We start from the raw sequence: 72,089 nt of genomic DNA on the forward strand, positions 1-72,089 counted from the left end.
ACATATTCGTATGTTGTAAGAATTCAATCTGACGTGTCCCTAAAAACTATCTGCAGGCTTGCATCCCATAATCATGCATGATGGATGTATATAAGGAAGCTATGTACATGGTAACCAACAAATAGTTATCCTGCCAAGGAATATTATGTATTTTAGATAGAAAATCATTAGTGTCCTATAAATACAGAGGCAATTCAGTGACATAGGGGCATAAAAAAAGATCTAAATGTCTCAAAGTATTTTCCAATAGCGATAGATTCATGCTCACAATGGGTCTGCCAGGGGGATTGTATCTATTTTTGTGTATTTTAGGTAGAAAATAAATACATGACATTTTTGGAAAATCAATTTTCAAATATGATTACTCTTCTTGATCAATGAGATGTTCAATATGCCCACAATCTAACATCCCCCAATAGCTCTGCTGATATTGAGTGATGGGATTCATACTTAATTTTTCATAATGATCAGTACATTCATGATAACAATATTACCGCTTTTATCAAAGGGCTTAATCACAATTGTAGTGTTAGATTTTATGGAATTGAGGTCTTTCCAATCAGAGGCTGTGAAGTTAGTGGGTCTAAATCTCTTAGATTGCCAATTCGTACGAAATTTATCAATATCCCCAATTGCCAACTCATAAAATGTGTCAATTAAGTTGCCACTAGGTAGCTGAGGATTGAACCTGCTGGAGGATTTCAAGGAGCTAGTTATGGCATAATTGTAGGAGGCTGGCCTGGCGTATAGTGGGTACCTGATGGTACGTACACCTTGTGCCAGGTTCAGTTATCCCTTATTAGTAGATTATTAGTGTTCTAGCAGCTTAGGCTGATAGAGGTGGCTATAGCAGAGCAGCCTAGGCTGAACTAGGAGACATGCAAAGCTCCTACTATACCACTTATATTATATAGCACTATATCATAAGAATCACAATACTCAGAGTTACTAATAATAAAGGTACTTTATTTTAGTGACAATGTGCCAAAAATATCTCAGAGGATATACTCCCTTCGGAGGTAAGTAAAATACACAAAATATACACACAAACCAAAATCAGGTAAGTGAACAGTTAGAAAAGTAGTGCAAACACTGTAGAATACAATAGGCCTAGGGGAAACACAAACTATATACTAAGAAAGTAGAATGCGAACCACTTAGGGACCCCAGGCCTAGTGTAGTGTGTAGAGGGTCGCTTGGAGTGTAAGAAAACACTAAGGGTGTCCAAGATACCCCACCCCAAGACCCTGAAAAGTAGGAGTAAAGTTACCCTACTTCCCCAGAAGTACACTAAAGTCATGATAGGAGATTCTGCAAAGACCACAACAGACTAAAAAGCATTGAAGACGGATTCCTGGACCTGAGGACCTGCAAAGGAAGGGGACCAAGTCCAAGAGTCACGAAAGTGTCGGGGGCGGAGCCCACTAAACCCGGGATGGAGGTACAAAATGGCTGCCTCCAGGTGGAAGAAGCTGAAGATTCTGCAACAACAGAATATGCCAGAAACTTCTCCTTTGCACAGAAGATGTCCAACGGTATGCTGGAGCACGCAGAGTTGTTTCCATGCAGAAAGACCACAAACAAGCCTTGCTAGTTGCAAAGGTTGCAGATGAAGAAAATGGGTGCTTCCAGGAATCAGGAAGGACCAGGAGGTCGCCCCTTGGAGGAGGGGACAGAGGGGGTGCTCAGCAACACAGAGAGCCCACGCAGAAGCAGGCAGCACCCACAGAAGTACTTGAACATGAGTTCAAGAAAACTGAGCACAGCAGTCTTCTCAACACTACAAAGGAGGATCCCACAACGCTGGTGGTCAACTCAGCGAGTTGAACAATGCAGGAAGGAGTGCTGGGCACCTGGGCTTGGCTGTGCACAAAGGATTCCTTGCAAAAGTGCACAGAAGCCCTAGCAGCTGCAGTTCACACAGTACACAGGATTAATATGTGGCATAGGGAGGCAAGGACTTACCTCCACCAAATTTGGACAGATGGACCACTGGACTGTCTGTGTCACTTGGATCCAGCTCCTGTGTTCAAGGGACCACGCTCGTCAAGATGAGAGGGGACCCAGAGGACAGGTAAAGCAGAAGTTTAGTGCCTGCGTTAGCAGGGGTAAGATTCCGTCGACCCACAGGAGATATCTTCTTGGCTTCCAGTGCAGGGTGAAGGCAGACAGCCCACAGAGCATGCACCACCAGGAAACAGTCAAGAAGGCTGGCAAGATTAGGCGCTACAATATCGCTGGTAGTCTTCTTGCTACTTTGTTGCAGTTTGCAGGTGTCCTGGAGCAGTCAGCGGTAGATCCTTGGCAGAAGTCGAAGAGGGAGATGCAGAGGAACTCTGGTGAGCTCTTGCATTCGTTATCTGAAGATAAGCCCACAAGAGAAACCCTAAATAGCCCTCAGAGGAGAATTGGCCACCTAGTCAGGTAAGCACCTATCAGGAGGGGTCTCTGACGTCACCTGCTGGCACTGGCCACTCAGAGGCCTCCATTGTGCCCTCACACCTCTGCATTCAAGATAGCAGAGGTCTGGGAAACACTGGGGGAGCTCTGGGCACCACCCCTGGGATGGTGATGGACAGGGGAGTGGTCACTCCCCTTTCCTTTGTCCAGTTTCGTGCCAGAGTAGGAACTGGGGGATCCCCGAGCCGGTGTAGACTGGTTTATGCAAGGAGGGCACCATATGTGCCCATCAAAGCATTCCCAGAGGCCAGGAGAGGCTACTATTGCCAAAGGGAGAGGGTGTAACTCCCTCTCTCAAAGGAAATCCTTTATTCTGCCTTTCTGGTACTGGGTTGCCCAGACCCCAGGATGGCAGAAGCCTGTCTGTGGGTTGGCAGCAGCGGTAGCTGCAGTGAAAACCCCAGAGAGCTGGTTTGGCAGTACCCGGGGTCCATGCTGGAGCCCCAGGGATGCATGGGATTGGCACCCCAATACCAGATTTGGCATGGGGGGACAATTCCATTATCTTAGACATGTTACATGGCCATATTCGGAGTTACCATTGTGAAGCTACATATAGGTATTGCCCTATCTGTGGTGCACACGTGTAATGGTGTCCCCGCACTCACAAAGTCTGGGGAAATTGCCCTGAACTATGTGGGGGCACCTTGGCTAGTGTCAGGGTGCCCTTACACTTAGTAACTTTGCACCTAACCTTCACTAGGTGAGGGTTAGACATATAGGTGACTTATAAGTTACTTAAGTGCAGTGTAAAATGGCTGTGAAATAACATGGATAGTATTTCACTCAGGCTGCAGTGGCAGTCCTGTGTAAGAATTGTCTGAGCTCCCTATGGGTGGCAAAAGAAATGCTGCGCCCATAGAGATCTCCTGGAACCCCAATACCCTGGGTACCTAGGTACCATATACTAGGGAATGATAAAGGTGTTCCAGTGTACCAATCAGAATTGGTAAAACTGGTCACTAGCCAGCAGTGACAATTTTAAAGACAGAGATAGCATAAGCACTGAGGTTCTGATTAGCAGAGCCTCAGTGACACAGTTAGGCACCACACAGGGAACACATTCAGGCCACAACTATGAGCACTCGGGTCCTGGCTAGCAGGATCCCAGTGAGACAGGCAAAAACAAAATGACACACAAGTAAAAATTGGGGGTAACATGCCAGGCAAGATGGTACTTTCCTACAATAATTAGTTGTAAAACCTATGTTGGTTAAAATGCCCGTATCTGTACATGTATTGTCAATTGTTTGAGTTTCAGCTACAGCCTCCTCATTTGTTAAATCACCAATCATAACCAAGTCAGAAATGTCATCAATATTGAACCTAGAAAATTTTACCAGATTGGTTGTACTGGATTGATATTTAGCCCAGGATTTGCTAGAAAAATGTTTTATTAAACGTGATTTACGAACAAATTTATATAGTTCAATACGTGTATTCACATAATCCCAGTGAACTGTTGGACAAAAACTGAGTCCTGGATTGAGAATATGCTCTTGGTTATGAGTCAGACTGATTTTAGAAATGTTGACAATAATATTAGCATTGTTATGGACAGACTCAACGTCTATTCCTTGTGTTTGCTGTCTCTTCCTCTTCCCCCTCCTCGTTTTCTGCCTCCCCGACCTCGTCCTCTGCTTCTGCCTGATTGTGGCATGGCCATTTGTATAAGTCGCATTTCCCCCTGAAAATCCAACTATATATATATATATATATATATATATATATATATATATATATATATATATATATATATAAATAAATACACACACACCCACACACATATGTATATAGATATAAACACATATGCAATGCATATAAAAAAAATACATATTTATATATATATATATATATATATATATATATATATATATATATATATATATGAGAGATTTCTCTCTCTCTCTCTAGAGTATTTCTCTCTCTCTCTCTCTGCGGTTTACCTGGAGGAGGGCAATTGTGGCCCCCAGGGAAACCACACATTTATTAAAAAAGAAATTGCCCCCACAGGTGGTCAGCCCTGCTCACGGGTGACTCCCTGTCAATTTAATTTTCTTTTTTAGATTTTTTTCTAATTTGTCACCCCAGTGGTTAACTAACTTCTTCTATTCGAAAAAATGCCTATCCTGGGGTTCATCCCATTTTACAAAGGGCCGGCCCCTACAGTCAATATTTTTAACTATATTTTTAAAAACATTGTTAACCTCTGGGGCGACTATCGAGCCCCCCCACCCAGGGGTGAACTAACTTTCTTTTTTTAAATGCCCCCGGGGGGTTTGCTCCTTTTCAAAGGGCCGGAGCCTCCAGTTGACATCCCTGGTGTCTAGTAGCAAATAGCAAATAGGATTGTAACCCAGTTTCGCACTCCCCTGATTGTGCTGTGTCGTATTAAGAAATGCTTTGTGATTAAAGTACTTTCTTTTATTCAGAAAATGAGCACTGAACTGTACAACACCTTTTTTTGACTGTTGGTTGATGGATACATTATGATCTCTTCCCCAATATTACCTACCTGAGAAGCCTTTGACTGCTCCCTCTCACTACCCTGAGAGTAGAATGCAAAAAGGGCGTACTTAACCTAGTTTGCAAAGCCAACATGACAGACCCCAGTCACCAGTGACAAATTACCTTTGCCATGAGCTTTGGGGCCTAGTAATCCATATTTGCCTGTGGCCCCACAAATGAAGTGGACAGTTAACAACACAGCTGCACGTGTATTCATATTTTATCATTATTTTCATATGTGTCATTGTTGCAAGCAACAGAAGTGACTTTAGCAGTGTTAGGTTATGTTAGGAAATCTGGTGGTCAGATGTGGCCTAGTTCCAACAGTCCAAAGCCTGAGTGCCTAGCAGTGAGTTCTAAAGGCTGTATGAGAGGAGCAAGAAAGGTTTGCCACCCTCAGTTATTTTGCTGTATTTTTAGACACGGAAATGACTAGAGTCAGAAGAGCAAATTTTTTTAACTCGATATGAGAATTTTGATATTGGGAATCTGCCATTCTGGGTTTGTTTTCTGGAGGGCTTTCTTGCTGACGTGCTTGATCGAATTTGAATTGTAAACCAAAGAGGAATCAGTAAAAAACAGATAAATCAAGTGATTCACTTTCCTTCCAAGCAACTATTTTTCTAAATATTTTACTTACTTTTTCTTCACACAAGAAAACACAGTGAGGTCAGTGCTTAATTTGTGCTTGTTGTTTCAAATGCTGAGCACCGGCACTTATTTTTGAGGGCCGGGCTTGCTCTTCTGTCTCAAGCATTTGCTGCGAGCAAAAGGCACATATGGGAAAGATGAAAAAGCGTCACAAAGGGAGAAAGCAGAAAGCTGCATGAGTGAGCAGAAGTGTTACGTACTGCGCTGGACTTCTCACCTCTGGATACCGGGTTGGCGAATACACCATGCCTTCTACAGGTTCTGGATATTCCCAGATAAGGGTGACCCCTTCTAGTAGCCACGGTGCCGCTTGACAGGCTACGCCAAAGCAGACCGTACCATCCAGAAAGAGCACCAGAGGAAAAAACCCCAACACTGAGGAAAAACCTCTAACAGGAACTCCTGAAGAAAAACAAGAAAAAACAGGACTTAACAAAATGAACAAAAATAGGCAAAATCTCCCAAGGCAAAAAGCAGGAACAAAGAACAGGCAAAAATATCCCAAGGCAAAAGCAGGAACAGAGAACAGGAGCGAACAGCACTACCAGAAGGCAGTGTTTGCAACGCAAGGTGGAACAAGACTGACTGACTTATATACTGAGAAAGGGGAAGTGACATCACAGGAAAAGGAAAGAACACCATCTTGAATTGGGAAGATAGCCCATAGACCAGAATAGAAAAAAAAAAGTAGTATAAAAGAAAAACAGAGCATGCTGGGACAAAAACACAAAGAAGACAAGATGGACACAACATGGACAGAGACAGGAAAAAAGACCAGACAAACCCACCACCACCAACAATTAAAAAAGAAGAAAAAAGGGCTACAGGTAAGTGTAGCACGACCAGGAGAGAAATATATGCTTCCCAGGATGCTTAATCAAAAAACGCAGGGAACGTCGCTCCGAGTATCGGAAGCGCCTTCCATCCGCAAGGACAGAAAGAGATGCCGCATCTAAGCGCGGCGTTACATGAAGGGGCAGGGAGTGTCTGTAAATGGATCGAAGAGGCCCGAGATGGCTTCAGGATTACACTGCCTCAGTATTCCGTGTTCCCACATTTAATTGCAGCAGCCGCGTGTTTAAGAGGAGGGCTTTGGGCACCGGCACGTTTTGATTTACAAATTAAGCACTGAGTGAGGTGTTGCTGGTAAGGAGAATGTGTAGTGGTACAATTTCACAGTACAACAGAGCGACTGGTGATACATGCCCTGGCAGACTAAAGGCATGAAAGGGGAGCCCCAGGGAGGCCTCAGTGAGCAGATTTCGATTGCAATTGCAGTGTGTGAATTCAAAACTGTCCCAGCAGTTCAGGACCCCACACACCCATCTTCACATCCAAATCCATCTGGGAGCTCGAAGCCAGTCATACCATCACACTCCAAACAAGTCAAGAGTACTCCCCCGAGGCTGGGACGTCTCCCTGTGTCTTAGCAGCCGAGGAGGGAACCCCCAAGAGTGGCTCGTACTCCATGTATTGCCCGTCGGGACCCAACCTGAGGCAAACCAATAAGACAATGTACCAAGCGGACAAGATCTGTACTCGCATTCCACTCATTTCAACAACTCAAATCCCCATCTATACGCATCAGAGTCAGAGAAGTGCCAACTCCATGAGTACATCTGTCACCCTATGAGTTGCACTGCAATCATGCAGTCCCAACAAACACCGATGTGGGGTGAGCTCAAAGTTTTGTTTTGTAGCTCAACAAACGACCTGGAGGACAGTGGTCCAGTATGGAAGCAAGGTTGGGAAGGACCATACCATTTGAAAAAAGCAGGCATTATCCGCATGGCATCTAGGACGGGTGGGCACAGCACTGGGGCACACAGTGTGTATTTGCCGGGGGTGAGGTAGGTCCAGTGTAGGTAGCAGAACTGTATAAGCTGGAAGCAAGCATTCATAGATACCCTGGGGATGAGCTACAGGACCTCTTTCAAATTTAAGTCAGACAGCAATGCCCCAAGGTCCTTTCTCCCAGTGCTAGTATAAATACATCAGATTCAGTCGCACTCCCATCAACGGCGCCCTCTATAGCAACATGACCACCTTCATCCGGCCCGTGATGAGAAAAATGTAACATAAACAATCATGTTCTGGAGGTTCCACAACACCCTGGCCCCACCACTCATGTTCTCTATGCAAAAGAGCTTCGTGTAGCAGGAAGTGTCCCACTGGGAGGTCATATGTCTTTTGAGGCTCCAGAAATAGACACGCCTCACCCCTACAAATAAATCACCCTTTATTGTGATCCCTGCCTCCGACCACCAGTGGAGTCCTGACCAACCCCCCAACTACCCCCAATTCCAGGCCGCCAGCAACAGCAGCTCACATGTGTATTGTAATTTAGTGCGCACCCTATGTAGTGCCCCAGCACAAACAAAGCATGCGGTTCAAATCAATACATCTATATTTTGAAGAACAGAAACGGGTACAGTTTTCACCAAAACATTGATCAAAAGAGCTTTAGAGGGCAGGCCGTGGTCCCGATGGCATGTACCGTCCCATAAGGTAGCCCTACAGCAAGCCACCCACTGCAGCTGTGCCGCTAAGTAATAAAGGTCGCCATCTGCCACCGGCAAGAGCAGTTTCTGCACTGCCACATGGTGCCGTGAGGTACCCCAATATGATGTTAAGATACCATGCAACTCCCAGAAGAACTTCCATGGAAGTGCCACTGGGAGGGCCTGAACTAAATAGAGGTGGGGTAGCACAACCATTTTAGAAACAACTACCTGGCCACCCACTGACAAAGGTATTGTAGTCCAGAAGGCTACTGACTGTCAGAGGGCAGCAATTGCGTGGCAGAAGCTACCTTCATTAAGAATATCCTCTGTTTTGGTAGATGGCCACCCCCAAATTGCGAATAGTGCTTGATTCCCCTCACAAGGTCGGGATAGACCTGCACCCTTCTCAGTCGTCCCAGAGAGAGTAGAGACAGGACTTGCAGTAATCCATCTCTAGAATAGAGATGTGCCCAGCCCAAAATCTGTCAAAGCAGTCACAGCTCACCCCAATATCAGAGTCCTCCCTTCTCAGATACAGGAGCACATCATCCACGTATAAAGAGAGATAAAAGCAATCAGAGGAAAGTTGCAAACCTTGGCAGTGGCACCCTTACCAAATTGTCCAGGCTCCACAGCCATGGTAAAGAGCAAAGGGGACAAAGGGCATGCCTGTCTTGTGCCTTCATCATGCACGCCTTTGAGATCACTGAGCCAGTGCAAACCTGAGCCAATGTGCTAGTGTATAAAATGTTGTCCATTTGACGAACTCCAACCCAAAGCCCATGCCGAGCAAAGTAGCATATAGGAACTACCAGTGGAGCTGTATCCATTCTCCTCTTGAGTAAATATGTCTCATCCAGAAGTATCCTGCACCTGGAGAATAGTATGCCCCAGACTCTCTGTCTGTAAGAGCCGGGTGAACATTATGCTTTACTTATGTCTCTCAGCGTAGGCCCTGCCACAAAGGCTCTATAATCATATTTCTGCAAATGTTCCACCAGGGCAAGCAGTGTCTCTTTCTCATCCCGGGTGATTTCCCTATCCTTGGGGATCCTTGCCAGCTCACAGGAAGGACCATCAAGTATCACCTTGTGCCACTGAATATCAGAGTGCAACTGAGCGCACACCCCAGGCTAGCTGGAGATGCAATATCCCAGAATGACCACGTTCCTAGCATCCTATTCCACACCTACTGATGAGGCAGAGCCTGTTTTATCCAGCCAGCAGTTAACCATGTATTCTCCCAGAGAAGCCTGGAAAACCTGATCTTCCAGCATCATGGGGTCCAAACGCCAAGTGGGGATGCTCAGCCTAGATGAGGTCCATCTAAAGAAGCACATCACAGCAGAGTGATCAGAATATGTTCTTGCTAGATATTCTACATCAAGCACTTTACCAAATGTCGAATTGCAACTATAGATTCTATCAAGCTGTTCCTCCAGGTTGTGAAAGCCAGATAAATAGGAATATACCTGGGTCTCCGGGTTCTGAGCCTTCCAGCAATCTATAAGGTTGCATTGTGCAGCCCAAGCAATAGGTAGCTTTCACTAAGCTGTATGCTGTGCGGCCCACAAAGGTAGGTGTGATCTATCCAAGCCCAGGTCTACTACGCAATTAAAGTAACCTCCTACTATTTTCAAATAGGGAATCATTAGCGGAATGAGAGAGGCCAAGCTAGTCAGAAAGTCAGACTGGTCCACATTCAAGGTGTAAATATTCAGGAGGGTAACATCTCTACCATCCAATCGACCCAGCACCAATACATAATGACCATCTGGGTCAATAACTGCCCTGTGTAAATGAAGGGCACCCCAGGCCTGATCCAAATGACAACGCCCCATGCAAAAGTGGAGTAAGCAGTGTTTTATAACTGCCCCCCCCAATGCCAACAGAGAGCCTAGCCATCAGGTTCCATAAGGTGAGTTTCCTGCAAAAACGCAATCTGTGCGCTGCTACTCGTCAAGTAAGCCAACAGATTATAATGTTTAGAGGGGGTGGAGAGGCCCGCATGTTCATTGTGATCAATTTAATCTGGGCTGCCATTCAATCCATTCCTGGTAAAGGCTCGTTAGTCTCCCCTCTCAGTCCCCACCAGTTGGTCCGGTCCATCCACACCAGTGGCACTACAGAACATCTGCAGGCATGCACACCTTAGCGAGAGAAACCAACACAAGGTAACAATAAACAAAACAGAACAACAATCTTCCAACCCCCTCAGGACTGTGACACATAAACATCCTGTCCGAGCAACAACCAACACAGGGCCCACCAAGGAGCCAAGAAAAGCCCATGATAGGACCAACTGGTTCCATAACACAAAGATATGTTCAGGGAAGTGGCGCCACCAAATAAATAAGAAGGAAAAAAGGGAACAAAGCAAGTGAATTTGATGGGACATTGCATGAGTCCCCTCTGCCCAACTCATTTCTACCCCCACACAAATGAAAATGGAAATAACGAAACAACAGGAGAAATCAGCAATATTTAGAAAAGAAGCAGCCATCAAATCACCACAGCACCACAGCACAGTCAAGGCTAAGGTTTCATCCACAGCTATCGCCATCCACTTAATCACCAAATAGGATCATCAGCCATACATGAGGTAACCCCAGAAGTATGTTCTCCAGACAATGAAGTCCTCTGAGACAGTGGTAAAACTTTAGTGAGTTGTGGATATTCCCTGAGTTGAGCTTTCTCCCGCTCCTAGAGAGGCAGCTGTTTCCACTGCCCTTGTCTGTTCCATAGTCACCTGAGACTTACTGAGTGGCGCTGCCCCCCAACGATGAGCTTGTTGCCGCTGTGGGTGCGTTAGGTTCCATTGCTCTAGTAGCTTTGTCATACAACTTCTGACAGTCCCATGCTGCAGCCAGATCCGTGAAGAAGTGCACCCAATACTCTGTCTGGAACCTCAGCTGGGCCAGGAACATCAAGGAGTGAAGTAGATCCAGTTCACACAGTCTTTTCTTAACCAACAGGAATGATGTTCACCAAGTTTGGACCTGGAGTTTGGATATAGAGACACTTTGGTATTATCCACTACAAAGGGGACCATGAGCATGGGTCTGCTGGAGCAGATGATCCCTGTCACAAAAGTGCAAAAGGAGGACCACTACCAGGTGAGATGGGGCCCCAGGGTGAGTGGTTTTACCGGCATCCAATGAGCTAGGTCATAGAATTTAATTTAAATAAGCCCTACGGAGCTACTATCGCCTGGACCCAGTCTTCCAAGAAGGACAGCATAGAGTCGCCCTCAACTCGATTTGGGAGGCTCATGACTCAGACATTGTTCCTGCACACCCTCCCATCCTTATTCGCTAATGCAGAAAAAACTACTGTGTTTGAGCCTCCAATTCTATGATACAGTGATCCATAGACTGGACAGTTTGTGTCAACGACTGCACAGTGACTTCTACAACAGTAACCCTCCTAGATAATTTCCTGAAGTCTTCTCGGATGAGGCCTAGTTCCACCACAATGCAGTCTATCTTTCCCTCCAGCCTCTCCCAGAAGATTTGATTGTGGCCAGGAGTTTATCGAACTTGCTGTCAATATGCAATGTATCATCACCACTGGTGTCCTGCTTGATCCCCTCTTAGGAGGCTTTCATGGATGTATCTTCCTTAGTCTGTTGTGTGTGACCCATGGCAGCCCTAAGGGTGTAGGGAGTAGAACTGCCACTAGGCACAAGGATTGAGAACAGTCAGGTACCACTGCCCAACAGTGGACCTAGAGCAGTAAAGTCTCCCCATCAATGCCCCAGGAGCAGCTGGGGAGAGCCCAAATTGCCATATCCCCATCTGCCAGCCAGGATCTCAATGCTCCAGGGGACAATGCAGCCCTATCTCCCCCTACACCAAGTACTCAACATGGAAATAGGAGGCAAGTAGCTGTAGGAGAAGGAGACACAAAGTATATGGCGGCCACCCCAAACACTCTGCACCCCAAAACTGCATGTACAAGCAGAACAGTGGAGACGAGTGATAGAGTTTATCCAAGCCCCCAACAACAATGACCTGAGGGATTGATCCCAGTCAGTTTAGGGGAAAAATAGGAGCAGTCAGCAGAACCTCTGTGATGAAGGAACAAACCAAAGCCCAGTCGAGGGAACCCTGTTGTGACCATCTTCTCCTAAGAGTGCCATGGTAATCCCAAGGACCTGGGGACACTCCAGGTGCTCCCACACATCCAGAACACCTGGGCATGTCTCTGGCCCGGTCCCCAGCGATCTAAAGCTGGTTGGAATTGTTGGTGCACAAGAGCAACCTCGTCCGATGCTAAAGATGCTGCTAAGTTGTCCCCAGGGGCATAGTCAGAGTCCTCAAAGGAATGGGACCCCCCCTTACCCAGGGTAATCACAGGTGCTGCCTCGCTGGGACTCCCCTCAAACATAATGCTCCACCTGGGGGTCGCGGCTGACATCTTCATGTCCCTCGCTATTCCAGTGGGGCTGCCATCTTGGCTAGAGTGGGCCACTTGCCTGAGCTGGCTTCATCGTCACCAAGCGAGGTGGTCAGGTTTCCAGGCAGTCTTTGGCCCTGCTCGAGATCTCAATTCAGGCAGTATTCAGTCTGTCCTAGTGGGGAAACACAGCTCAGTTGTGGCAGGGTTACGTCTGACAGTTTTGCAGCCCCAGCCAGCAATGCGGGCCGACATCTTGTGCCTTTTTTTGGCAGTTTATATAGCACAATCTCGACCTGAAGGGATTGGAATGCTTTACATGAGCACCAGTTACGTTCCACAAGGAGACATTCATTTTTCGGTAGGCATGGGGAGATTGAGTGATTTGCCCAGAACCACAGAATGTTCAGCCCGCACCTAGACTCAAACCTGGTTCCCCAGCTCCAAGGTTGGCAGCTCTGGCCATTACGCACATCCTCCCCCAAGGATGTAAAGTGCAGCCCGTGTTGTCACACTGCCATCTCCTGGCACTCCATGTCTATCTTGAGGGCACCCGGGAGCTCCATTGGAACCACGGCAACCAGGAGGTGCAGCTGCTAGATGAGTGGGAGGTGTGTGATGCCTGCTAGTGGCTGGGGATTCGCAAGGTGCTCATGCCATCCATGCCCTCAGAGCATGGTGGCTGGCTCCACATCCTTCCTACCAAGCAACTTAAAGTAGGAAAAGGGTAACAACTGCTGTACTCAGCAGTACTTGTTGGTGGTTGGACGTGTCAGAGGCAGGATGTTATTATCGTCATAATGAGAAGTAATGATGAAAGTAACCAAAAGGCACCATATCTATTCCTGATGGAGAGGGGAAGATGCAACAGCGTACTGAGTCAGAAACAGCAGTTGTTGGCACATAAATGAGGAAACATAAAGCATGCTGTTGCTGATGAAACCCATAGTTTTCACTTTTTTGCAAGGGTGGGCCAGAAAACCCTGGACACGGTCCAGAGATGATAACTCTAAAGGTGATGCCCCCAAGTGATGTGACATTGCTAAGTGTTAAAGGGATCTTAGTTTAAACGAATCTTTGCACATCCTGGAATTTGTTTTCAGGAGCGAGATAGTGAGAGGGGGTGAGTGCCAGCAATGCACAGACCATCATCCTGGAAGGTCTGGTGTTCTTTGATATTGAAAATAGCAGAAATGTCCTGGGAGAAGAGGGTGTTAACCCCATTGACATTGACTGCCATCCTGAGGTTATGCAGAAAAGAAACTAGGACTTAATCAGTGCCCCGCCCATTGTAGAAACCTTCTCTGTTGGTCCGGGAGATAAATGACATGGCTGACCATATTCCGAACTGTACATCTTTGAAGGCCAACCATGGTCAGAGACTGACTCAGGCATCCTTGGTGCAGGGGACCATTTACCCGGGTTGCACCAATGCACAGATGTGAGAGGGAGTGTGCTTATGTGAATGGGAGCACACTTATAAACAGGTGCATGCCAGTGTGTCATGAAGTTGCATATATTTGTGTAGAAAACCAGCATTCCAAATTAGAGGAGGCAGTGCCAATCTCTGCGTTCCGAGAAAATCAGGCAAGTGATCTGTGCACTTTCCTGTAAAGGTGGGTTTGTGATAGTCATGGGAATATCTGCTTTAGCCTTTAGGTGGTGAGTGTTTGTACATGGGCGTAAGATTTCAGGTAGCAGAGAACCAGCCTGCCTTTAAGGAAGGATCGGCGAAGCGTACGGAAGGAAGCGTACCTGAACATTGAAGTTTAGGTAAGCGGATTTGTTGTTTGTGACTTTCACAGGAAAATGTCTGCCCTAGTCAAACACAGGTCTGAAGCATCTCCTTTTTCTGATCCAAGGAATCGCATGTGGAAGCATGAGAAGCAGAATTCAGGTTTATGTTGTTTGCGCGAATTGTAGACATGAAATCATTAGAGAATCTTCGTCCAATACAGAGGCTTAGAATCCTGTGAAATTCCAGTGGAAAAACGTTTCTTGAGAACTGACATCGTCATGCCAGGATGCGGAAGAGGTGGAGATGTTTTCTGCTAGGTCCTTCGCGAAAAACGCCATCTAAGACACACATTTTTCAGGTTATTGTATTTAATTTGAAACATGGCTTTCCTGGTACACATGTTCTTTGTACTTCGTCAGAACCAGTGACGTGGCACTTGTTGAGGCCTGGCGATGTAGGCCAATGTTGCTGCCCAAAAGAGAAATTATACTATTGCTTCCTTTCGCTTTGGTGCAAAAACCAGTGGTCGAGCAAAAGGCCAAAGTCTGCTGGTTGGAAGTGGAACTCACTGACATTTGGCAACACTCTCGTGTATTTATTGTCTCCATAGGGAGCAAGAATGCTGTTGACGGGATTCAGCATTTACTCTTATCATTTCACCAATCAACAAAATGACAATTTGTCAATTTGTTTTTATATAGTTCTGGACATTAAGAGTCGCTGCATATAGCCACAATACCTTCAGTTCAAGATTGAAATTCACCAAAGAGCGGTCCCATTAAACTTTTATTCGTTTTAGTTTTCGGTCATACCTGTTAGATTATAGGCAGCTCTAGACATATTTCCAAAGTCTTCTTGTTCACTGACCTCACAGGACTCTGGTGCTCTAAGAGTTTGCTATGCTCTAGGATACTCACCTGAAAGGCCAGGAGCCACTTACCATTTATACAGACATAATGGCAGGGAGTGCATAAGTGAGCAAGCAGGAAGAACTTGTCAAAACTAGTGTACATCTGAACTTTGGTCTGGGAACGTGGGCATAGATAGCACAGTTTCTCTTTTTCACTGACAGCACCATTACTACATGGTCAGATTAGAATGGATAAACAGTGAGACTTTGCAGAGTGATCACTTCTTCTCTGGAAGCCACTTTCTAGAAGCTTCTCTGACCTTCCAGAACCAGGGAACGAAAGTATAAATAGTGGTCCTCAGACACCACCACTTCTGGACCTGTGGATACTCTGCCAGGAAGAAGGACTGTGTGCTGCTGAACACCTGCCACTCTGCTAGACTGCTGTTTTGCTTGCCTCTTGCTTTGCTGTGTGATCTGTGCCTACTGTCCTCTTGCCTGGGAGGAAGAAGGACTGGACCTACATCTCTTCATTCCAGAACCCAGAGTGACTCCAAGGGCTAGTTGGCTGGCCTCGTGATTTGAAGTCTCAGGGACAGAAAATACTTCCAACCACCCTGTTCCTGCACCTGAAATTTGCTCACTTTGAATCTGCCTGGCCAAATGGTCCCACTCCAGTCCTGGATCCTTGGAAGTGGGCCTGAGGTACTTTGCTCCAGTAGAACTGACGCATCCTCCACTGCACAAGCAGAACTGACACATCATCACTGGTGCATGGAGAAAATTGACACTTCTCCTTCACTGTGTGGGTCAAAACCAGTGCAACCATATTCACATCTCCACTGTTCCTCACATCTCGAAACTAGAGCATCACCTTCCGGAACCAACACTGCAGCATTTTTTTCAGGGCATTGTCCTGGTATCCCTGTCAACAGCAATCTCGACGATGATGCTGATACTTTGCATCGCACCCCCTGCACTCATCATAACCTGCGCACTGCTGCTGTTGCATGGAGAAAAGCAACGCATCCCCTCCTCTGCATGGTTTGGAACCGATGCATCACTCACAACCAGGATTCAAGGTACTTTGGTTCAGCTGGCCTAACCAGGTCCCTGCTCTATCACGGTCAGTCTGAACTTGTGACTTTGTCTTGGTCTGGCATGACCAGACATCCCCGGTTGGCACTTCTTGTGTCTAAACACTACTTTTTAGTTTAATCTTTAAAAAATAATATCTAAAGTTCTGCCTATTGGATTTTTGTCCTTTTTGTCTTTTTCTATTTATTAAAGTTCTATTTTTCTAACCTGGTGTGGGATGCTTTTTTGTGGTGTTTCATTGCTTTCCTGTTTGAAGTCTTGCACAAATACTTTACCCATTGCCTCCAGGTTAAGCCTGACTGCTCTGAACAAAGCTACCAGGGGGTTGAGCACAGATTTTTTTGGAGTTTGCTTGTGCCTTACCCTGACTAGGATTTTGGTTGCTGCTTGACCAGGGCTCACACACCAGTCAACCAATAACCCAATTTCTAACAGTTACCTGTCAAAGAAAGTCTGACATGTATCAAAGCTCTGCCTAAACAAATATTTCTTGCTGTCACTACACTTCTGATTTTACAGGTGTCAGTTAAATGCAAGCCATAACATTTGGCTAATAGGAAGAGCAGACATCTTACAGACTGAATGCTATCAATCAGTGTAGGTGGAAGAAGCATATACACCTAAGAGGTCTGTGCTATGTTTTGAATCGAGAGGTGCCAGAGGAGTTTGGATTTGGGAGGAGTTAGGTAAGAGAGAGAGAAACCTTTCACCATGCTTAACTCCTTGATCTTGAAAAACCAGACAACAAACCATTGAGGCCATACTTCTGCTTTAATTCACTTGTGTTTTAAGCCAGTGTGCAAACTAGGAAGTGAATCATAGAGCTGAAAAATAGAGAACAATATGCAAGAATCCTTATGTGATTCGCTTAAAGAAATTTGTCAGCCATTTTTGAATTAGCCATATAAAACTATCACTTAAAAGGCAGAGAGCTGATTGGAAATTAGAAGAATGACAGCAACCTACATGTAAGGATTTATTTTTGCCTGGTGAAGAACAGATGGATGTAACTTAAAATGTATCTTGAATCTCTAGGCCTGAAAAACCTCTATAAGAATTAGCAAGCTAGCTTCTTGGTGACCCATGTTATAAAGAATGTCCAGGATCTCTATACATTTTCCAGGCAAAAAGTGGGGGGCTAACCGTATCAAAAGATGACCTTTCTCACATTACCCCCTCCCCCAAATGAAAGGGGATAAAACTACCCTTCTCCTGGGGAACCATCATCCTCTAAGTGAAAAACTTGGAAAGGCCACCTGCATTGACATGATCAGTCCAGGGTCCGTGTTGCACTTTAAAGTCCATTCCCTGTAGAGGTATGGACCACCTAAGCAGTTTGGGGTTTTCACCTTTCATTTGTAGAAGCCCCTTGAAAGGCCTGAGCTTTGTCTAAACTGTGAAGTAAATACTAAATAAGTATGGCCTCAGCTTTTTCAAGGTCCAGACCACAGCAAAGGCTTCCCACTCTATGGCACTTCATTTCTGCCCTCTGGGGAGTAGTCTTCTGCTGATAAAAACAAGAGGCTGGTCTTGTCCCTCATCATTGGTCTGGGCTAGGACTGCTCCTATCTAAAGTTCAGAGGCATCTGTTTGGATGATACACTGGCTGGAGTAATCTGGAGCTTTCGGGACGGGGCAGAGCACATTGCATCCTTCAGAGTGTCAAAAGCCTTTTGACAACTGTGAGAAAGGGCCTCTTTTGGCATGGTAGCCCCCCTACTTTTTGCCTGGAAAATGATGTAGTTTCAAACTGTAAGTGCCCAGGGTCCCTGCTAAACAGGTTCCCAGGGCCAGATCTCTTTCCGCAAAACTGTACTATGTTTGGCACTTCAGCAACCCTTGTAAGTCCCTAGTAAATGGTACCCCTGGCAGTTTGCATGATACTGGTCTGGGGCTTCTCAGAGTAGCACAATTGGTGCTGCAGCTCTGGGTCATCTGTCACAGCAAGGAGGGTGGTCTCCATGCTGTGGTTGCTTCTGAAACCTGATAGGGAGATGTCCAGGATGTTGTTATCCTTGATTTGTGCATTGAGGGCCTTTTCGTTGACCTTGGCTTGGAAAGGCAGCAAAGAGATGGGGCAGTAGTTCTTGAGGTCCAGGGGGTCGGCCATGGGTTTCTTCAAGAGCGAGTGGATCTCGGTGTGCTTCCAGTCCTTGGGGAAGGTAGCCATCTCCATGCAGCAGTTGAGAGTGTGGTGGAGCTTGGGTGCGATGGGGGTGTTGGCTTTGTTGAAAATATGGTGAGGACAGAGCTCAGTAGGGGCTCCAGAGTGGATGCTGCTCATGACGGAGCGGGTCTCATCCATAGTGAGAGTGGTCCAGCAGAGCAGGATCTGTGAAGGTTTGGAAGATCCAAACTGGAGGGTTGTTGGTGGGCTCCGAGGGCCTTGGGATCCGAAGCTATCATAGATGTCCTTGATTTTATGATGAAAGAAGGTGGCTAGTCTGTCGCAGAGGTCCTGAGATGACGGTATGTTTGCCGTTTCCAATTGGGGTTTGGCGAACTCATTCGCCACAGCAAAAAGCTCTTTGGTGTTGTGTGCAATGGCGCTGATGCAGTCCTACAGAGCTACTTTCCTAGTGGATCTGTAAGGTGGTGGTGGGATTTGAAGGCCGATTTGAAGACTGCAAGGACTTCCGGGGACTTGCTGTTTCTCCATCTTTTTTCTAGCCATCTGCAAGTGCGTCTGGGATCCTGGTGTACGGGGGAGAACCAGTTGGTTTTGTTGCAGTTGTGTTTGGCTGAGGTTGTTCAGAGCAGCGCTAGGGTGTTGGCGCATTCGGACATCCATAGGTGGAAGTTCTGTGCTGAGATGTTTGCGTCTGTAGCGAGGGGAGGAGGTGAATTGCTGAGGGTGGTGGTGAGCTGTTCCTCTGTGATCTGGTTCCATTTCCTATGTGGGGAGCAGAGGGTGCGGAGGTGGACAATAGGTGTGGTGAGGGGGAAATTAATGCAGTGGTGGTTGGTCCAGATTAGCGTGGAGGTGATGTCGATGATTTTTTTTTAAACATATTTTTATTGAGTTTTTCAAAACGAGTCAAACATTGTGCCATGTACATGCGTTGTCAATGACAGGCTATTAGTGGATTTGGCAGTCCTTTTAAATTTGCACAATTTGAAATAAACAAATAACAAAAACACTTTGTACACTTCCAGGTCCGGATGTTCTAACCAGTGTGTTTGATTTATTGCCTACGCCGATATTTAGCGCATTTTGATGCGGAGTGGCTCCACAGTTGCACAGGATGAGGACTTAAATTCTGTGCGGGGGGGGAAGCGCCGGCTATTACGGTGCTGGTGTCAGGTGGTATAGGTATACTGGCCTGTGGATATTGTGTGAGGTATGTGTGCGTGGAGGTTTGGTGTATTATCAACGGGGGGTGAGGTGTTGCTGATGAGGTCGTGTGCGTCCCCTAATGGAATGCTGCTTTGTGGCCGGCTGCATGCCAGTGACTGCCTTGGTATTCACGTTGCCTAGTAGTTCACGGGGGCTTCTCGCCGTTTTTTGCCTCTAATTTAGAAACTAGTGCGTTCCAAGTTTCGCAACCCGCATGTCGCAGTCCCCTACTCGCTAGTTTCGTTAGTACCTGGTGCTCGGCACGGGCCCATCGCAGTGTAAGGATAAGCCAGGCTTTCAGGTCGGGTGCATTGGGGGCTTTCCAATTCATAGCTATCAATCTTTTATACATTGCATAAGCGAAGTCTACAAACCTATGTAGGTGTTTGTGTTTTTTCGCCCTTGACCTGAGACCAAGTAGGCAGGACTTGGGGTTCCAATCCAGATGGAGGCCCGTCATTTCTGCTAGTATTTTTACCACCCCAGCCCATTCTTTTTGTATTCGGGGGCACTCCCAGACCATGTGAAAGAACTGTGCCTCTGGGGTTTTGCATCTGGGACAGGCCGGGTCCGACCCGGGGAACATACGTTTGATCCTGGCCGGTGCTAAGTAAGTTTGGTGTATATAATTGAACTGCGTGTAGCGGAATCTGGGGTTCTTGAGACCTTGCGGGTGTGGCTCAAGGCTTTCGCCCACTCTTCCCAGGATATCGGGGCAGGCAGAACAGCGTTCCACCTCTCCCTGGCTTTTGGCAGATTGATTGCCGGGGGTTTAGAGGTGATGTCGATGATGATATTGTTGCTGGCATAGAAAATGGGGTAGAGTGTTTGTCCAGCAATGTGTGTTGGCGAGGTGACCAGTTGGTTGAGGCCTATTGTGGCGAGGTTCTAGAGTAGGGCAGCGGTGTAGTCGTCATTGCAGTTGTTGATATCGTAGTTGAGTTAGCCAAGGAGAAAGTGGTTCGGTGAGGTGAGTGCTTGGGGAGGTATGATGTTGACGATGGAGTCGCTGAAGGCTGGGCGGGCCGGGTGGCCTGTAGATGAGGGTGCCGCAGAAGGTGGCCTTAGGGGTGACATGTATGGCAGATTGTTTTGAATAGGAGTGGGGAAGATTGTTTTGGAATGAAGCAGGGCAGATTGTTTTGGATTGGAGTGCGCCAGAATGTTTTGGATTGGAGAAGGACACATTGTTTTGGATTGGAGCAGGCAGATTGTTTAGGATTGGAGTGAGGCAGATTGGAGTCGGGCAGGTTGTTTTGGATTGAGTGATGCAAATTGGAGTGGAGCAGATTGTTTTGCATTGAAGTGGTGTAGATTGTTTTGGATTTGAATGGGGCAGATTGATTTGGATTGGAGTGGCACAGATTCTTTTGAATTGGAGTGGGGAAGTTTATTTTGGATTAGAGTGGGGCAGGTTGGAGTGGAGAATATTGCGTTGGGTTGCAGTAGAGTGCATTGTTTGGGACCAGGGTGGGGCAGATTGTTTTGGCTTAGAGTGGGGCAGATTGTTTTGGCTTGGAGCAGGACAAATTGTTTTGGATTGGAGTGGGCAGATTATTTTGGATAAGAGTGGGGCAGATTGTTTTGGAGTGGGACAGATTGTTTTGGATTGGAGCAGGGCAGAGTGTTTTAGATTGGAGACGGGCAGACTGTTATGGAGAGGGGCATGTCGTTTTAGAGTGTGGCAGGTTGTTTTGGATTGAAATGTGAGAGACTGGAGTGGGGCAGGTTGTTTTGAAGTGGGCAGATTGTTTTTGGATTGGAGTGGGGCAGATTGTTTTTCGACTGGAGCATGGCATGTTGTTTTGGAATGAAGCAGGCAGATTGTTTTTGATTGGAGTGGAGCATATTTGGACTGGAGTGGGGCGAATTATTTTAGACTGGAGTGGTGCAGATTGGTTTGGAGTGGGGCAGATTGTTTTAGAGTGGGGCATATTGTTTTGGATTGGAGTGGGGAAGGTTGTTTTGGATTGGAGTGGGACAGACTGGAGTGGGTCAGATTGTTTTGGAATGGAGTGGGGTAGATTGTTTTGGATTGGAGCAGGGCTGATTGGGGTTGGGCAGATTGTTTTGGGTTGGAGGGGAGTAGATTGTTTTGGATTGGAGTGAGGCAGATTGTTTTGGACTGGAGTGGGACACATTGTTTTGGGTTGGATTGGAGTAGATTGTTTTAGACTGGAGTGGGGCAGAGTATTTTGGATTGGAGTGGGGCAGATTGTTTTGGATTAAAATGGGGCAGATTGTTTTAGTTTGAAGTAGGGAAGAGTGGTTTGGAATGGAGTGGGCAGATTGGAATGGGGCAGACTGGAGTAATGCCAATTATTTTGGATTGGAGTGGGGCAGATTGGAGTGGAGTAGATTGTTTTGGATTTGAGTGGGGCAAATTGTTTTGGATTGGAGTGGGCAGATTGTTTTAGGCTAGAGTGGACTAGATTGTTTTGGATTGGAGAGGGGCAGATTGTTTGGGATTGGGATGATGCAGGTTCTTTTGGATTGGAGTGGGGTAGATTGTTTTAGATTGAATTGGGTCAGAGTGGTCTGGAATCGAGTGAGGCAGATTGAAACGGGGCAGATTGGAGTGGGACAGATTGTTCTGAATTGGAGTTGGCATATTGTTTTGGATTGGAGTGGGGCAGATTGTTTTGGATTGGAGCAGTGCAGATTGTTTTGGATTAGAACGGGACAGATTGTTTTGGATTGGAGTGAGGCAGATTGGATTGGGGCAGACTATTTTTATTGGAGTGAGGCAGATTGTTTTGGGTGGGAGTGAAGTAGATTGTTTAGGAGTGGAGAGGGGCAATTTCTTTGGATTGAGAGGTGAACATTCTTTTGGATTGGAATGAGGCAGTTTGTTTTGGATTGGAGTGTGGTGGATTGTTTTGGATTGAGTGGGGCAGATTGTTTTGGACTGGAGTGGGGTAGGTTGGGAGGATTGAAGTGGATTGGATTGGATTGGTTTGGGATGGATTGATGTGGGGTGGATTGATGTTGATTGGAGTGGGGTGGGTTGGGGGTACTGCACAATTATGTGTTAAAACATAGTTGCAGAAATTACACATCAAAATAATGTTGCTTTACAATATTTAGAATAAGATAATCATAATCATTTGATAACTGCCCACCATCAAAAACAAAACATGTGTGCGAGTGAGAACAGACGACTTGGACAAATAAAAGAAAGTTAAGAAAAGAAAAGAAAACTTTGCAATTTTGTTTGTCCTGCTGGGCACGTTTTTCCAGTCACATGACTTCTGTTTGCGTGGCACTATAAGTTAAATAGAACAAAATAGTACCTCAGGAACGTTGGAGCAGTGGAGGGGCACTGATTAAGTAGAATCAATCAGTGCTAGGTCCCTGCTTCCACAGAGAGGAACGAAACAATGCCAGGCCTGCAGTGACGAATTACGAGGCTGTAAAGAAGAGTGCCAGTCAAGCCAACAAATTGTAAACAAAGGGAGGGCTCCAAACCCTCCCTTTTTAGTTACCATAAGTGTCTCCCAAGCGAGACGCATGTGCTAGTGCATACTCTCACAGGCCCGACCCTAACAAGGGAGACGCATGCTCTGGCATGTGCTCCCGCAGTCTCGACCCTAAAAATACCCCAGATATGCAGGTTCCTTGACCCATTTTTGCTAAACTTCGTTTCTTTTCTCAAAGCAATGTTGCTGTAAGCACTTCAGTACAGGAGAGAGCTGCACTATTTTGGGACCCATTAAACCACATAAGTGGTCTGTGTCTGCAAAAAATGATTCAGAACAAGGATATGGCTATTTCAAATGTCTATCCTATTTCAGAGTATATATGTGCCCAGTGTGATTGTGAATGGTGGAAGTCTGGTCCTCTCTCTGAACTGCAAACCGTGGCATTTAATGAAGGATAAAACAAGGATGCTTTCTGAGAAAGAGCATGCTTTGCCATAGAGACAGTCTGCAATGCGTGTTGAATCGGCTTCTGCGACGTGTTGGCAGGTATTAACACATCGTAATGGATGTTTTCTCAGAGTCAAAGGTTAAATCATTTGTTGCAAAAACTAAAGAGCTCTTAGTGCTAAATTGGGTATAAACTAATTAGTTCCTGTTTCCGCTTCATCATCAGACTGAACACCGACGTACTTTGGTGTCACGATAGTACATAATGATATTCAAAAACCCAACACGCAAGGTATGCTGCGTAGGTACGTCTGGGCTATGAGACGAAAGCGTATCCCAACGGAATGTCACGGGTAACACTCTAGTTTTCAAAGCATTTACCGTGATATTATAATTTCTCTTTATGACAATCAGTGCCCTAAACATACTAATTAAAATATTGTGTTTCAATGAGTTGGAGCTTAACCACATATTTGTTTGGAGGTCGTTTATGCAAGATGTACCCTTAATAGAAGATAGTCTGAGCGCTTTCATCCAACAATTAGCACTTCATTTAAATACCTGCACTTATCAGTTCTGTCTTCGCATTAATTATCCATGTATAAAACAGATTGATGTTCATACATTCAAACAGCATGCGCATCCACCTGTGTAGTATAAAACGAAAGAAAGTGCATTTATGCTTGTCTGGCATTATATATAAGTATTACATTTCTCCGCTTTTCTGCGTGAACATTGATTTATCATAACACCCAGGGGAGCGGATGTGACATCACACGGCCTTTGAACCTCGATAACCCCCTTCCAAAGGAGTGTTGTCTATGCAACATCCAAAGATCACGAACCAACAACAGAGCTCAAGTAACATAAGGCCATATGTATGAACACATTTCCCCATTGACACAGATTGGGAAAAACCCTTGGCTACATCTGGCCCATAGCGTACCTTCGCCTGAGCCGGGATGAGATACAGCGACGTGTACGGTTCATGGAAGGTACAGTCTGTGAGATTCTGCGAGAGCCAGCAGCCTGAAACTGTCCTCGGGCACTTCTAGCCGCTCCTTGACTTCACCCCCTCAGCAATGGGTGTACGTGTCGACACTGAGCACCGGTACTGGCAAAGAAGCATGGCTTTGCTAACCCGTTCCCTCACCCTTTCTGCTGAGGCGCAGAGGAAAGGCAAGAAGTGGACCACGAAGTAGGCAGAGAGGGCTCTGGGCTCGCTGTTTGCTTTCTTTTCCTGCTACTGCTTTCATGGCACCAGAGTCTGGTGGAAGCGAGAGGTTTGCCAGAGGAAAGAGAGGGCAGGCCAGTGGTGGCAGCTGGTTCCCCCGTCATTCATGCTGGTCTGAGTCCACTTCAACTCATCTTCGCGCTAACACGGACGAGGAGTGGAAGTGACGTTTGTTGTTTTTTTTCAAAATTTCCTTTCCTGCTACCTAAGCTAGGGCTTCTGTACAAATAGACGAAATTGGGCGATGTTACAAAGCCTGAAACTGAGCAGCCCGTGACCAAGCAAGTTGCAGGAGCACGAAAAAGGCGTCTGCGCCACATCAGTATGGACTACATCCTAGTCCCGTTGCAGGACATCGGCTTCATAAACCCCATTATGCAGGCATTATTTCAGAAACCTTGCCCCCACCTCTTTGGTTTTGACTCATATTGCAGTGTTTGAAACTGAACATCTGAAAGTAATAATTAAAGAATGAATTAAGTACCCGAGACAGAGGCTGTTTCGCTGACTTGGTCATCTGCCGGGTTAATAAAGCAATCATGAATATGAATGCAGGATTTGGAGCAAGTGGCTTCCTAAGATCTCAGATAGCCCACTTTCCGAGTTCTCGGTCCAAAAATGCAAGTGTTGCTCTGTTTTAAGTCAAACGCCATGATTTTTAATTGAGACGTTGTTGCTTTTAGTGTTTTCTAGCTGGACGGAATTCAGCGTTTTAGGTCTGCATGCGGAAGAGGTTTTGCTCGAGGTTACCTTTACTCAATTGAACAGCAATTTTATTATGGATTTTGTTGTTTGTTTTGCTCCTAAAGATAAAGCAGAAAAATGCAAGGTTTTCTAAACAGGATAATCTGGTATTGTTTAAAAGGTAAACGTGTTCTGTTTATATTTATGAGTTCAGCTTTTAAGGCAAAAATGGAAATTATTACAAATTTAAATATACTCTTATTTAGGTAAAGGTTGAAGACACCTCTGTAAAGAACCCTAGGCCATAATGATGTAAAATCCAATAAGAAGCTACCTTTCCTAGAGCTTGCTGGTTTTGTGCTTGCCTTTCACCTTGTAAAGTATGCTTCCTGCTGCAGTACAGAGGGAGCCTGTTTCCTCAGTGAGGAGATAACATGCAGTGATGCAAGCAACTTTCTTTATTCCCAAAGACCCTAGGTCTTGTAAATGTGGCCCACAGAGTTGGGAACTGTCCTCCTCATTATACTGCTTCGAACTTCCAGCATTGCCCCCTTTGCTTCCTTTTCTTAACCTTTCAGGATGTTCCTGTTCGTCAGCAGCTAGACTTCTGACCTGTGTTGTATTCGGCTCATTATGGCTGACACTACAGTTGACACACACTCACCTGGTTCCAACCAAAGGGATGACAGTGGAGCAGAGGCTGGACCCCCACTCCCAATCTGGAAAAAGCCAGGCCCAGGCACATCACTCCTAGTACTCAACAACTTCCAGAGGGGGAAGGACCAAAATAATAAACCAAACCTTGCAGTACTTTCTTTGCTCTGCAACAGTGCTACTCTACTAAACAGGATTGTCACTTCTGGCTTTCTGAATTAATCAGAGGTGGATATTTGCGAGGCAGCACTTCTGGGTATCATAAAACACAATACACTGGAAACAACAAGAAGAGGCAATTACCACCAGTGCATAATCCTCCACAAGTTTCAAATACAATGCTTTCGGTATTTCAAACATGCAGGTGTCTAAAATAATCATCACATAAGAGCAGATCAACTGGATTCTCAAATGGAATCTTCTGGAACTCTCAAAGGAGAACTTGAAGTACGAGGTAGAGTTACAAAGGCACCCCACAAAAAAATATCAGAACATAAATTGGAGTTAATGACACTCCATATTCTGCACTCGGTATATATATATCAGAATCAGAAACACTAAAAAGGAAATAGAAAACCAGGTTATTTTGGGCTCATAGGTTGGAATTTAAACACTCACAAGGTATGTTTGAAACCAAGTTACTCTCAGAAATGGATCACATTCAGAATTACATGAACTCTGAACAAAACTAAACGTGGCACGAGGTTGGAACTTCAGACTCTCTCATGGTTGTGCTCATTCTACAGGTTAAACGCAATTACTCAAATAAACATGAAACTGGATTGTTCTTGTCACAAGGCTGGCAGTACTGACGCTCCCAGGATTATAATCTGTACATTGATTTATACTTGAAAACCAGGCAATACCTGGAACAAGATTACATCTTAGCACAAGGTTGGAACAGCTGGCACTGCCAAGGTTGTGCTTGGAAAACAGGTTGGAGTCAACGCCACTCCCAAGATATGCTAGAAACAAAGTTACTTTTAATTCACAGGTAGGTGTCAGGGGCACTCACCAGAATACTAGAAAACACAGTTTTACTTAGTTCAAGGCTGAAGTCGAAAACACTCCCCAGTTATGCTAGAAAACAAACAGGATTACAATCAGTACATACATTGAAGGTATTAGATTGATTCTGGAAAGAGTCTCTATGAGCAACACATTTCAGGAGCCAAGACTTGGAAAGTGGGTCCAGAGATAAGCGGATAAAGCAAGAAGAATAACCAACAGGCCAGCAAATACTACTAAAGATTAGTGTGTACTATACTGTGGGCAAGTACTTAACCAGAACAGCACTTGCAGGAGTTCAAAGGTGGAAGGCAGGTTGTTGCTAGAAGTTACAGTAGAGAGGCGGAATGGTAGCTCATGGAGGGAGACACTGAAAGGGCCTCAGAAGTCAGAATCTCTGAGTCATTAGAAAGAATCTGGAAGACTAGAACATCAAATGGTTTCTGGATTGCTTGGCAGATGAATTCAGGAGCAAGGTTGCACAGGAATGAAGACATGAATGTCTGGGCAACTCAGAAGATGAGTGAAGGGAAGAAGCTTGCGCTAGACAGGAACACAGGAAGATCCAGGCAACTGAAGAGGTGAGTACAGAGAATCTGCTTGTGCAGGGCATGACGGGCACTCATGTGGGTCTGGATACAGGTACGAGGCCAAGCCCTGATGCAAATTCAGAGGTGCTATTTATACAGGAAGCCAAGGGTGTTCCAGAAGGGTACTTGTCTCACATGGAAGCTTTCAAAGGAACCTGGAAAGGCCACGTTTTAAATAGAAATGGAGATGGTTTAACAGGCAGCAGGTGCAAACGGTAATTGACAGCAACAAGTACAACGGAACCCAAGTGCATGGTGGTACAACCTAATGGTTCACAATGTAAACATGACTATCTTAAAAGGGCATGCAATATCTGCAGGTGAAAACTGGAAAAAACTTGCATAGCAATCGAAAAGGAGGTTCAATAGTTCACATCTTTTGGGAGGGGAGAGTCATACAGCACTCAAGACTTAAAGGCACCACAGGGGAAAGAATGCCATGAGATTGTCAAGTAATACCCACTTCCCATAGGGCACAAGATTGAGTTGTGACAACACTTGCATAGTTAGCTCTAATATAATACATATAAATAGCTCTGCTTGTCAAGCCAGCATGAGGGAGAACAAAGAGGTTAAAACCACCAATCCACCATTGCAAGCTTGAAGATGCTAGTTCTGATCCTATCAGTGATGGCTCACTATGTTGCTAGTCAAATATTGATACAATGAAAAACAGAACATATTGGGTTTGGGGACTGTATTGTAAACGTTTAATTGCCAATATAGCTCACTACTGTGGAAAATAAGGCTATATTATACATGAAGTTCACCATTGGAGCTTAGGAAATCAGACTTTGAAATACGTTTTTTGGTTAGTCTTGGTTAATCAACTAGTCAGTGTCCCTCTATTAGTTAAGTGCCGGGAAGCTTCTTCGAAGCTGCTATTTGCGTTATATAAAGTGGTATTTCATTCACTCATGAAGTGACTGAGGTGTCACCCTTTGGACGTGCAGTTAAACCACCAAAGCTGTGCTATATAGAGTCGACTTTGGAGGGATAGAGGATGCTTCCTTTGGAGATGTTGTTGAACTCCCCATCCCCTTTTCTTGCTTAGAATTTGAAAGCTTAACTTTTTGGTGAATTGACAGGTGAATCTTGCAATTTCTTTTGGACACAGCAGTGGTTTGAATTAATGAACATTATTATTTATGGTTTGATTTATACAAAAATTGATTCGTTCGGGCTTAATCTTATTATAGAATCTTTCAGACAGACCAACACCTTTATGTAGAGATAGATAGATAGATAGATAGATCGATCCTGATTATGAGCAGGTCAGACTTTTCTGACCCCTGCTCATACCCCTGTTTGTGCAGGGGTTGTAATTTCAGAGCTTTATGGTCCCCGCACAATTCCAGCCGTCGCCCCCGTGTTTGTGCGGGGAGGGGGGCGACCGGTGGAATTCCGAATTGTATGGTATTTGCTGCAGCTGATGTGATAAAGATCACAACCTTGATTGAAGTTCAGTAGGTCAAATATTTCGGAATTTGAAAGGGGAAAAGTGTACAATATTTAGCATAAAATTAAGATTTTAGTGTGGAAAGCACCAAAACCCGCAAATTATGTCCCCCAATTTAGAACGATCTGGTAATTATTGCATCAGATAAATTCTGAGCACCTTAGTGTCAGATTTTTATTGGGTAATTAAAGCTTCCAATGCCACTCGTAATCATGCCAATAGACTCCAAGTTGACATTTTGTATTTTCAGAATTTTTTTCTCTCATGTAGTACTGCTGCTACAGAACCGTTTAAATAAGAGAGTTGTAGGTAAGAATTTATCATGTGTGGAATCCTCCCACAACGCAGTCAAGAAACGTGCTTATCATAAATACTTTATTCAGATTAGTGAGGTGCGAATTGCCTAACTATAGGATATGAGTCTGTGGACAAGATGACGTTCTATATGTTTTGGGATCCAAGTCCTTTCATGGTGAGCTCTGCATCTGACAGGACGTGATATTAAATACAGTGTGCAAAACTGGGCAATCAAGCAAGATAATTATTACATCTACAAACATCGCGTCTCCGTGCCGACTTTTTGAGAAGCATTTAATTTCAGGCTTTACTTTATGATTTTCTTTGCTCGCAATTTGCTGTTAAATGTATGTTATTCTTTACTTAAGTTATCAAATCGAACTTGGAGTTGTATTCTAAAATTGCTGTGTTCAGCTGAATTTATACATACACCGAACTGCACTGAATGCATAATTGAGATACAACGACAAATCTCACATGAGCTACAGCCAGTCTCTCATTATAACAGTTTAAATAAATTCAAAGACGCCCTCTGCTCGCTTGTCCACCTTCAGATTCTCAACTCTCTAATCGCTATGCTACTTTGGATTTTTAAATATCCACGTTGTTTTCTTGCAGTGAAAGCAGTAAAAGGAGTTTATTTTGTTCCTCGACCATACTTCAGCGGGCTTACAATAGAAGATGCAAGTTGTACTTATTCCTTCCTTCACCATTATTTAGCTGATATGTTTGTAAAGCAGGTGTAAGAGCATTTTACGCAGAAGTGATACAATTTGAGACATACGCGTATACACGAGTGACAACCAAAACAAGGCTTGGGCAGATTACCAAGAGTCAAATACAACAATAGGGGCATGGGCGATATGCAGATATAATAGGTGTAATACATATCGATTTAAGTGAAATTATTCACATATATTATGAATGAAAACACCTTGAATATGGGAAACTATTTGTAAGTAAATAAGAGAGTAACATGTGTCAAATATTGCATGAGAGTAGATTGCATGACATGAACTTTTTAGATAGCATAGGGTTAAACTGGATTCTCATTCTCAACTTGAATGTGGTTAAAATCATTCTAAACTGAGGACATACCTTTAAGTAGATTATCATTATCATTGCCTATTGACCACTGAATAGAGAAAGGAGCACCTTCTAACTATACGTTTCCAGGACTTATGATTATGCCGTTTCAGAGGGCCCTCAGTTCGTATCAAAGGTAGACTAGGATGAGGCCATACTTACACCGTGTGGAAGTTTGTTTCAAGTCTTAGTTGCTTATCCTGAGAAGGTCTAAACAAACAGTGCTCTGATTTCTAAAGGATTGTAACTCAAGCAGAAGAGACTCGCACAGACACAGGGTCCCTCCACGTAAGTTAAGTGCAACATGTTCAAGTGAAAGTAGACAACTCTCCCATCACGCGCCCCCCAGTACACTCACAAAGTTATCTCAATGCAACGTCTTTCAGGTTCAGTCTATTTAGAACTGGAGTGGTCAGGGTAAAGTAAATTTTCAATTTATTTCCTCTTCACCCGAAACAATGCAGGGCCCCCCTAACAGCTCCTATGTTGCGGCCTCATCCCCGCTGGGCCGGCGGACGCAAACTTGGTTTGCGCCCGCCGGCCTAGCGCCGCCCGCCAAGGTCGTAATGACCCCCATAGTCATAGTCTCTAATGAAAATAGTTTCTTCAGATCACAATTGCCAACTGCACATGGTAGATATTAACATCTGCCAAAGAGGATGATCCTGAATTCCCTAAATCAGAGCTGCAAGGGTATGTAGATTTTAGTGTTATGCAACAGGTGTATGCCGGGAGATGCTAGGCACAATCTCACAATGACAAATATATAGGTCAACTAAATATGTTGGGAGGCCCAAAGGAGATGCAGTGTCTTATTTAGAATCATGCAATTTTTCTGTTGAGGCCTGACTAAAAAGATTTACTAGTGCACTATACATCAGACAATGAAACTTTAAACTGGTTAGCAGTTACTAGGACACCTCTGAAGGACCGGATTAGAGCAACATTGTCAGAGTAGGAGAGCCTCATACTCTATTCTTGTGGACATATGCCTACCTGCAGCCAGTGCCCTTGGGAAATGGCCCTTCTTTGGCACAAAAAAACTCTCAATCTGGCATAAGGATTAATTTACCACAAGTACTGTAAGATATTTCTGACCCCTTCCTTATCGAGAACCAGGCCCAAAGTATGATTTAGATTGGTCTCAGTTGAGTGAGTATAAACCTGTTAAAGGCTATCAAGCTGCTAATTTCAGCAAAGTGATTTCTTCAAAAAAGACTAGCGATAACAGCCACAACAGGATCACATTTCAAAGCAGTAGAAACATGCTCACAAATCAGATATTTTTTATTGTAAAAAATAATTAAGAATTGTTGAAATTAAAATACCAGGAGAGATGGATGAATGATACCTGGCTTACAGAAACCAGTTGGAAATTGTAGCCGACACATGTTTATTTGCCAATAAATTGAGGAGATGCTGTATATGAAGCTAACTTATCACTCGCTTTTCGTTTTTTTGGGAACAAACAGTGGTTGTGTTGTTTTTTTCATTACGAAGCATCTGATACCAGATTCAAGCCCTGAAGAAGTCCTGTTGTAGGATGAAACACGTGTCAGCTACAATTTCCAACTAAGTGGGCTGAGAATTCAATCCACAACTAATTGGAATAAAATCTACATCTATTGATTGTATACATGTTTGGGAAATAGGCTTATACTGTTGAATATGATGATGTTGGCTATAATTCTCAATCAATCAAGCTGATGACCTAATTCACAACCAATTGGATTGTAATTTACAACATTTGGACTAAAACTGAAAATTATTGACTGAATATTGTTTTTAGGAAATGGGGTTATATTTTTGTATATGATGATGGGATTGATAAGTTTGGAGAGATATAAATAATGTAAATAAAAGAGGTAAATGTTGGAAAAATAATATAATCAGAGGTTTTCGATTGTCTTTGATATATAGAAAATAGCGATCAACACCCGGGTGTCCTAAAGTAATCTGCAATAGTTGACCGGATTGATTTATAAATGGACTGAATTGGACATATAGTAATCTACATATGTGTTCTTCACTGATCTTTCTTTTTGTCTAAAATTTACTGGCCTTTTAGTTCCAGTCTACACACTTTGGCAGCAGGTGTGATATAGTGTTAGAGCACCATATGTAGAAATATTGAAATCCAACAAATTTGGAGGGATGTGCAGCTGAGGTAGTGTGACGGGCCGATGCTGTCAGGCCCGTCTGAGGAGGCGGCATGGGCTGACGCTGCCGCCTCTAACCCGGAAAGAGAAAGCGTGGCTTCCAATCTTCCGGGGATAAAAGGTCAGCAGCAAACGGGTCACGCGCCCGGGAAACAAGAAGAAGAGGAAACCCTAGCTGGTAGGAGGGGGAGAGCAGAAGAAGCAGGAGTGACAGGAGAAGAAGAAGGACGGCTACTTCAGCGATCAGTGAAGATCCAGGAACCAAGCGGCTCGGGAAACGGACAGAAAGTGCCCTGGAGGGATCCACAGCTCCGACAGTGGCGCAGGTGGCGCACCGCAAAGTTTCCAGCCACGCTTCAGGAGAAGCGTGGCCAAACCAGGTGCGTTCATATTACGGATTAAGGGAAAAACAAGGGTGGCTGGGAGGGGAAGCGGGAAGGACATAAAGGGGAAGCAAGAGGGTGGAGGAGGGAGAGAATAAACGAGGACGACACAACCATAGAAAAGGGCAACAAGAGAATAGAAAAGAAGCCAACAGAAAAGAGGAAGAGCATACGAGAGACAGAAAGCAATAACAAGAGGTCAGAGAGAGAGAAAGAACAAAGGGACTAATAAAGATAGAGAAGAAGTATATCCAAAGAGGGTGAAGGAAAACAAACCAGTACAACAGGAAGATGTGAAAAGAGAGATAGAAAGACAGACGGTTATCCCAGGAACCGGCAACGAAAAACACATGAGAGAAATAGGAGACAGAGGGGAAAAGAAAACAAAGAAAACCCACCAGACAACCGAGATAGAAAATAGGGAAAAGGAGTTAGACAGAGAACAGAGAAGAACCAGAGAAGTAGGAAAGGAACTTATTGATGCTTTATCTTGTGTTTCCCCACATGCGCCTCCTGGTAGCCCTGGAAGAAGGAGGGAAAAGAAAGGAGAACTGAAGTCCAGCCGATGTCAGCAGACGATTGAACAGTACAGCATATGTAACTTGTACGCCAAATCACCACAAAAATAGCTAATAAAACTCACCTGAACTCATACCTCGCTGCCTTCGTGTCCTCACTGACGTACCCAGTGACAGGTAGTCATTGTTGCCTGTGTATATTTTGAAGATCTAAAGTGCATATGCTCTCTGTCTAAATTGTATTGGTAATTGGTTTATTCATGATTGGCATATTTGATTTACTAGAAGTCCCTAGTATAGTGCACCATGTGTGCCCAGGTCCTGTAAACCAAATGCTACTAGTGGTTCTGCAGCACTAATTGTGCCACCCACAGGACTAGCACTGTAGACATGTCTCAGACAAGCTATTTTAGTGTCTGTGTGTGCAGTTTTAAACTGCCATGTCAACCTGACAAGTGCACCCACTTGCCAGGCCCAGACTTTACCTTTTAGTACATGTAAGGCACCCCTGAGACAGGCCCAAGGTAGCCCTATAGGCAGGGGGCAGTGTATCCTTATAGTGAAAAGTTTCCCAATTCAGTGTTCACTATTGCAAGACGATCTCTCCCATATGTTTACATGGGGATTGCATTGAAATATCTTTTGAGTGTAATTTCCCATTGGGAGACGATGAGATAAGGAGTTTGGAGTCTCTGAACTCACAATTTAAAAATACATCTTTTGGTGAAGTTGGTTTTTAGATTGTAAATTTGAAAATGCCACTTTTTAGAAAGTGGGCTTTTCTTGCTTAACCATTCTGTGACTCTGCTTGGCTGTGGAATACACGTCTGGGTCAGGATGACAGTTGGGATGGTTGTGAATTCACTCTATACAGTCGCACAGAGGGAGCTGAGGTGTGCCCTGCATATCCTGATGGGTCTTCCTGGGCTAGAGTAGAGGGCGGAACTGACACTTGCACCTGAATAGAGTTGTGCCTGTTCTTACACAAAGCAGTCTCCAAACCCCTAGAGTGTGTCTGGGCCAGGGCAAAGAGAGGAAGGGTCTTGTGTACTACAAAGTCTTTCCAATGAAGTTTGCCAACTTCAAAGGCAGAAATTAGCATATGTATTGGACTTCTGATCCCACAACTTTAGAACACTTCTGGATGAAGAGGAGACTCTGCTAAGAAGAGCTGAAGAGCTGTGAGGAGGAGTACTGCCAATTTGCTGTGTGCACTTTGCTGGGTTGGCCTGCAGTTGCTGCTTCTGCTTTGAAGAGGACAGAGACTGTGATTTTCTGTCTATCCTACTTATGAAGTTTCTCCAAGGGCTCTGACTGAGCTTGCCTCCTGTTAAGAAGTCTCAGGCACAGCAAAGACTTCACCTATCAGCCTCTGGGTTCTCCTGCTGAGGATCTGGATTTGCCAAGGGGTGCCACCCACTCCAGTTCCTAGGGCTTTGGGAGTAGAAGCTGACCTAAAATAACAAAAAGATCTAGGGACATCGACTTTGGACGACTCTATAACCGGTGCCACTGCCTAACTCTGTGCCTCTGCCTGCACCCGAAGTTTTGGTCCCAACTGAAGTGCAACAACCACGACCGATGCCACTGGCCTGACGCCGCTGCAGCTCCTCTGAAGTCTTGCGACATTGTGCGTCCCAAGTGCTGTGTCACCAACGTCCATGACACCTGAATCTGCTGTGGCACCTGCGGCCACATGATGTGACCACAACACTGTGAAGTCACTTAATCGCGTCTTTACTGGCTGGAGTCATCGACCCTGCCTACTCACAAGGAAACAATGCCTCGCTGCCAACGCTGCCTCACCTTCACAACCCACATAAGGATCCAATGCCTCACCTCCATAAGGAACCAATGCCTTGCCTCCTGCATAGCAGCATGGAACCAATGCTGCAACAGCTCCAGCGATGCCTCACCTCTCCGACTCCATGCTATGTCTTTGACTCTGCCTTGTTTTTAAGGTACTGTACCTTGGGTCCGCGCAAATCAGTGAACAGTGACGCACTCCCACGTGAGTGGCGTCAGACTGTTGGGAATGAATCTGTCATGACGCCGTGATAGCACCAGTTGGAGCTATTGTGTTTCAAAGTGCTTTTCCTGGGATTTTATCTTTTAAAATTCATTTCTTTGCTTGTGTATGTTGGATTTTTGTCATTTTGATCTTGTTTTACTTGGATAAATATTGACGATTTTTCTACACTGACGTGGTGTCCATTTGTAGTGTTTTCACTGTATTACTCTGTGTGGGTACAAATACCTGACACATTGTCCCTGAGATAAGCCTGACTGCTTGTGCCAAGCTACCGAGGGGGTGAGCAGGGGTTATCTGAGGTGTGTGAATCCCGTACCCTGACTACAGTAAGGGCTCTACTTGGACAGGGTGCAAACCACTGCCAACTAGACACTCCAGTTCTAACACTATAGAAAAAAACTGTGGGCACAAAAAACCATGATTGAAAACTAAATTTTCTTTCAGTTGTATGTGGGACATTCCTTCAGGCTGCCACCCATCCTAACAGTCTCCTGGAAATTCTATTAATGTCATTACTGGATTTACATTATGAGATAATATTGTAATATAGAGGCATAACCATGAACTGTAGTTGTCTTACAGTAAGTAAATGGTGAGAACCCTTTTGTGACTATTTTTCACATAATATTTTATAATGTTTCATTCTAAAAGTTGAATATCTGCCTGCCATTGTCTGTTGACTGCTTAAACAACTGAAGCTTCCCTGTTTCCATGATGACACCTCAAGCTGATTGGATGAGCTACTTGAAGACTGCAACAAATTGCTGTAATTGTTGATATGGTATATTACAAAAGCATGTGTTCCTTGAGTAGGCTAGCTTTCACACCACAGACCTCTCTGCAGAGCCCTTTGCAGACCTCTCTTTATGGGAAGTTCTGCCTTGATTAATAAAGGTTGATGCTTTCATTCTCTCGAATATAGAGCTCTTTATGGGTTTTGACTGATGCTTTTCTCACATTCTGCATAGCTTAGAATAGAGACTTTTCCTTTATGAAACACATTTTATGCACTTTAATTACTGATTTATATTGATTACCTGTTGATTGATTATCTCTGATGCTCAGTAATAAAGGTTTACTTACTAAAAGATTTGAAATAAAGCCTTGAAACGCACACCGACTCTCATCATTGACTCCAAAGAAATTGAAACTGTGATGATTATGTTGATTTTGATTTGCAGTTCCTGATTAATTCTTATTTACATCTTTCGGCCTGGGCCCAATAACAGTGGGGACTTCTGATTTGATGAGTTTGTAAATTTACACCATAAACCAAATATTTACTTCATGGCCCCCACTCCACCAGTCTATTGTCTAAATAACTGGTAAATATAAAACTGGACCCTCATAGTCATGGACTTAACATTCCTTTGTAATCATAGCTGCTGTGAAATTTATTTGTGAACCCTTTCATTTCATTACTTTCTTGGGTTATTTTGTTTCAGACTACACCTTGATGTGTACTTCGTATTTGTGCCACATTCACAGAGTGATTTAGATATGTTGATATACATACTGATATTGATAGAATATTTGTATCTCTTGAGCGCCCTGAATAATGAATGTCCAACGACTATTTCCAAGTATTACTTTATTATAGCTTTTGGTAAATGCATTTTTATGACATATTTGTCATAGCACACAGAGGGTTAGATAATATTTTAAAGTTGTGACATTTTAATGAGCCCCTACTGTATCGTTTTGTGATTCAGGCTCATTTTAACTGCTTAAAACATCATTATGACCAGTGTTAAGGCACTTCTTTCTTCATGTATTAATATTGTCACCAAATTGCTCTCCCCAGAAATTTCTAGCGACTATAATATCCCTTGATTAAAGGGTGGCTTGGTCAGGGCTGGATGGTGGCAGGTGGTAGTGGTCATCAGATTGGCAATGCAAGCACCAGCTTTCATATATCCCTGTGTCCCCTAACATTCTAACAAAGGCACCTAGAACCAATTGTGCCTTGTGAAGGCACCAGACACTTGGCACTCCCTTTCCGGCACATGGTTTCGTGTGTTATTGGCAAGTGAATTCCGGGGATTCCCTGGACTTCTGGAAAGCCAAGGACACTGATAATTCCAAATATTATGCACCCCTGGACCAAAAGAGAATCCTTCGTATTTCCTTGACAACAAAACACATATGTATGCATGCAATATTGACAAGAGAGTCTAAGGATTCTCATTTTGTCAGGGGGCACACTCAGTCTGTCACAGTTTAAGACATACTAGCTCGAGTACTGCTGAGACAAAAATAAGTGAGACACAAGAGGCAAAATGTTGTTTATGAAATGGAAGCTGCTATCCCGTCTATCTTGGCAGCAACTGTTATAAATGGGAGCTGCATCTCATGGATGGTCACATTACAAGGAGTTGGTCTTCTCGCCAGATTAAGGATTTTTGAGACCTCAGGTATACATTAAGGGGCATATTTAGTTTAAGGGCCCCTAGTGCCACAGGAATGTCATTTTTCGTGACACTCAGGTGGACATTGCACTGCGCCATATTTACAAGGTGGCGTTTAGCCACTTTTTGTGGCTGAACGCCACCTTGTAAATATGGCCCCTTCACACGCAGCCCTTTGCGTGGATAGGGCGTGCAATGGGTGTTGCTGTGGGCAAACACTAAATGGAAATTAGGACTGCTGATCCAAATGATAGTACTAAGGATGTTTTTGGTAGGTGGCTAATGCCTAACAAGTTTTCAGATCTCACATCAATAAACCCATGATTTTGATGGTGCCTGATGGTAGGTCAAAAGACTGCAGTAAAATTACTATAATCAGTCTTTAAAGGAAATTATAGGACTGTGTCAAGGCCTGACCAAAGTATTTGCTTGTTCCTGGTTTGTGCAACCTGCTTGAAGAAGGATCGAGCACACTTAGGGCCTGATTTAGAGTAGGCCTGGGTGGAGTTCACGGAGTTGCGCAACTCAGAGCTCCGCGGAGTGCCCCAAAAATTCTGCTACACTATGCAGAGTTCCACAAGCAGCAGAGTATGTTAGGTCGCTCTATTTGCGCTGATTTTTAGTGCCAGGTGTTTGTCCCACACTGAAAAGTCAGCACAAATGGTGCTCTGCTTCTTTTCTGCCACCCAAGTTGGTTTCCTATTCGAGCGGCAGCTACCTCAATGTGAATGGAAGATTTCTCAACGTGAGCGGTCTCAACCATCTGTGACTGCTCGCGTTGAGAAATCTCGCCAGGAGGTGGTCTTGAGTAAGATTTTCCTTGCTCATGCTCACCAACCCACCGTTGACGAGAGCAAGTAAGAAAAAATTCCGCTACACTGGTTTTTTCACAACTCTGTGCTCCAAGGAGAGCGCAGAGTAGGAAAAGCTCTGCAAACTCTGTGAGCAGAGCGAAGTTCACCACCCACCCCTAATTTAGAGTGTGGTGGAGGGGTTACTGCATCACAACAGTGACAGATATTCTGCCTGCCAAAATATAAATCCCATAGGATATAAAGGGATTTATGCTTTGGCAGATGTGATATCCATCACCATTATGATGGAGTAACCCCTCCTCCAAACTCTAAATCAGGCCCTTAGACATGTTAAAGGTGACCAATGCCTTCTAGAATTAGCCACAAAGAAGGAAACAGTCAATACTGCAGTTTTGGGCTCAAAGATAGATGTTGGAGCTCGAGCAAGGTACCAAAACCTCTTCCAGAAAATGAGAATCAACCAGAATCTGACAGATGAATCTGGAGGATGGAAGAATTTGCAAAAAAACTTGAACAAAAATTCTGGGACAAAAATGATAACAAGTGGGCAAGGAACGTAATGCGAATGCACTTCAATGCTTTTAAAGGCATTGGATGCCAGAAGGAGCCTCCTGGAGTGTGTTTTAACAAGAACTGAAGTCTTAGCAAGTCTATGAATAACCATCTTGGATGTAAGACTCCAAACAACCATAGACATTTTTTCCACCAACTTGTACCGGGAACTGACCATGTTCCTGATTAGAAGACAGATAAAGACAATATGGAGAATTGCATCAAAATTTCCAAATACCAGGACTGAAGCTTTAAAAAGTTTTACTGGACTTCAGAAACACATGGAAAATACTGGGAACCTCTGCCATTCTCAGAGAGCAGTGTAGATGTGTGCAGGGACTGCTGGATGCCACTGCTTCTTTTTTTTCTGAAGAGGAAAGGGAGAAAATATTGATAGAGATCAAACTTTACTAATATACTAGTGGCAGAAGTTACGTACAGTGACTTATTAACCTTCATCTAAAAGTCTAACAGAGAAATTTACATGAGATGAAAAATTTGCATGTTTGAATTATGGTGGACAATGTAGCTCCATTAATATTTGACATTGCATTTTGCCATGAAAGATACTGTGCATACATAGTCGAATGAGCTACTGACATGAATTATTATTAAAAGTATCATTATATAAATATTAGAAATGAAGCATATTATGAGCATGAATTAATCATACTTTTCTTGATTTAAATGAATTTATTAACATGGGTTATATATATTGGTTCAGAGAAATAAATGCATTTTTCAATTGTGTTCTAATACGTCATGAATAATGTTTGCAATTAAATAATTTGCTTTGCATATTTGATTCAAATTTTAAGGAGCTCAATAGGATTTATGTGTATTAATTGTATTAATGTGTATTTAGGGTTTCTTAGCTAGAGTAGGCCTGAAAATTCATTTTTACAGCAGCAGAGGAAAAATACTAATTCATTCTGTTTCCCTCTGACCTGAATTATTTCCAAGGTTGCTGATGTGTGTTTGAATGTCCTGTTGTATTAAAGACCAAGAACATGTTTTAATGTTAACAAATGTAACAGTATTTGTTCTAGCTGTCAAACAAGACAGGAAGCCTTATTAAATTTGTATGAGAACTGTTCAACTCATTCTGTGTACTGTGGGAAAGGTTCCCAGAGTTGCAACATATAAGCAAGTATCACATTTTGGCGGAACTGTATGAATTCATTGAGATGACTGTGAATCTTCCCTGAGAAAGTAAGGAATAGTTGCAAACCTGATGGGCGTTTGATATTGATTTTCGATATTGATCTTTGTACACAAGATGAGCCCATCTGAAGGACCAATCAGAAACTCGTGAACATTTCTAGTTAGGAAGACACTTCTGAAGCTTGGTGCTTGCTGATGATCCTTGATGTGGTGCTGCTCTAGCTTTTCCTAAATTCCTTTAACCCTTAGATGCCTTGTAAAGAATTAAAGTAGTTCTTTCTTGCATGTCCCATTACTTATGCTGTTCAGTACTAGTATGCACAAATACATTCTGAACTGCCGACCTTCCATATATGCAGTCCGTGTTCTGCACTGTCTTGATGATGCTGTCTACTGATGCTGCGGAACTGTGTATGCTCCGCTTGATGAAACTTTCCTATCTGCTGTCATATGAGGAGATGTATAATATATAATATTGTTTCTTGTTTCCTTTTCAGCTTAGATATACATCCATGTATTTTATTTATAGTGAGTTACCCTAGTTGGATGATTTTTCCAAATTATGTTTGTCTTTTCTTTTGTTTTGCCTGCATGTGTTAGTCTGTTCCCACACATGCAAATCCAAATTCTTATTTGAAGATAGGGATGGCTCAGCTCTGAAAACTAATTGTTATTACCTGAATTTTTATGATTTACTGATGTCACCATCATCTGCTTTGAAATCTGATTTTGATGTGCATATTATAGTTTTGTTAATTTGTGTTATTCTATTGGAGTGTTTAATAGTATTGATGTTAGGTAGGCTTTATTTCTTTAGACGTTTTGGCCAGCCGATGGTTTTCATGTATGTTTATATCTTAGTTTTGCACACCATTACGTTACATTAGCTTTGTGGTTGTAATAAAGCTTCGAAACTTTAGTCAGTTTGGAATTTTGTTTTATGGTTAAAACTGGTCATTGGTATTTAAATTTGTTTATGTATTATGTTGGTTAAAATTAAATGAATCAATTTACCACACTCCTCGCTAAGTCCAAAGATCCGGTTGACTTCTAGTAGGTGGGATAAGGCATGGTGTCTCACCAGAGTGCTTGTGGTTTCTGGACCTGAGGAGGAAAGAAGACCTCCTCAGGGGCTCCAGCAATATCATGGAGCCTCCAGCACCCACGTATGTGCTGAATGCCACTCAGCCTGGCTGCATTGGGTAAGACAACTCACGCTTTGTCTGACAGAAGTCAGAGATGAAAACAAAATGCCAGAAGTGGTAAAAGTTATTGACTGTATTGTCTTGTCTTCTGACTCTGTTTGTTACCACACTTGCGTTATTACAGTGAGTTGTTTTGGAACCTGTATAGAATAAATGCTTTTTGATTTGCCCAACATACCCCGATTTAAGTTGATAATGATGATACAATGGCTAACACTGGCCACATTTTTCATGATCTGGGGGGAAAAACTCTGCAATTACACTCTGACTCCGCAAGTGGCAATGTCAGATGCCTTTAATAGTGCACCAGCTTCAGCAGTCACCCCCTTTCAATCTTCCATTGAATTTGAAACCACTTCATCACACTGCTATGAGGAGCTCTGCAATATTCTTAATAAGCATAAGACTAGTGTGCTATAGGCAAATAAATGACTGTCAGACTGTGTTGCACATAGGGATCCAATCCAGGGTAATAGGATATATACCGTTAGCAAACCTAAGGCCACCATTTATAGCACTGTATGGAGATGAATATTACCAAGCTTTTAACCACTGACATTTACTTGCACCTTTCACTCTTTTCGTAGTGCCCATGAAAGCGGGAGAAATGCAATCCAGTTTTGGCTACCAAATATTACATCTGTTTCAAGAATAGTGGCAAGAACTTACCAAGACTACTCATGGTTAGAAGAACAAAGAGCTCTGCACATTCTGCCAAGCAGCATGTAGCTAAATGTGACTCCGAGTGCGTGGCTGAGCGTCGCAACATCTGGATCACTTTGACATCTTCACACTCATCCCGAGTGGTGGTACGCAAACAGCCTGGAGTCCCAAGTTTAAAGTGGGTGGCAGACTCAGAAATCCACACTGGATGAATGATGTGAAAATTGAGCGTTTTCGTTATGCACAAATGAACGTCATGATTAGTAGGAAATGGGCATGGACAACCATCGTAAGATGCTCTTCCCAAGAAGATGTTTTCTGAGGTCCCCAATTAAATATGAATTGAACCTTTTCCATTGATGTCAAGTGCTGTTTGATCTATGTCCAAGGAGGCATTTACATGTGAAGGACACATCACAGCACATTTGTGTCCCTGATCATACAAGTTGAAAGTTCCCTGGAGTATGGTTCTTTTATCTTTCCTAATGTCAGGAGGAGTAGTGCCTTGCTAATTAGTTCACTGGTCATTTTCAATCAACAGCTGCAAGATTGTCAAGGAACTTTTCACATTTGTGTTTTCATCTCCTAATTGGGACCCTCTTAAGGAGACACTTAGCATCTTTCACACATACCTTTATGTGCACTATAGCACTGTGGCCACAGGGAGATGTAACCCTTTCTCCGGGTTACCAAGAAGGGGAATCAACAGATCGTCCCAGCTTCCAGTCCCTAACAACAAGCATCCAAATGCGTACTTATTAAGAACTGGCAGTGCTATCTAACCAAGTCATAAAGGCCTTGATCAAATGCCAAATTAAAGATCCCATTTCGAACAAAGTTCAGATTGTTCGAATATCAGGTCATGGCCTTCACAGCTCCCCAGCAGCATTTGACTACTTTTGAACAATGTCTCATGTGAGCATCTTGATTTGTGTTTTGTCACATACATAAATGATATATCATTCCACCTCGCCATCCAACAGGGGCATGTACAACTTGTGAATACATGACTTTTCTTTATTAAGTGCACTCTTGCCCTTACAGGTTGTCCTGGTTCAAATGAAAGGTCTGAGAAGCAGATGAAGAAGCTAAACAGGTGCAATAAATGGTTTCAGCTTTTCTCAAAATTAATGTTGATTGGTGATAAGGCTGCGTTTAAAAAGTTGTGCTTTCCAGTGCGCAATGTCAGAAAGACAAAGGAACATCTGTCCATTCCAGCTTTGTTGATTCAAAGGATCTGAAGTAGGTGGCCTGAGACCATTATCAGTAGTCTGGAAAGAATATATAGCACTAACACATGGTGAAATAAGAAGAACCAAGATTGTAGATCACAAAAAGGCACAAGGAGCTCCTATAGCCCATATAGTGGAAGAAGAAGCTGTGTGACAGAACAATGAAAGGCAATTCTCAAAATAAGACAGGCAGCTGTGTTTTGAATTATTTCCAGATGCTGGAATAAATATATGTGGTAACCCAGGTATAGGAATTGCAAAAACCAATATGGGACAGTATAAGTAAATGCCCAAGTGTTTTTAGCAATTAAAGAGAAGAGAAGGGGCATTTCTATGCAGAATCAAAAGGTAACAGAAGCTTGAAGCTTTAACACAAGAAACGTTTCGGAAAAAGAAAGGAAGCTATCAAAAATGACCTCGGGATTTCTAGCAGATGCCACAGGAAAGGCATGAGTATCTAATTTCGGAGGCCATCACTAAGATGACCAAACTTTAGGGGGTCTCTGATGATTAGGGTCTTCGTTTTTATCCCTGTTAGACCTGACAGCCAGAGGGTGGTCACTCCTAAATGTTTGCCTGCCTCCCTCCACTTTTTGGACACTGTTTTTGCTGGTTTTTAGACTCTGCGCACTTTACCACTGCTAACCAGTGCTAAAGTGTATATGGTTTCTCACCTTTAAACATGGTAACATTGGATCATACCCAATTGGACTGCTTAATTTACTTATAAGTCCCTAGTAGTGTGCACTATATGTGATCAGGGCCTGTAGATTAAATGCTACTAGTGGGCCTGCAGCACTGGTTGTTCCACTCTCTTAAGTAGACCCTTAACCTTGTCTCAGGCCTGCCATTGCAAGGCCTGTGTATGCAGTTTCACTGCCAATTCGACTTGGCCTTTAAAAGTGCTTGCCAAGCCTAAAACTCCCCTTTTTCTACATATAAGACACCCCTAAGGTATGCCCTAGGTAACCCATAGGCAGGGTGTTGTGTAGGGAAAAGGCAGGACCTGTACCTATGTAGTTTACATGTCTTGGTAGTGTAAAACTCCCCAATTCGTTTTTACACTGCTGTGAGGCCTGCCCCATTCATGGGCTAACATTGGGGCTGCCCTCATATGTTGTTTGAGTGGTAGCTGCTGATCTGAAAGGAGTAGGAAGGTCATATTTAGTATGGCCAGAAAGGTGATATAAAATCCTGCTGACTGGTGAAGTTGGATTTAATATTACTATTTTAGAAATGCCGCTTTTAGAAAGTGAGCATTTCTCTACACTTAAATCTTTCTGCGCCTCACAATCCACGTCTGGCTGGGTTTAGTTGACAGCTCCTTGTGCATTCACTCAGACACACCCCAAACACAGGATACTCAGCCTCACTTGCATACATCTGCATTTTGAATGTGTCTTCCTGGGCTAGGAGGGTGGAGGGCCTGCTCTCACACAAAGGACTGCCACACCCCCTTCTGGGACCCTGGCAGACAGGATTGAACTGAAAGGGGACCTGGTGCACTTCTAAGCCACTCTTTGAAGTCTCCCCCACTTCAAAGGCACATTTGGGTATATAAGGAGGACCTCTATAAACATAGCCTCTGCCAACTCAGACACTTCCTGGATAAGATAACTGGAACCAAAACCTGCATTCTGCCAAGAAGAACTGCCTTGCTGCCCAAAGGACTCACCTGACTGCTTTCTGTGAAGGACTGCTGCCTTGCTGTTGCCCTGCTGTCTTGCTGCTCTCTGGCTGGGGTGAAGAAGTGCTCTCCAAGGGCTTGGATAGAGCTTGCCTCCTGTTCCCTGAAGTCTCAGGACCAAGAAGTCTTCTCTCTTGCAACTGGACCACTTGTGCTGCGAAAGTTCGATGCACAGCTTGCTAAAACCGACGCACAGCCTGCCCCGCGGTGAGAAATTCACGACACGCCAAACCAGAACGATGCAGCGCTACTTCGCAAGGAGAAGATCAACGCAGCGCCTGTGTTGTGACTGGAACTTCGACGCACGGCCCACCGGATCAACTCACAGCCGACCTAGGACAATGCAGCCTGACTTCCAGAGGGGAAATCCACGCAGCGCCTGCCGTGTGGAACAAACTTCCATGCAACGCCCACCGGAAGGACGAGCCGCTTGTGACTTCGCTCCACAAGCCCAGGAATCCACGCACAGATCCCGGGGCATCTGAAAACCCCGCAACCTTAAGAGGATCCACGACCGAGCGCCAGAAATCGACACACAGCCGTCCCTGCAAGGAAATAAACAACACATTCGCTGTGTGTGGCCTTAGAAATTGACGCACACCCCTTTGTTTCCACGCATCTCCTCCTCTGCGGCCCTTTGTGGAGATTTTTCACGCAAAAAGGGTACTTTGTGCCTGAAAGAGACTTTGTTTGCTTTTAAAAGACTTAAGACACTTTATATCACTTTTCAGTGATATATCTACATTTACTTATTGCATCTTTGATCGTTTTGACCTGCAAATATTCAGATAAATATGTATTTTTCAAAACACTGTGTGGTGTATTTTTGTGGTGCTATATTGTGTTATTGTATGATTTATTACACAGATACTTTTCACATTGGCTTCCAAGTAAAGCCTGACTGCTCAGTGCCAAGCTACCAGAGGATGGGCATTGGATAATTTGGATTGTGTGTGACTTACCCTGACTAGAGGGAGGGTCCTTGCTTGGACAGGGGGTAACCTGACTGCCAACCAAAGACCCATTTCTAACATTGATGATCAGCGGTGAGGATAGGACTTGTATTTGTGCAGCGACATACAGTAGCTAAGTTTTTCACTACCTACCCACAGTTGAAGGTCAACTTGATTTTTGTCTCTTTTCTGCAATTTCGTTTTTTCTGGCGATTGTTGACTAAAGTCCTCAAATCAACATGTCTCTAGCTGGGTCTCAAGCAGGAGAGGAAGATTTTGATATGGCCATGCTGGAGACCTACACTGGTAAACAGCTAAGGGCATTCTGCAGGGATATGGGTGTACCTACCCAGAAAGCCTCCAGGAAGGAGGAATTCCAAAGGGCGCTGAGGGCCTGGGCAGAAGCCCCTGCTGAGGAGGATGGTGAGGAGGAGGGTCCTGAAGATGGCCCCTCAGAGGATTTTTTTGCCATCACTATAGGAGATTAGTGCTGCAATTGTGCCCCAAGCAAAACCAAGGAGCACTGTCTCTGATCAAAGTCTGACCACAGAGGAAAGGAGAGAGGAGAGAGAGCTTCAGTTGCAGATGGCAAAATAAAAAATTGAGGCTCAACAGGAGGAAAGGAGAGCAGAGAGAGAAACCAAGCAAGCTGAGGCTGAAGGAGCAGCCAAACAGATTGAAGCTGAAAGAGCTGCAGCTGCAGCTGAGAGAGCCTTGGCTGAAAAATAACTGTTGTTGGCTCATGAACTGAGTCTAAAGGAGCTGGAGATCAAGGGGAGACAGTTCGAGTCCAGCAGTGATGGTGGCAGCATACGTGCGGGACCGGTTGGGGACAAACAGGTTTGTATACCCAAGAATGTGGTGGCAAGTTTTTTGGTGGGAGATGACATTGATAAGTGGCTGGTTGCCTATGAAGTTGCTCTAAGGGCCCATGGGACACCTGAGGAGCACTGGGGGGGGGGTGGCCATGTGGTTTTATGTACCATCCTTAGGGAGGGACACACTTCTCACACTTGCTCCACAGAATAGAAATGACTACTCACACATGAAAGCCACTTTACTGGCCCCTGAGAGATACCGTCAGAGGTTCAGGGACAGCACCAAACTTTCAACACAAACTTGGGTGGATTGTTATGATTTCTCCAACAAGGCACTGGATGGATGGGTGCGGGGCAGCAAAGTAGATGATTATAAAGGGTTATATGACTTGATTTTGAGAGAGCAGATGCTCAATATTTATTTTACAGAGTTGCGCCAGCACTTGGTAGATAGTAAGCTGACTAATCCCAGGAAGCTTGCTGAGGAGGCGGACCTCTGGGTTAGCACCTGAGTGTCCAAGAAGGCATCTCAGAGGGACTCCCACAAAGGTGGCCAGGGTTTCCAACAGAAGAAAGAGAGGGAGAAAAACTTAAAGATAAGGAGTTCTTAAAAGGCCCCAAAAAGAATTCCCAAGGGGGGGGTGGATACCATTCCTCTTCTAGATTTGGGAAGAAAGCAGGGTATTTTGATAAAACATTAGGGAAATTCATCCCCAAATGCTTAGAGTGCTACCAGCATGGACACTCTAAAGGCGACTCCCAGTTTCCCAAGAGGGCACAGTCCACTACTGGACAGACTCCTGGGTTGGCTAGTGTAGCGCTCGGTGGGGAGGAGACAATCCCAGTTAGCTTTAGGGAGCAGGCAGAGGTTTCCCTAATGTCCCTTGGAGAAAGAGAGATGGTGCCTAAAGCCTACATGCCAGAAAATACTTCAAAGTATAGGCAGTGGGTCACCGTTGATGGGCAAAGGGTGGAGGCTCTGTGTGACACAGGAGCCAGTATGACTACTGTCAAGAGTCAGCTGGTGTCATCAGAGCAGATAGTCCCAAATACATTCCACCAGGTCATAGTCACTGACAATCACGAGAGTCACCTACTGGTGGCTCTGGGTCCCTTTGAGTGGCGGGGGACTCTGGTACTCTGAAAGTAGCAGTGAGTCCTACAATGTCTGTAAATTGTCTGTTAGGCAATGATTTTGAGCATACTGCCTGGAAAGAGGTAGAGCTCAGATCCCACCAGGAGATGTTAGGTTTGCCTGAGTGGGTCTGCATGATCACACGGTCCATGGCTGCTCAGGAAGGGAGTCAAGGGTGTCTGGAGCCTGGAACAATGGTCCAGACAGCTGCAAAGAGGAAAGACAAGAGGCACGGGAAACCCACCTCAAATGTTCCTAGGGTGGTGGACAGGGCCCCTGAGGAGGCCCCTGAGCCAACTGGGGAGGACATAGCTGACTTTGGTAACCTACCTGAACCTGCTGGCTGGCAAGTAGAGGGTGGACCAACCAGGGCAGAATTCTGCCAGGAGCAGAAGGAATGACCCACTCTTGAGAGTCTGAGGCGACAGGCCACAGCCCAAGCAGCAGGTGATGCCTCTGGCAATCACCATATTTTCTGGGAGAATGATCTCCTTTACAGTGAGCCTAAGGTTCCAAGTCCTGGGGCAGCACGTGTGCTGGTGGTCCCCCAGTGTTACCGGGCCTTCCTTCTGGGTCTGGCTCATGACATTGCCCTGGCAGGACATCTGGGCAAAGACTAGACCTTTAACAGGCTTGTCACACACTTTCATTTGCCCAGAATGAGGTTAGCCTCAGATAATTTCTGCAGAGCTTGCCCTACCTGCCAGGCTAGTGGGAAGACAGGGCAAAAGCTGAAAGTTCCCTTGCTCCCATTCCTATTCGTTGGCACCCCCTTTGAAAGGGTGGGCATCGACATTGTTGGTCCCTTGGACCCCAAAACTGTCTTAGGCAACAGGTTTATCCTGGTTTTGGTGGAACATGCCACCCGCTATCCAGAGGCAATCCCTGCATTGTGTCACCCTCGACAGAACTCACTTCCAAGAAACAACCTAGGTTGGTGAATTGGACAGAGGCTTGTCAGAAAGCCTTTGATTCCCTGAAAGAAGCCATGCGCACTGCCCCCTTGCTCAAGGCTGCTGACTACTCCCAGGAATTGATTGTGCAGGCAGACGCTTCAGGGCATGGCATGAGGCTGTTCTAGCACAACTAAATGAGGAGGGCTCGAACCAACCAGAAGCCTTTATTAGCAGAAGGCTATTACCACGGGAACAGAGGTGGAGTGCTATTGAGAGAGAAGCATTTGCTGTGTTTGGGACTCACTTCTGGGTTCAGACAGATCACAGACCCCTCAGATGGCTCATGCAGATGAGGGGTGAGAATCCAAAACTATTGAGGTGGTCCATTTCCCTACAGGCGATGGACTTTATGGTGGAGCATCGCCCAGGATTGACCACGCCAGTGCTGATGGTCTCTCCAGATACTTCCGCCTTAGCGATGAGAGCTCCCAGGAGGTTGGGTAGCTCTCACCACTTTCAGCTGGGGGGGGGCACATGTTAGACCTTAAAGCCTTAGGGTGGTCACCCCTAACTTTTTGCCTTCCCCCCTCCACTTTTTGGACACTGCTTTTGCTGTTTTGTAGACTCTGCACACTAACCAGTGATATAGTGCTTAGGCTCTCTCCCTTTAAATTTGGTAATATTGGATCACACCCAATTGGACTATTTAATTTACTTATAAGTCCCTAGTAGTGAGCACTATATGTGCCCAGGGCCTGCAGAATAAATGCTACTAGTGAGCCTGCAGCACTGGTTGTGCCACCCACTTAAGTAGCCCCTTAACCTCATCTCAGGCCTGCCATTGCAAGGCCTGTGTGTGCAGTTTCACTGCCGATTCGACTTGGCATTTAAAAGTGCTTGCCAAGCCTACAACTCCCCTTTTTCTACATATAAGACACCCCTAAGGTATGCCCTAGGTAACCCATAGGGCAGGGTGCTGTGTAGGCAAAAGGCAGGACCTGTACCTATGTAGTTTACATGTCCTGGTAGTGTAAAACTCCCAAATTCATGTTTACACTGCTATGAGGCCTGCTCCCTTCATGTGCTAACATTGGGGCTGCCCTCATACATTGTTTGAGTGGTAGCTGCTGGTCTGAAAGGAGTAGGAAGGTCATATTTAGTATGGGCAGAATGGTGATATAAAATCCTGCTGACTGGTGAAGTTGGATTTAATATTACTATTTTAGAAATGCCACTTTTAGAAAGTGAGCATTTCTCTGTACTTAAATCTTTCTGGGCCTTACAATCCACTTCTGGTTGGGTTTAGTTGACAGAATTCACTCAGACACACCCCAAACACAGGATACCCCGCCTCACTTTCATACATCTGCATTTTGAATGGGTCTTTCTGGGCTGGGAGGGTAGAAGGCCTGCTCTCACACAAAGGACTGCCACACTTCCTACTAGGACCATGGCAGACAGGATTGAACTGAAAGGGGACCTGGTGCACTTCTAAGCCACTCTTTGAATTCTCCCCCACTTCAAAGGCACATTTGGGTACATAAACAGGGCCTCCACCCCTTCCAACTCAGACACTTCCTGGAGAAGATAACTGGAACCAGATCCTGCATCCTGCCAAGAAGAACTGCCTGGCTGCCCAAAGGACTCACTGACTGCTTTCTATGAAGGACTGCTGCCTTGCTCTTACCCTGCTGCCTTGCTGCTCTCTGGCTGTGGTGAAGAAGTGCTCTCCAAGGGCTTCGATAGAGCTTGCCTCCTGTTCCCTGAAGTCTCAGGGCCAAAAAGGCTTCTCTCTTGTAACTGGACTCCTTGTGCACCGAACATTCGATGCACAGCTTGCTAAAGCCGATGCACAGCCTGCCCTGTGATTAAAAATTCACCACACATCGAACTGGAACAACGCAGCACGACTTCGCAAGGAGAAGATCGATGCGGCGCCTGCATTGTGACCGAATATTCGACGCACGGCCCACTGGATCGACGCACAGCTGACCTGGGATGACACAGACCAACTTCCAGAGGGGAACTCGACGCAGCGCCTGCCGTGCGGAAGAAACGTCCACGCAACACCCACCGGAACAACGCAGCACTTGTGACTTCGCTCCACAAGCCCAGGATTCCATGCACAGACCCCGGGGCGTCTGAAAACCCCGCAACCCGAAGAGGATCCATGACTGAGCACCGGAAATTGACACACAGCGGACCCTGCGAGGAAACTAAATGATGCATCGCCGTGTGTGGCCCGAGAAATCAATGCACACCCGTTTGTTTCCACGCTGCTCCTCCTCTGCGGCCATTTGTGGAGATTTTTCACGTGAACCAGGTACTTTGTGCTTGAAAGAGACTTTGGCCCTCATTACAACCCTGGCAGTCGGTGTTAAAGCGGCGGTAAGACCGCCAACAGGCTGGCGGTAAACAAAAATGGAATCATGACCATGGCGGAAACCGCCAACATAGACAGCCACTTTAACACTCCGACTGCCACGGCGGTACAAACAAACAGCATGGCGGTCACCACCAACAGACAGGCAGAAGACAATGTACCACCCACACCATTATGAGTGGCCAATCCGCCACCTTTTCCGAGGCGGATTCAACGCATATGCATTTGTCTGTTGCAACTGCCTCTCTACACCCTGGATGGCATTCAGAATGGTAGACTGCCCAACAGTGAGGGATCTGAGGAGGTCAATGGCCTCCTCACTGATGGCAACAGGGCTGACTGGAGCAGGGGCTGAGGTGCCTGGGGCGAAGGAGATTCCCACTCTCCTGGGTGAGCGGCCACGGGGCACACGCTAAGGGGCTGCTGGGAGGGCGGTGCTGGTGGGGGTGGGTGGAGGCTGTACCTGTAGATGCGAGGCCCGCTACCGCAAGGGAGCTCCCATCAGAGCAGGAGTCGGTGTCGCTGGTCTCAGCTCCTGTCCCTGCCATGGAGCTCCCCTAGCCCTCCGTCCCACTGGTGAATTCTGAGTCCGTAGTCTTGCCCTCCAGGGGCCTGCGGGATGCAGCTACCTCCTGCTCCGGTGGCACAGCTCCTCCGCCTGATGATGCTAATGCACACAAGAACAAGGAGACCACAAAGAGGGGGGGAAAGAAAGTAGAAAGACATGTTCAGTGCATGCAATACCGCTACCGTTGGCGGACACTACAGACACAGCAGCCCTCTGCACTACGCCATGCACTTTGAGTTCCCTAATTGATCACAGGGACATGGGGTACAAGGCCTATGCCCGATAGCTGCACACATGCAAGTCACAGGAGCCTGACTAGGTGTAGATGGCTCTTACCACTGGTGGGGATGGGGTGCCACTGAGCCTACCTCACAAAGGGTCCTTGAATACAAGGCTCGCCCTAGCCTTGGGGAACCCACAGCCCACCTCCCCCACCCAGACACCTCCAATGCACGCCGAATCAGATGGATTTGAGTGTACTCACTCCCTTGTGGCTGCTGTGATGCCCTCAAGCGCCCATCCAACTCCGGATATGCCACGGCCAGGATCCGGAACATCAGGGGGGTCATGGTGCGATGGGCACCCCTCCCACGTTGGGAGGCCATCCCCAGCTAGGCCTCCGCCATCTTCTTGCTCCAGGGGTGAATGTCCTCCCATCTTTTACGGCAGTCGGTGCTCCGTCTGTGGTGGACCCGCAGGGCCCGGACGTCCTTGGCGATGGCACGCCAAATATCCTTCTTCTAGTGGGCGCTGACCTACAGGAATAGCACAGGGGAAAAGGAAAAACTATAACCGTCCGGACCATCAGTCATTGGCCCACGTTCCCACCCTTGCCCTGATGCACATCCACTCACTGTCATTTCATGCACGTCTCATTCCCCCCTCCATCTCCCATCCACACCACTCCAAACAGGCATTGCCCATACAGTATGCTCACAATGTACTCACCTGTTTGTCTGGAGGACCGTAGAGTAGCGTGTACTGGGGGAGGACCCCATCCACTAGTTTCTCCTACTCCTCCGATGTGAAGGCAGGGGCCCTTTCCCCAGAATCTTGAGCCATTGTCGCTTCCAGACTGAGGTCACAGCAGCACTTGCAGAGTTGGTCCTCTCCTGTCGAAGATCAGGTATCAAGTGAGTGAACAGACAGAAAATGGCGGTCACATCCGCAGCGGTGCGTATCGTCATTGGCTCCTGGGACCCATAGGGTCCAATGTTAACCAATGCAGGATTGCGCCGAGGTCTTCGACCGCCTACCGCGACGGTGTACAACGCCAGCGCAGTTACCTCATATACCCTTGTCCCACATTACAGGTCAGGCAGCCACCATTTCAGGGGGCCACATGGCATTAATTTAAATGCGTCACTCCAATGTAGGCCTTGCATACACACTATGACAGGCACATAGCGGATTGACAAATGTGTGCAATAAAGTTGTTTATTTCGTACCTCAGTGTTGGCTGACCCTTGATCTCTGGTCTCATCCATAGAGCACGTCCGCTGGGGCAGATGAGGAGATGGCGGCATCCTCCGGTGTACAGACCGCTGGTGGACCTGTCGACAATGGAAGAGCTACATGTAATAGTCACCTACAGACTTGATCGTGCCATAATCCAGGAACTGTGCGCCCAGTTGGAGCCATCCCACAGGAATCCCCCCTCTAGTGCAGGTACTCCATTTCCTGGCAAGTGGGTCCTTTCAAACAACAATGGCCATTGCATCAGGCATGTTCCAGCCAATGTTCTCTAACGTGTTGTCCAGAGTGTTGTCTGCCCTGCTGAAACACATGCGCAGCTATATCGTTTTCCCTCAGGTGGAGGATTTGCCTACAGTGAAAGGTGACTTTTATGCCCTGGGACATATCCCCAACATCATATGTGCCATTGATGGGACATGTGTGGCCTTGGTCCCCCCATCAGGAGTGAAGAGGCGTACAGAAACCGGAAGAGTTACCATTCAATGAATGTGCAGATGGTGTGTTTGGCCGACCAGTACATCTCCCATGTGAACGCCAAGTTTCCTGGTTCAGTGCATGAAGCTTACATTCTGAGGAATAGCAGCATCCCTTATGTGATGGTGCAACTCCAGAGGCACCGTGTGTGGCTATTAGGTGAGAACATGGACCCTATACAGTGTGAATAGTTGTCTGGGGTTGTCCCTAAGGGCTAGTGTGTATCTAACAGTTGTCCTTCAACATTTGCAGGTGACTCTGGCTACCCCAAACTGTCATGGCTAGTGACCCCAGTGAGGAATCCCAGGACAAGGGCAGAGGAATGCTACAATGAGGCACATGGGCGAACTAGGAGGGTTATAGAGAGGACCTTCGGCCTCCTGAAGGCCAGGTTCAGGTGCCTCCATATGACAGGTGGTTCCCTATAATACTCACCAAAGAAGGTTTTGCCAGATCATCGTGGCCTGCTGCATGATGCACAACTTGGCTTTCCGACAACAGGTGCCTTTTCTGCGGGATGATGGTCCTGAAGGAGGTGTTGTGGCAGCTGTGAAGCCTGTGGACAGTGAAGGAGAGGAGGCAGAAGAAAAGGACATGGACAACAGAAACACCGTGATCCATCAATACTTCCAGTGAGACACAGGTAATAAGACATCACTGCCTCCTACATCTGATAAAATTGTTCGACCTCTCATCTGTTGGTCACTTTCACCCAGTGTATGGACCCTCATTTGTCCCTTTGTCTTTTGATTTCACAGATGTGGGTCCCACTGTGTGACCTCTGCTATGTTACCTCATGGACTAGAGCTGTGTGACATAGGTATGTTGACAATACAATGGACATTGCTATTTCCCTTATTGGAAATACACAATTGTGAAAGCACAGACTGACTCCAGATTGTTTTGTGATTTAAGGGTGTTTTTCAAGTGCAAAATAGTGGAGGAGGTTGTAAAATGGTCAGGGGTGATTGTGGAGGAATGTCCACGGCAGAGTCCAATCTATTAGTCTCACAGGTGCATTGTCCAAAGGGACATAGGAAGTGGAGCTAGGGCAGTTTAAGGATGGACAGGGTGACAAAGTGGGACAGAAGGATGACAATCAGGGTGGTCTCATTTCTTGGCGGGGGTCTTGGCATTGTTCTCTGTCTTTGTCCTGGATCTCAGGCACCATGCCTGGCCATAATCCACATAATGTTCCCAAGAATCACTACTAATGTGTGAAGGCAGTGCACTAGTGGGTTGGGAAGGATGTGAGCTGGCTCGGTACCTGGCTCAAGGCCAACTCCTGTGCCCATGGATTGATATGTACAAATTAAGGCCAGATTTAAGAAATATAATGCACAAGTTTTCGCCAGATAATGACATTTCCTTGCGCCATCCATGCATTGTATTTAGAAAACAATGCACCATGGCACAAAGGAAAGGTTAGCGTAAACAAATTTCACTAACCTTTGCAACATGTTGTAAGGAAAAAGTATGCTAATGCTTCAAAAGTGCTGTTAGCATTATTAGCGGCACATATTTTGACGCTAATCGTGTTAGTGCCATATTTTCATGATTAGCGGAAAAAAAGCCCACGAGCAAGAAAAACAAGCATTTTCAATGCAAGGGGGCTTGCATTTGCTCGAGTTGGAGCTAATTGCGTTGTAAACCCCTAACCTACCTTTTCTTGCCACACAAATTAAAAGAAAAAAAGCACAGCGCGATCGCTCTATGTAAAATGCAGGGTGATCGCGTTGAAATTGAAAACGAAAAAACTGAGTTAGATCGCGCTATGTAAACCTCAGCGGGATCGCGCTGTGGGGAAAATTAACAGAGAAAGTAGTCCAGAACCAGGCCCAAAACATCGAGCCTCGTATGTTTCTAGTAGTTTACCGGTGCTGTGTAGGCGGTATAAACACTGGAAAAGGCGTATGCATGCCCTTCACAAATGAAAGCAAGAAGATTTTAAAGAGCAAGCCCAGGAACCAATGAAAGAGACTGATATAACCTGGGCGTGGTCTGAAGCCCAAAGAGAGATTACTTTATGGACAGAGCGCTTTGCGCTCGCCCATAAAAAAGGGAGCCATGATGGAGAATGCTGACTAGGAAAGACCCCAGAAAGATCCCAATCCTCCCAGTACAGGCCAGGATTGAGCAGGAAATCCCAGGAGAAAAGGAAGAAGAAGTGTTGCTTTGGTGAGCAGGAGAATGAAATCTTGGTCAAAGAGGTGCACCCACTGTCGGAAACGGTGGGAGGACCTGAGACGGCTGGCATGGAAGACTGCAGAGGCCCAGCTGGGGATGGCCTCCCAACGAAGAAGGGGTGCCCGTCGAACCCTGACCCCCCTGATGGCCCGCATACTGGCGGTGGCCTATCCGGAGCTGGAAGGGCACTTGGGGCATCACAGCAGCCACAAGGGGAGTACAGTGCCCCAATATACAACCTGCGCATGGTGGGGTGGTATTCGGGTGGAGGATGTGGACCTGTGGGTGCCCCTAGGCCAGGCCTGACATTGCAGGGTAGGACCCATGTTGGGCAGGTTTAGCTGTAAACTTCCTCCAACCAAGCACTCAGACACCCAACATCCATCCACCTCACTACAGCATCCAGCCCAAGCACCTGCACCCAAACACAGCAGACAGACACCTCCTACAACCACTTCCTCTTCCTCCAGTCCCAAACCTTCTCCCTCTTCTTGTCCCAATGTCCCTAAGAAGCTTTTCCTCTCCACCCTTGACCTCTTCCCTACCACTCCCCCCATCCTTCACGTCAGGCCAGGGTAGTCAGAACCCAGGCGAGCACCTCAGCCACCCAGTCCACGGCCACAGTACTGTCCACAGCTACTCCAGGTGGGAAAAGATCCCGGACACCAAGCAGACACACTGAAAGGGTTCTTGCACCAAGTGCTGCAAGGAAGCACCCCCCGCAGCTTCAAGGAAGGGCAAGAAGGCACCCCCAGATACTACAAGGAAGGGCAAGGTGGCACCCCCAGTTGCTACAAGGAAGGGCAAGGAGGCACCCTAAGCTGCTACAGGGAAGGGCAAGGAGGCATCCTCAGCTGCTACAGGAAAGGGCAGGAGCAATCCCCGGCTGCTGACAGGAAGGGCAAGGTGCCTGCACCAGCAGGCAGGAAGGACAGGAGGCCTGGTGCTGGGACTCATTCAGAGTCTACAAAACCAACCATGGTGGTTCAGTCGTCTGAGGCTGAAAGGGAAGGGCTGGAGCCACCCCCCACCACTGCCAGCACTACCACCAGCACCGCTACCAACACCATTGCCAGCACCACTGCCAGCAGCAGCAGCCCCAGTGGGCAGCTGTCTGAGGCTGCAGGGGAAGGGCTGGATCCTCCCCCCACCACTGCCAGCACCGCCACCAGCACCACTGCCAGCAGCAGCAGCCCCAGTTGGCAGCCATCCGAGGCTGCAGGGAAAGGGCTGGAGCCTCCTCCCACCACTGCCAACACCAACACCAGCACCGCCACTGCCACCACTAAGCAGCCGTCACCACCGGTAGACAGTGTGTAGTCCTGCATCCATGGGCTGTTGTGCGGCCTGGCCCTTGCAAATCCTGTGGGTCTGACACCCAGGTGAGAGACTGTGACCTTGCACTCCCCAAGATCTGCATCACAGGGCACAGTGCCTCCTCCAGAACCAGTGGAAGAAGCCATCCACTCACCCGTCCTTCCCAGGATGAAGCACACTGGGTACAATGCCCCCTTCAGAACCAGTGGAGAAGCCATCCACTCACCCCATCCTTCCCAGGATGAAGCACACTGAGCACAATGCCCCCTCCAGAACCAGTGGAGAAGCTTTCCACTTGAGAGACTGTGGCCTTGTACTCCCCAGGACCATGCAGTGGGCAAAGCACCCACTTGAGAAACTGTGGCCTTACACTCCCCAGGACAAGTCAGTGGGCAAACCACCCACTTGAGAGACTGTGGCCTTGCACTCCCAAGGACCAAGCAATGGGCAAACCACCCACTTGAGAGACTGTGGCCTTGCACTCCCCAGGACAGCGCAAAGGGCATGTTGCCCCCTCGAGAGCCAGTGGGCAAGTCACCCACTTGAGAAACTGTGGCATTACACTCCCAGGACTGCGCACAGGGCATGTTGCTCCCTCCAGGAACGGTGGCGTTGTACTATCTTCTGGCTGAGGTACCCCCCGTTCCCGCTCCCCATGAGGTGCCTGTATATTTTCGACCTGATGCCCATGCAGTGTTCTCTCCATGTTGTTGCAGGAGTGAGGTGGGGCCTTGGCCTTTGTGTTGTGGCCCTGTGGCCCACGGACATTGCGGACTGGGCAGTGTCCCTACATTAGTAAATATGTGTATGCGTTTTGATTTTGATGCACTTATTCATAGTATTTTATCGTATTACACTCATTTTCTTCAAAGCATTATTCCTGAGGGGTACGGGTGATTTTGTTATGTTGCTGCATCTGGTTGTGTGTATGGTGTTGGGTGTGTGTGTGTTGCATGTGTGTATCACTCTCTTTTTCCTCCCCCCCTCATTTGTGTGCTAGGTGGAAGTACTCACTGTGGTCGTCTTCGCCGGCGTTGGTGTTCATTATGAAGCAGAAGGTAGACGAGCATGGGGAAGACATGCAGCTAGGGCTCCATGGCGTCGTGGTTGTTCCCTGAGTCTCCACAGGTGAGTCCTTTGACTTCTGAGATCTGTTTCCGCCAGGCTTTTGATGTTGTTGGTACCGCCCCGGAAAAGGTGGCGGATAGGCCGGTCATAATAGAGTGGGTGGAACATTGTGTTCTGCCTGGCTGTTGCCGGTTACCGCCGTGGTGCTTGTTGATTTCACCCTGGCGGTCGGTGTGTTAAAGTGGCTGTCTGTCTGAGCGGTTCCCGCCGTGGTCATGATTCCATTTTTGTTACCGTCGGCCTGTGGGCGGTATTACCGCTGCTTTATCACTAACCGCCAGGGTTGTAATGAGGGCTTAAGAGTCTTAGGCACTCAGTACGAACACAGCGGTTTTGCCCGCCATGCCGGCATTGGCGGCTGAAGCCGCCAGCCGACACGGAGGGCGAAACTGCTATATTCTGAACATGGTGAGGGCGATGGCAACCCTCACCCACCGCCAGGCTCCCGCCATCAGACAGCCTGGCGGTGAGTTGAAGCACTATCCACCAGGGTAGCTGCGCTACCCTGCGGATAATGTTTCATTTTTCGCCAGCCTTTTCTTGGTGGGATATCCTGCCAGGGAAAGGCTGGCGGAGGGGGTGCCCTGGGGGCACCCCTGGAGGCACTCCTGGGGGCCCCTGCACTGCCCATGCACTTTGCATGGGCAGTGCTGGGGCCCCTGTGCGGAGCCCCGTTGCGCAGGTCACTGCCCGATTTTCGGGCATTGATCTGCATGACGAGTGCAACTGCTCCTGCCGCACAGAGGCATTGACGGGCAGCTCCATGTGGAGCCACCATCAATGTCCCGGCCGGGCCTTTCTGTTAGCCGGCGGGCGGAAACAATGTTTCGCCCGCCGGCTCACAGAAATGTTCATCATGTGGCCGGCGGGGTTCTGGGGTCGCTGGCGGTCAGTGTTTTGACCGCCAGCATGAACACGGCGGTTGTTACCGCCGTGTTCATAATGACCACCTTAATCCTTAGAAAATAGTGAAAATTCTGTTATTTCACAAAAGTACCCGGGTAGCGTAAAAATAAAGCCCACGGGTGAGTGTGTGTTGGAAAAGGCCAGCAATGCATCACTTTCTCACCCGCAAGCAAGAGCGTGCGTCGTTCCTCCTCCGGTCGGGTCACGTGTGTCGTTTCTTCTCTCCCGCAAGAAAGCGATGAGTCGATCTGAACGGGCACCTCGGGTCCAGACAGGCTTTGCATGAATTTTACGTGCCCAGGGATGTTGCGTTGAAATCTAATCACACGGTGTCAAGAAACCACGCTTGCGTCGTTAATAGCAGCCATTATGGATGTTGAGCGTCATTTGCGATTTTAGCCGCGAGGCTGGCGGTGCGTCATTTATCAGCTGTGAGGCAGGTGGTATGTCGAAAGTTTCTCCACACAGCAGTCTTTGTGTGGATTTCTGTCCTTTTCTGCCAGCTGCACCTTTCACGGCCCAGGGACAGGTTAGGTCACCACATGGCAGGCAGGCCTCTCAGCAGAAAGCCCAAGTGCTGGCAGAGAGAATTCTTTGTTGTCCCTAAGACTTCAACAACAGGAGGCAAGCTCAGTCTGAGCCTTTGGAGATTCTTCTCAAGCAGGAATGCACAACAAAGTCCTGTCTTTGTCTCCTTTCACAGGCAGAAGCAGCAACTGCAAGATAGCCCAACAAAGCACAGTCACAGGTAGGGGCAGCACTTCTCCTCAGCTCTTCAGCTCTTTTCCTTGGCAGAGGTTCCTCCTGATTCCAGAAGTGATCTGATTTTCAGGGTTTTTTAATGTGCTCTTCTTACACCCCTTTCTGCCTTTGAAGTAGGCCTACTTTAAAGAGAAGTCTCTGTTGTTCTCTTTGAAGGCCTTGCCCAGGCCAGGCCGAGGCACACACCAGGGGGTTGGAGACTGCATTGTGTGAGGGCAGGCACAGTCCTTTCAGGTGTAAGTGATCACTCCTCCCCTCCCCTCCGCCCAAATGGCCCATTTGGCCATTTGGACCAATGGCCGGATATGCAGGCTACACCTCAGCTCGCTTTGAGTCACTGTCTAGAGGAGAGATGTAAACAGACCAACTGTCAAACTGACCCAGACAGGGAATCCACAAACAAGCAGAAACACAGAATGGTTTAACCAAGAAAATGCATACTTTCTAAAAGTGGCATATTCCAAAACACAATCTAAAAACAACCTTTAATAAAAGATGCATTTTTAAATTGTGAGTTCAGAGACCCTAAACTCCATATTTCTATATGGTCCCAAAGAGAACCTGCACTTTAATAATATTTAAAGGCAGCCCCCATGTTGACCTATAAGAGAGATAGGAGTTGCAACAGTAAAAAATACATTTGGCAGTATATCTCTGTCAGGACATGTAAAACACAGAAGTACATGTCCCACCTTTCACATATACTGCACCCTGCCCATGGGGCTACCTAGGGCCTACCTTAGGGGTGACATACATGTATACAAAGGGAAGGTTTAGACCTGGCCAATACGTACGCTTGCCAAGACGAATTGGCAGTTTAAAGCTGCAGACACAGACACAACAGTGGCAGGTCTGAGCCATGTATACAGGGCTACTAATGTAGCATATGATTTACAGGCCCTGGGCACATCTAGTACACTGTACTAGGGACTTACTATTAAATCAAATATGCCAATCATGGAAAGACAATTGCGTATACATTTTACATAGGAGCGCTTGCACTTTAGCACTGGATAGCAGTGGTAAAGTTCCCAGAGTAGCAAAAACTGAGTCCAGCATACATCAACAACCTGGGAAATAGAGGCAAGGGAAAGAACTGGGAAGGTCCCCATTTTCAAATTCATGAAATTTTCAGCTTTTTCTTATGGTACTTTAAAAGTTTGTAGTTGCTGGCATTGTCTTGCTCCATTTTTTCCAACCTGACCTTTACATCAGCCATGTTGCTTCTCATGTCAGCCTCGAAGGTAGAGACTGTGGCAGCTGGTGGTGGCTGTTGCTGGGCTGCTGTCAAAGTTTGTGCAGTGGATGTGGAGGGGTGGTACCTACTGAGGCACCCCTGACCCTTGGCGTAAAACCTGAGCTTTTTTTGCTGCTGCTTGCTGCTTGTTGGGGTAATCCCCCATGTGGGAATGCCAGCCAAGACCCCAGTGACTTCTCCCTATGATCTATCTTGGCCATCTTGTGGTAACCTTCTTGCATTTCCAATATGTGGTGGAAATGCTTGCCCCTCTTCTTGAATTCATGTTTCTGTGCTGGGTTCATTGTGTCTGCTAAAACATGAGGAGAACATGACATCAACAACTGCATTGGGTCGACAAAGAACAACCATACAATGTATACAGCATTTTCAGATGACATGTTGTCTACCAGACATACTACAACAATGTCAAGATCCAAATCCATACAGATCTGCCTACCAGGCATCTACGGCAACATGTTCATGTCACAGGGATAATGGCTATCTAATGTTGCACATTAGGGCCCAGAATTGAGTTGGACTAGCGCCTCCTGGTGCCACATTAGTGTCATCATTATTGTGAGGCTGATGTGGCCCAGCAAGGCCAAAATCCCTGTGTCATAGTAGTAAAGGTGTGCAATGCACACATTGCACCACTTTGTCACCCCTTGTGCTACATTATGCCTTGGCCGGGTAACATGTATGCAAGGTAGGGTTCACCTGGTAGGGGTCCTGGAAAAATGACACTGGGGATTCTAAGATATTCCACTACGTTATTTATATTTTCTTCTTTTGAAACCTGCTCAGAGAAGGTGTTGCAAGGGGGCACACCATTGGTTACAATGGTCCCCTATGTACTGTTCAGGGTTAGTTCCAATATATTTTGTGCTAAGCTTGAACAGTACATCAATAGCATCTACAAATTTTACCCTATAGCCCCCTACCCTGTGGCATGATGTGCTGAATTTCTAATTCAGATCACATATTGTGGCAGTAGGGGTGCACTAAGGGGTGCAGGAAAAGTGGTGTTGCACTGTGTGCAGTAACACTTTTCTTACACTATCTTGCACAAGCTTGTTGCATCTCCTAAGTACCAGGTAAACACTCACCATGCACATCTCATACACATGTGATGTGACCATGCTCACTCACAATTATCATGACGGGGAGATCATGTAGGTTAATCTGCACACATCTTGTTTGCTACAATCTGTAGACATGTCCCACATCCATCTGGAGAACATCTGAAACCTCTATGTGTGTACTCAACTCACTGTTGCTCATCATAAAAAACTCCTTGCCTGGCTCGTGCCTCACTTCATTTCTGAAGAATAGTGAAGAGCCAGTGGTGCAGGTATCTCATTGATAAGCCTCTTATAGACCTCAACACACATACTTTAATTGTACCAAGTCCAGAGTAAATTAGGGCAACGTGTGGCGCACAGTGCAGCAACATGTGCTGTGACAAATATGTTGGCAACATCCATGCACTTCTAAAATCCAGCACCTCTGACACATATCTTGACTGATATCACTGTGTTTTGGTGGGCATAATTACCTTTTCCTAAGACCCACAATTCCTTTGCAACACTCGTTCGTACATGTGCATCAATCAACTCATTCCCCCCCTCAACATCACATCAGACATGCTGTTGATACCCAAGCATAGATGGTGTTATCGTAATTGTCAAACATGCCATTTTAACGTGACATTGCACACATCATACCCTCTTGCACACAACCCTGGATCTAGACATGTGACATACAAGCTGACACTTCCTGGCTGCATCGGGGTCTTCAAACTGGGAAACCTCTACAACAGTGTATTGTGGAGGTCCAACTGCAAGACATGACAGGAAACATGGCTTTGTGATTGTTGAACAATGAAAGCATGGGCAACAGTTACACATTCAACTTGTTTAGCTGAGTGAGCTAGTCAACCTAGAGTTTGGAATGAACAACTGCCAACTATTACATGTCTGTCAGAAAGACAAAGGGTCAGATTTAAAAGGCTGTAGCACCACCGTACCATCGCTTTCAGTGACGCTACAGTTGAGCTTTTCACTGCACCATATGTACAAAGAGCTGTAATGCCACTTTTTGTGGCATTACACCTCCATGTAAATATGGGCCACCATAATGCTATTTTTGCATCAGAGAGGCCTGCAATTGGTGTTGCAGTGGGCATCCCATCACAGCAACCATAGCTTTTGACGCTGCCCCAGATTTACGAGATATAGTAGATTGACGGTAGCGCCAAAAACAAACACCACCTCAGGGGTGGCGTTAGCATGGCAGTACTATGAGGATTGCTTGTATTCCTCCTTGTTTCTGTAGCACACACAGAAGAAGCAAAATGCCATGGATGATCGCTTATGTGCTGGAAGGTGTCTCTTCCTGCACATAAACAAACACTCCCCACAGCACAGACACACTTGCACTACGGTGCAAGTATGCCTGCATTGGCGCAGTCAGCTTAAATATGTTCTGGCGCAGGCGCAGATGCACTTGCTAATACCATGCAGCTCTGCATTTAAAAACTGGCGCAATGCCGTGCTACTGATGTTGGCAGAGCACCACGCTGCGCCTGTTTCTTTAATACATGGCTCATATTTAGCCAACCCAAAGTCCTGGGGAGTCAGTCCCTACAGTTAGGAGACAGGGGTCACCAAGAAAAGGAAAGAAGAAAAAGAAGGGTGGGACACTCTTAAAGAGAGTTCCAGGGAGCCAAAGGCCTTCTGCCCCAGTAGGGGGGGAGCCCAGAGTTGGCACTGGTGAGGCATCACCTGACCCCCAAGGAAGTCCTGAATAACCAGGTAGCTGTCCAGATGCAGGGTGTTGCCCCTGCATTGACAGAAGGGAGAGTGGAAGGAGGGTGTCTGCCACAGGAGGTTGTAGCCCCCCACTCTAGACAGCAAGAGGGGTGCCGGGACCCCACAGTTGCCCCTAAAGCAGCTCAGCCACCTGTCAGTGGAGAGCTTAGGGTGCTGGGTGCTAGCCTTCCTGGCAGCACTGCACTTGGCCTGGGAGGCAGACCCCAGGACCAAAAGCAAAGCAGGCCCCCTGAGCCTGTTGGTCATGGTAGGGTTGCTCAAGTGTTGGGTGACCTCTTTGGGTAAGCTAGGGGGTGCCCTAGCAAAGTTAGGGGTAGGGGAGGTGGGCACCTCCCTACCCAAGTTGGCAGAGAGAGAGAGGAGGAAGACCCCCCTAGAGGGAAGTTTCAGTTTGAGATGGGTCCTTTCACTGTTGGGATGGATTCACTACCCAGAGGGAGTGACCATAGCAGGAGGATGTAAGGCAGAGTAGGCCCTGCAAAGGGGCAGCCTGTTCTCTTCACTGTCTTCCTCGTCTGACAAGCCAGGAAGATTCTCCCAGGGTTGGGCTGAGTCTCCTGGGCGTGTGGGCTGGGGGGGCTTGTGTGAGAGAGCAGGGCTGATTGCAGAGGCCCCCACATTTTTCCCCCCATTTTCCACTTTATGCTGGTGCCTTCCTGACTCTGATGGTGCCCTGGGTACTGCTAACCAGTCCCATGGCCTGTGCTCTGTGGAAAATCAGTATGAAAATTAGACTAATTATAATTGGCTAAGCCAACCTAACCGTAAATCCCTAGTATATGGTAGGGCATGCAGGTTTAGGAACCCCAGCATAGGGAGTGCACCCATGCACTGCTGAGGTACCCAGTGCCATTTTAAAGGCAGGCCTGCCTTGCTGACTGCTTTTAAATTCAAGTTATATGCAAATTCGACTTTGGAATTAAAAGTAGTTCCAAAGTCTTAAACTACCTTATTTTTACATATATGTCACCCCTAATGTGTGCCCTATGTGCCCCTAGGGCTGGGTGCCATGTAACTATAAGTAGGGACCTTATAAAAATAGTTTTTATAAGCCCTGGTGAGGTAAAGCAGCCAAATTAGTTTTTCCCTCATTGTAGTGAATGGTCTCCATAGGCTAGAATGGGGAGACCTTATTTTAATTTTAAAAGTCCCCTTAAGTAACAGATACCAGAAGTTTGGTATCAAATTAATTGTTATAATAAATCCCACAACTTCCAGTTGTGGGATTTAATATAACTTGTTCAGGTAAAGAGTTTTAAACTTTTCCTGAAAAGTTGCCAACTTCAGCCCTGGAGTGTTTTTGCTGCTGTGCTCTGATTGGCCAGCCTCTGGCAGCCTAGCCAGGCTGCCTTGATGAGGTGTGAAGTGGCCTCGCTCCACACAAAGAGATGTGCCTGGGGGAGGAGATCTCCCCTCAGCCAATGGTGAAGCAGGAAGGGGGAGGGCTGCCAAACTGGTCTTCAAAGGCAGAGAAGGACGTTTGGAGCAACCCAGCAACACCCTCACAATTGTCTGCAAACCCAGACAATTAGGTCCCCCCTTGATTAGATTAGGAGAGGGCAGGAGAGGGGTGTGTTTAGGATTTTCAGCCACACCAGTGGGCGGGCTCAGCCAGATGTAACCTCCAAAAATCACTTTCAGCCATGATGGATTTTTGAGGAATGTTGTTCCCTGGGATTGATTTTTGCCACACTTCCCAGGAAGTGGTCATCACAGGGGGAAGGACCTTGCACCTGATTGGAGAAACAGGACCCCCCTGTTTTCACCCAGAAGCAGGGATAAAACTAGCAGACCTGCACCCAAACCTCAGATCCCTATCAGATTCCAACAAGGAAGAACTACAGGAGAAGAAGGACTGCCCTGCTGGACCCCTGACCTGCACCTGGACACTGCACTCCAGAGGACTGCACCAGCTGCACACTTGGGCTTCACCACTAAAAGGACTTTACCTGCCTTCTACTTCTAATTTTTCGGCATTCTCGTTTGGAAGCCTGGAGTTCTGTGGTGAAACAGGGGGCAGTCTTGATGGTGTGGGTGTTGTTGTTTGTTTTCAAAGGGGCGAGGGAGTCTGCACAGGTTGCTAGCCATTGTGTGAGGTAGTGGGTGACAGTGTTGGGGTCGTTAGTGATGGGAGGTGGAGCTTGTGAGGGGTTGGCGATCTGGTGTTCTTTGGAGATCTTGTTCCACTTGCGGTAGGGTATAGTGTGCTGTTGGTGGTGGGTTTCATGAAGGAGAAGTGGATGCAGTGGTGGTCAGTCCAGTGGAGTTCGGTGGTATGAGTGATGGTGATGTGGCTGCTGGAGATGAAGATGGCGTCTAGAGTGTGTCCCGCTGAGTGAGTGGGTGAGGTGACCAGTTGCTTTAGGCTGAGGTTCGTGAGGTTGTCCAGCAGGGCTGTGGAGTTGCAGTCGTGGGGGCTTTCCAGGTGAAAGATGAGGTCACCAAGGAGTATGTAGTCTGTGGAGGTGAGGGTGTGGGAGCTGATGGTATCTGCGATGGAGTCGCAGAATGGGGGGCGGGGGCCTGGTGGTCTGTAGATGAGGGTTCCTCTAAGGGTGGTGTTGGCGTTGATGTGTATTTGAAAGTGTAGCTGTTCTGCGTTGCCTAGGGTATCGTTGGTGTTGGTGGAAATTTTGATGGTGTTTTTGTGTATTATGGTGATACCTCCTTCTGGTTTGTTTATGCAGTCTCTACAGGTGATTTTGTAACCTTCTGGGATGGCTATGGCGATGTCGGGTTCTGATGAGGGGTTCATCCATGTTTCAGTGAGGAAGGTGATGTCAGGAGAGTTTGTTGTGAGCAGGTCCCAAAGCTTGATGACATGCTTGTGGACGGAGCAGGTGTTAAGGAGGATGCAGTTAAGGTGATTGCGGGGTTTGGTGTTATTGCAGTGCTTGTTGGTGTTGCTGGCATTAGTGTGAGTGCAGGAAAAATGGCATGAGTAGCATGTGAATGGTCCGTGTGTGTGTTTGGGGTTGGCCTGGGCGCAGGCGGGGTGCTGGTCTTGGTTGAGGGCATGGAGTTCTGTGGAGGAGTAGTGGTGCTTCGGGGGTCAAAGAAACGTGGACCAGGGAGACGGGCACTGGGCGCCGTCAAGGTGCGGACGGGTGCAGACGGGCGCAGACGGGAGCAGACGGGCTTGCCTCTGGCGTGTCTCTGGCATGCCAGCTGCGTGTTGCCCATCAAGAAGGGGAGGTGGGAGGGAGAGGCAGCTGGGAGGCGGGAGGGGAGAGTCCAATGGGGGCGCAAGGGGGACAGGGCCGCAGGGGACAAGCGGCAGGGTCTGGAGAGTCAGCAAGAGCTGGATATATAAACGGGCAAAAACACAGTGGGTAAAATGGAGCAGAGCAGAAAAAGGGTACAGGTGCAGTCAAAAACAGAGCATGAAACAAAATACAAATGACAAAAAATTAAATATAAAGTATAAAGCACACTAGATACGCCTACCGCTAGGCACCAGGGATGAGGCTCAGGCGGGTGCCTGCGGGTGGTGGAGGGCCTCGAACTTCCTTTCAGCAGCAAACAGCGGGGTCAGGGGCATGGAGGCAGGCTGGTGGAGCCGAAGTGTACTCATGGCCTAAAGCAGGTCAGGGGGTCACAATGGGCTCCGCGCAGTGGCCACCATTAAGAAGGGGAGGTGGGAGGGAGGAGCAGCTGGGAGGCGGGAGGGGAGAGTCCAATGCGGCACGATAGGGCAGGGCTGCAGTGGACGCAGCGGCAGGGTCGGGAGAATGGGCAAGAACGGGATATGAAAACGGGCAAAATCGCAGTGGGTAAAACGAAGCGGAGCAGAAAAAGGACACAGGTACAGTCAAAAACAGTGCATGAAACGAAATACAAATTACAAAAAATGAAATACAAAGTATAAAGCACACTAGATACGCCTGCCACTAGGCACCATGGGTGAGGTGCAGGTGGGTGCCTGCGGGTGGTGGAGGGCCTCGAACCTCCTTTCGGTGGTAAACGGCGGGGTCAGGGGCATGGAGGCAGACTGGTGGAGCCAAAGTGTACTCCTGGCCTAAAGCAGGTCAGGGTGTCACACTGGGCTCAGTGCAGCGGCTGCCATTAAGAAGGGGAGGCAGGAGGGAGGAGCAGCTGGGAGGCGGGATGGGAGAGTCCAATAGGGGTGCGAGGGGTTGGGGCCCCAGGGGACACAGCAGCAGGGTCAGGAGATCCGGCAAGAGCCGGATATAAAAACGGGCAAAAACACAGTAGGTAAAACGAAGCAGAGCAAAAAAAGGAAACAGAAATGGAAATGGAAAGGCTAACAGTGAACCCAGATTCACATACCTTGTTACAGGGGCTATGCATCTATCTAGTTTGGTTGGTATAGCTACATGTGTGTACATTTGTATTTCATTGTATACCGGTAACAGAGGAATGTGTTACCATATGCTTATATGCATGTGTGATGCATGTAAGGACCGATACTGTTTGCAAATGTGCATGTGTATGAAGACTCTTTGCCACATACATGTTTAGACATTTGCTGAGTGTACATATGTGATGCTACTCAGATTGTTGGTCTTTCACGTTGTCATGTCAGAATTCCTACTGTACATTTCAAAACCACAACATAAGATAGGAAGGGCCATGTGCAATACATGTTCAGTCATGTGATACCATTAACAAATTTTTAGCAAAGGATACTGTTGACTAAGGCTGGGATAAGATCCTGTAAGCCATTTCAATGTGAGTGCACATATGTGTACACTCTGGTGTGCTGTAAGGAGCACACTTAGGGGGTCATTACAACCCTGGCGGGCGGTGTTAAAGCGGCTGTAAAACAATTGAATCACGCCCATGGTGGAAACCGCCAACATAGACAGCCACTTTAGCACACCGACCTCCACAGCGGTACAAACGAACACCGCGGCGGTAACCGCAAACAGACCGGCGGAAGACAATGTACCGCCCACACTATCACAACAGGCCAATCCGCCACCTTTTCCGGGGCAGATTCACCGCGAATAAAAACACGATGGAAACAGGACTTGGAAGGGAAAACGCTCACCTCTACACACCCCACGAGGAACCAGGACTCCATGGAGCCAGAACTCCATATTCTACCTGCCTTTGTCTTCCTGCTCCTCTACCAGGAGCACGAACGGCGGCGACGAAGACCACTGTGAGTACTGCACCTACGACACAGGGGAGGGGGAAGGGAGAAGAGAGTGACACACACACACAAAACACCCAACACCCCCACCCCCACCCCCACCCTCACCCACTGCAACACACACACAAATACATGTTGATACATTACAGTTACCCCCTCACCCCCCTGGAAGAATGCAAAGACAAAAGGAAATGATTGTAACAATTGTAATCAATTCAAATCCAGTACTCAAAAATATATATACACTATTAACAAATATATACACAAAGAATTCAAGTCCATGTACTGCACATACATAGGCGGTCATTACAACAATGGCGGTAAAAACCGCTTACCGCCGTGGAGAAGACCGCCAACACACCGACACGGCCGCAGAATTCCACCACAGCTATTATGACCCACAGCACGGAATCCGCCAAAATTAAGACACCCACACAAGTCTGCCACACCAAAGGTCAGTGATAAACTGGGGAAAACAATTTCTCCACCGACACGCCAACAGAAATACGCCCACACTATCACGACACATGAATCCACGTGGCGGTCTTTCAACCGCAGTATTCCATTTGCGTTACATACCCCCTCGCTCAAAATACACACACATTTACAAAACACAACCACATTGGACAATTCCAAATACACACACCTGATACACATACACACACCAATCCCACACACCCAATACAACATAAAACACATGCCCACATCACCCACAAACCCTTATGACCACAATTACAGAGAGTAGGCCAGAGAGAGACACTACAAATTACTACCAAGCATCCACAGGCACACAATACCATCACCCACAGAACATCCACGCACCTCACACAACACACCACTAAATATCACCCCACTTATCACTACACACACCACCCCACACATCACCCACACAACCCCATGGCACGGCAAAGACACCCCAGGTTCTTTGAGGAGGAGCTCAGGGTCATGGTGGAGGAAATCGTCCGGGTAGAGCCACAGCTATTCAGACCACAGGTGCAGCACTCCTCCATAGCTAGGAAGATGGAGCTATGGCGAAGAATAGTGGACAGGGTCAAAGCAGTGGGACATCACCCAAGAAATCGTGATGACATCAGGAAGAGGTGGAATGACCTACGGGGGAAGGTGCTACATTACAGTTACACCCCCTGATCCCCCTGGAAGAATGCAAAGACAAAAGGAAATTATTGTAACGATTGTAATCAATTAAAATCCAGTACTCAAAAATGTATATACACTATTAACAAATATATACACAAAGAATTCAAGTCCATGTACTGCACATACATAGGCGGTCATTACAACAATGGCGGTAAAAACCGCTTACCGCCGTGGAGAAGACCGCCAACACACCGGTGTGGCCGCGGAATTCCGCCACAGCTATTATGACCCAGAGCACGGAATCCGCCAAAATTAAGACACCCACACAAGTCTGCCACACCAAAGGTCAGTGATAAACTGGGGAAAACAATTTCTCCACCGACACGCCAACAGAAATACGCCCACACTATCACAACACATGAATCCACGCGGCGGTCTTTCAACCGCAGTATTCCATTTGCGGTACACACCCCCTCGCTCAAAATACACACACATTTACAAAACACAACCACATTGGACAATTCCAAATACACACACCTGATACACACACCACTCCCCCATACCCAATACAACATGAGCCACACACCCACATCACCCACAAACCCTTATGACCACAATTACAGAGAGAAGGCCAGAGAGAGACACTACAAACTACTACCAAGCATCCACAGGCACACAATACCATCACCCACGGAACATCCATGCACCTCACACAACACATCACTAAATATCACCCCACTTATCACTATACACACCACCCCACACATCACCCACACCACCGAATGGCACGGCAAAGACACCCCAGGTTCTCTGAGGAGGAGCTCAGGGTCATGGTGGAGGAAATCGTCCGGGTAGAGCCACAGCTATTCGGAGCACAGGTGCAGCACTCCTCCATAGCTGGGAAGATGGAGCTATGGCGAAGAATAGTGGACAGGGTCAACGCAGTGGGACAGCACCCAAGAAATCATGATGACATCAGGAAGAGGTTGAATGACCTACGGGGGAAGGTGCATTCCGTGGTCTCAAGACACCACCTTGCGGTTCAGTGGACTGGCGGCGGACCCCCACCTCCTCCCCCACAACTAACAACATGGGAGGAGCAAGTCTTGGCGATTCTGCATCCTGAGGGCCTCGCAGGAGTAGATGGAGGAATGGACTCTGGTAAGTCAAATCTTAACTATTACATCCCCCACCCTACCTGCATGTCATCACATACCCCCACCCTCACCCACATCACTCCAACTCCTCACAAATGTCCCAACATCACAACCCACTCATCCCAACACCAAGCCCTGCATGCAACAACAAAGCATGGACACCCATCACCAAAGCATGGCCACTGCACATACCCATACACCCCCCTAAACCACCATCACACAAGGTCCCACACAGGAATGCAATCACTGGGGTACACGGTCACCCACCTATTGCACACCATGGCACACACAGATGTAATAAACATCCTTTTATACCCCTGCAGGACACCTACCCAATGTCACCGGACAGGAGGGTCCACACATGTCCACACCACCAACAGAAGAGGCCCACAGTGATG

The sequence above is a fragment of the Pleurodeles waltl genome, chromosome 4_1 (assembly GCF_031143425.1).
Source record: "Pleurodeles waltl isolate 20211129_DDA chromosome 4_1, aPleWal1.hap1.20221129, whole genome shotgun sequence".
NCBI classification, from domain to species: Eukaryota; Metazoa; Chordata; class Amphibia; order Caudata; family Salamandridae; genus Pleurodeles; species Pleurodeles waltl.